Source organism: Phoca vitulina, unplaced genomic scaffold (genome assembly GCF_004348235.1).
Source record: "Phoca vitulina isolate PV1807 unplaced genomic scaffold, GSC_HSeal_1.0 scaffold8, whole genome shotgun sequence".
Taxonomy (NCBI): domain Eukaryota; kingdom Metazoa; phylum Chordata; class Mammalia; order Carnivora; family Phocidae; genus Phoca; species Phoca vitulina.
The window spans coordinates 35,786,575-35,848,703 of NW_022589711.1; the positions used below are offsets into that span (position 1 = coordinate 35,786,575).

The 62,129-nt window shown below is 38.6% G+C and overlaps 1 protein-coding gene across 1 annotated transcript; it reads right to left on the bottom strand.

The window, feature by feature from the left end:
• Positions 1–24,487: 24,487 nt before the first annotated feature.
• On the bottom strand, positions 24,488–37,995 carry LOC116633669 (cell surface glycoprotein CD200 receptor 2-like). The gene is made up of 6 exons (XM_032406245.1): positions 37,929–37,995; positions 34,648–34,707; positions 29,980–30,297; positions 29,617–29,862; positions 24,630–24,753; positions 24,488–24,506 (listed from the first exon to the last, which is right to left on the bottom strand). Exons 1-6 carry the CDS (start codon positions 37,993–37,995, stop codon positions 24,488–24,490), a joined length of 834 nt encoding a protein of 277 aa, XP_032262136.1.
• Between the last annotated feature and the right edge of the window lie 24,134 nt (positions 37,996–62,129).

A 62,129-nucleotide genomic window follows, 5' to 3' on the forward strand; every position in this document is an offset into this window, starting at 1 on the left:
AAATGAAGGGGGGGAAATCGGAGGGGGAGATGAACCATGAGAGACTATGAACTCTGAGAAACAAACTGAGGGTTCTAGAGGGGAGGGGGTGGGGGATGGGTTAGCCTGGTGATGGGTGTTAAAGAGGGCCTGTATTGAATGGAGCACTGGGTGTTACATGCAAACAATGAATCATGGAACACTACATCAAATCTAATGATGTAATGTATAGTGATTAACATAACATAATAAAATTTAAAAAAAGAAATGCTAGAAATAAAAAACATTGTAACAGGGGAAAAAAGAATATATTATACAATAAATGTAATAAATGAAACAAATGTAAATCCTTTAAAGTTTAAGTCTCTTTCATCACCACTTCCCTTCTCAAATGTAACTACTGTTATCAGTTCATTGTGTATCCTTTATTTTTTATTCATTTCTTTATTTTAGAGAAAGATCATGAGGGGGGTTGGAGAGGCAGAAAGAAAGAGAGAGAGAGAGAATCTTAAGCAGGCTCCACATTCAGCATGGAGCCTGACACAGGGCTTGATCTCACAACCCTGGGATCAGGACCTGAGCTGAAATCAAGAGTTGGATCCTTAACTGACTGAGCCACCCAGGGGCCCCTCATTATATATCTTCTGTGGAGCCCAACACAGGGCTTGAACTCGTGACCCTGAGATCAAGATCTGAGCTGAGATCAAGAGTCAGACACTTAACTGACTGAGCCACCTTAGTGCCCCTGTGTATCCCTTTAAAGTCTTTTATCTGCCTTTTCTTTAATATGTAATATATTTATAGAAACACATAGTTTTATTAGTGTGTATTTGTACATATAATACAGACTGTCCTGTAACTAGCTTTTTACTCTACCATGTGTATTAGAGATAGTCCCATATCAGTAGGCAGATATCCACCTCATTCTTTTTAACTGTTATATAGTACTCTGCAGCATGAATGTGTTATCATTTGTTTAACCATTTAGCTATTGACTTACAAGGGAGTCATTTCAAATGTTTTGCTCTTATAGATATAACTGCAATAAATATATTTGATCAATTCTTAGACATACAAGTAAATATAAAAAAGTAATTTCTGATCATAGGATATATACATTTAAAATTATAACACTGTCAACTTATCTTTCAAGATGTTTATGCCAGTTTATATTCTGACCAGCAGTGTTTCATGGTAACCACTTCCCTATTCTTTCACCAACATTTGATAAAAATATTTCAGTGTCTTGCTTAACGGCAGGAAAATGGAATCTCATCATTGTCTTTATTTGTAATTCTTTGGTTACTAGTAATATTGAGCAATTTTAATGAATGTATAGGTTGTTTGTACTTTCTCTTAAATACACTACTTCTAATGCATGCATAAGCTCTTTCTGTACTTTATTCTTTTAATCTATTTTCATTTTCCTACAGAGATGGCACATGTGTTTAATCTAGCTTTTTAATATGTTTTAAACCTTCAGGGGAGGGGCTTCTTTTCCATAGACATCTTTATTTGCAAACTTCTTACGCAAGGTAATAGCTAATCATGCATTGCACCTGTGACCAACTGATAGCTATTACTCTATTTCTTAGAGATGAGGAAATAAAACCACAAAATGTACAAAGTCAGATCTAAACCCCAGATTTTTGGGTCTGGTGTCTTTCCTTCTAAAGTTCTGCAATTATGTCCAGGTGCCAGAGAAACCTAGGCTATTACAGGGGAAGTAGAATCATCTATTTAAGCTCCTCATTTTACAGATGAGCAAACTAAGGTATGGGAAAGCTAAATACCTATGACCTGATACTAGAACACAGGTCTACAGGCTCTCAGTTGGGATTCTGTTCACTAAACCATGTAGATTTACATAATGGCAGCATTTCACAAGCAAACTCTAGTGTTTTAGCCCTACCAGTCACCTGGAAGGGTAAAAGAATTGAGAACTCATTGCCAGACTTTTAATTTTGTTTCCATTCTCTTAACTCACAAAATAAAGGGAAATAAAATTGTTAAAGTTGAAACCGAACACATGAAAGTTAAAGCTCAACAGTCATATATGTTCACACTGGCTCTGTGAAAAAGACAAATAGAATAGGAACATCCTCAGTTACAACAATATATTCTGTTTATCTACTGTCCACCTACTGAGTGTCTCAAGTATTTCATGAATAGTGTTGCATCTATAAGCAAAGATGGGCAAACATGTTTGGAATGAGCAGTCTTAAGTTTCATGAGGACTTCCCCGGAACAAAAGGTGATTCAAACTCTTCCCTTGATCAGGATCTTTCACACCCTGGTTTTCAGTATCCTCAGCTGGGAAACACAGGAACACTAGATTTCAACAGCTCTCTGGTTTTTACCTGATAGCACTTTTGTTTGCCTAGACAAAGGACAAGAATAGATTGACCTGTGTCACAAACTTCAAAATTTTTGTAACTACTCTTGGAAAAAGAGATATTTAAGACTGCCCTTAAATAGAGAGCAATACAATAATATTAGGGATTTCAATAACCCACTCTCAATCTGGCTAGATTATCCAGACAGAAAATCAACAAGGAAAAGTTGGATCTAAACTACACATTAGACCAGGTGGACCTAACAGGCATTTATAGAACATTCCATCCAATAGCAGCAGAATACACATTCTTCTCAAGCCCACATGGAATGCTTTCCACATGTTAAGTTACAAACCAAGTCTTAGTAAATTTAAGAGCATTGAAATCATATCAAGTATCTTTTCTGATGGTGGTATGAAACTGGAAATCAATTAAAAGAAAAAAGAATAGGAAATTCACAAGTATATGGAAATTAAACAACATGCTCCTGAATAACCAATGGGTCAAAGATAAAATCAAAATCAAAATCAAAATCAAAAAAATCTTGAGAAAAATGAAAACTGAAACACAGCATACCAAAACATGAGATTCAGCAAAAGTGGTTGTAAGAGGGAAGTTTATAGTGATAAATGCCTCTATTAAGAAAAAAGATCTTAAACAGCTTAACTTTACACATCAAAGAACTAGAAAAAGAAGAACAAATGTAGTCCAATGTTGGTAGAAGGATGAAAAACTACAAAGGTCAGAGCATAAATTAATGAAATAGAGACCAACAAGACAATAGAAAGGAACAATGAAACTAAGAGCTGTTTTTTTTTTTTTTAAGATAATCAAGATAGATAAACCTTTAGTTAGACTTACCTAGAAAAAAAGAGAGAAGCCTTGAGTAAATGAAATTATAAGTGAAAGAGGTGACATTGCAACTGATACCACTGAAATACAAAGGATCACAAGAGAATATAATGAACAATTTATGCCAACATATTGGACAATCTACAATAGGATAAATTCCTAGACACACGCAACCTACCAAGACTGAATTATGAACAAATAGATAAACTGGACAGACCAATTAATAGTAAGGAGATTGAATCAGTAACCAAAAACCTCACAATAAAGCCCAGGACCAGATGGCTTCACTGGTGAATTCTACTAACCATTTAAAGAATAATTGGTATTAATTATTATTATTATTCTCAAAATTTTCCAAATTATTAGAGAGGAGAAAATACTTTCAAACTTATTTTATGAGGTCAGCATTACTCTGATACCAAAGCCAGACAAAGACACTACACGAAAAGAAAATTACAGCCACTAACCCTCATAAACATAGATCTGAAAATTCCCAACAAAATATTAGCAAGAATTTGGGGTGCCTGGGTGGCTCAGTCAGTTAAGTGTCTGCCTTCAGCTCAGGTCATGTTCCCAGGGTCCTGGGATTGAATTCTGCATTGGACTCCTGCTCAGTGGGAAGCCAGCTTCTCCCCCCTCTGCCTGCTGCTCTGCCTACTTAACATGTGGAAAGCATTCCATGATATCTCTATCTCTCTGTCAAATAAATAAATAAAATCTTTTAAAAAAATTTAAAAAGTATTAGCAAGAATTCAACAGTATATCAAAAAAAAAAAAATCATACATCATGACCAACTAAGTTGATTCCAGGGATGCCAGGATGGTTCAATATCTGCAAATCAATCAATGTGATACACCATGTTAACAAATAAAAATTATATGATCATCTCATTTGGTACAGAAAAAGCATTTGACAAAATTTGATACCCTTTCATAATAAAAACTCTCAAAGAAATAGATATAGAGGGAACATAACATAATAAAGCCATATATGACAAGCCCACAGCCATCATACTTAATGGTGAAAAGCTGAATGCTTTTTCTCTAAGATCAAGAACAAGAAGAGATGCTTATTCTTGCCATTTTTATTCAACATAGTACTGGGAGTTCTAGCCAGAGCAACTGTGCAAGAAATAAAAATAAAAGGCATCCAAATTAGAAAGGAAGAAGTAAAATTGTCTCTGTTTTCAGATGACATGATATTAAAAGATTTCATGATATTAAAAGATATTAAAAAGAGTCCACCTAAAAACTGTTAGAATAAATGAATTCAGTAAAGTTGCAGTATATAAAATCAATATACAAAAATCAGTTACATTTCTATATACTAACAATGAATTATCAGAAAGAGAAATTAAGAAAACAATCCCATTTACAGTAGCATACAAAAGAATAAAATACTTAGAAATAATGTCAAGGAGGTGAAAGATTTATACATTGAAAATGATGACGTTGATGAAAGAAACCAAGAAAGACACAAATAAATGGAAAAATATTCCATACTCATGGAGTTAATATTGTTAAAATGTCCATGCCACCCAAAGCAATCTACAGATCCAATGCAATCCCTATCAAAATTCCAATGCTATTTTTCACAAAAATAGAAAAAAAATCCTAAAACTCATATGGAGCCACAAAATACTCTGAATAGCTAGAGCAATCTTGAGAAAGACAAACAAAGCTGGATACATCAGAATTCTTGATTTCAAACTACATTACAAGGCTATAACAATTGAAACAGTATGGTATTTGCATAAAAACAGACACGTCGATCAATGAAACAGAATAGAGAACTCTGAAATAAACCCAGGGCCAATTAATTTATGACAAAGGAGCCAAGAATATACTTAGGGGAAAGGATAGTCTTTTCAGTAAATGGTATTGGGAAAACTGGATGGCCACATGCAAAAGAATGAAAATGGACCCCAATTTTACACTGTACAGAAAAATCTACTCAAAATGGATTAAAGACTTGAATATAAAACCTGAAACTCTGAAACTCCTAGAAGAAAACATAGAGGGTAAGCTCCTTGGCATTGATCTTGGCAATGATTTTTTGGATTTGATACCAAAAGTGAAAGTAACAAAAAGTAAAAATAAACAAGTAGGAATACATCAAACTAAAAAGCTTCTGCTTAACAAAAGAAACCATAAACAAAATTAAAAAAACAACTTTTGAGATGAAAGAAAATATTACAAACCACATATCCAATAAGGGATTAATAGCCAAAATTTACAAGGAAGTCATACCACTCAAAAGCAAAAACATAACCCAATTAAAAATGGGCAAAGGATCTGAATAGACCTTTTTCCAAAGAAGACATACAAACAGCCAACAGATACATGAAAAGTTGCTCAACATCACAAATCATCAGGGAATGCAAATCAAAACAACAATGAGATATCACCTTTCACCTATTAGTATGGTTATTATAAAAAAAAAAAACAAACAAGAGATAGATAACAATGCTGGCAAGGGAAAAGAGAAACCTTGTACACTGTGGTTGGGAATATAAACTGGTAGTCACTTTGGAAAACAGTATGGAGATTCCTCAAGAAATTAAAAATAGAACTACTGTATGACTCAGCAATTCTACTTCTGGATATACAAAAAGGAAACAAAATCATTATCTAAGACATGATGTATTCCCATGTTCATTGCAGCCTTATTCACAATTCAAAGTATGGACACAACCATTATTCATTATTCAAAGTATGGAAATAACCTAAGTGTCCCATCAGGGTGATTGGATCAAGAAAATATGGTATATACATGCAATGGAGTATGATTCAGCTTTTAAAAAGAATTCTTGGGACACCTGGGTGGCCCAGCTAGCTAAGCTGCTGACTCTTGATTTCAGCTTAGGTCATGATCTTAGGGTCATGAGATTGAACCCTGTGTCAGGCTCTGAATTCAGCAGGGAGTCTGCTTGAGATTCCCTCCCTCTCCCTTTGCCCCTCCCTCCACTCATGCTCTCTCTCTCTCTTTCTCTCTAAAATAAATAAATAAATCTTAAAAAAAGAAGAATTCTTATCATTTGTGACAACATGGATGAAACTGGAGGTCATTCTGCTAAATGAAATGAGCCATCACTTATATGTGGAATCTAGAAAGAAAAAGAGAGGGGGAGAGGGAGGGAGGGAGGGAGGGAGGAAGGCAAAAAGTCAGGAAGGAAGGAAGGAAGGAAAGGAAGATAATGTGGTTCTAAGAAAAGAAAGAAAAAAGAAAGGGAAAGAAAGGAAAGGAAAGGAAAGGAAAAGAAAAGAAAGGAAAGGAAGGAAGAGAGAGAGAAAGAAAGAAAGAAAGAGAAAGAAAGAGAGAAAGAAAGGAGAGAGGGAGGGAGGGAGGGAAGGAGAGAGGGAGGGAGGATGGGGGGAGGGAGGAAGGAAAGGATAGATAAGAAAAGAGAAGAGAAGGGGAGAAAAGCTGAACTCATAGAAATAGTAAAAAAGTGGTTGCCAGAGGCTGGGTGGTGGAGGAAATATAGAGAAGTAGGTAAGTGGATATAAATTTCAATTATAAGGTCTGAGGATCTAATGTATAACATGGTAACTATAGTTGATAACACTGTATCACATAATTGAAATTTGCTAAGAGAGTAGAACTTAAATGTTCTCACATTGCACACATACAAACTTAATATGTGAGGTGGTATATATGTAAATTAACTTGGGGAGATCCTTTCATATGTATACCAAATTATCACATTGTACACTTTAAGTATGTTACAGTTTTATTGGTCAATTTTACCTCAGTAGTGCTGAGCAGAGAGGAGTGACAAAGAAGGCTGCCCTTGTCTCAATATCTTCTGGATTTTGAGCCAGAATGAAAACAAAACAAAACAAAAGTACAATGCTTGAAGTTTTAACCAAGTTTGCACCGAAGGTCTTAGATCCTCTGCAGGGTAAGTTACACAGCAGGAAGGGAAAAGTCCACTACAGGGTCATGAGCCACATAGCTTGAATGAATAATTCCTGCTTATTCCTGGGTCGCCACATTTCCATCTTACAGCCTGCATGTGCTCCATTTGCAGTCCTCAGGCAAATTCTTGAAGCCTTTTGGTTGCATTTTCCATTTCATTTTGTTACAAATAATAAGTCAGAACACATGTCTTGAATAGCTTAAATCTAAAACATATGTTTGTGCAGTGAGACCACAGAGGTAGAACGACAGAACCTGAAGCCAATTTTGTTTTTAGCAGAGACTTTAGATGTCTGTTCAACACAATTATTGAAAAGTAATTTTTGTTCATCCAATATGCCATGCTGTCAAGAAACATACCAAAGAAGAAGACCAACTTCCGGTCCTCCAGGAGCATATAATCTTTTTGGAGAGCAAATAGTCTCATTCTTCAGTGCCCTTCTTCATGCACAGTGAATACCAGTTTAAGGAACTAGACATTCAAAAAAGGTAATCAGAGTAAAGTTAAGTTGAAGAGGTTGCACTCTCCCCCTTTAGGTCAGTTCCAAGCCTAGGAGGAATCTTTACCTATTATCTTTGAGCCCTTCAGTAAGGGCTATAGATCTGTCAACTGAGTATGATGGCTCAGGTCTAATTTATAAAAATGTTCCTTTGGCCCCTACAAGAATGCAGTTCTCCTATTAATGCACATAGTTTCCTGGCTCTCCAGCAGAAACTTAGATACAAAACCCATTTCATAGGTCAGCCTATCTCCTTTTGGTGAAGAAGGTTTTGTCTGCTCAGATATTCCTCCCTTAAACTTCATGTCTTTCTCCAGTAACTTGGAGACACCTTTCTGCTCTTTCTGGAAATTTCTGATCCTTAAACCATTATACTTCTTTTCCTGTTCACAATTTGCTTGAGGAAGGTCTGGGAGGTGACAGTATTGTGGGACAACCCTGAGTTAGAACTTCGGCTCCCCACTACTTACTAATTGGAGCCCCAATGTTCTTGATTGTAAAATAGATAAAACCATTAATAACTGCCTTCCTGGGCAGATTGATGAAATGATTACAGCATATAAAGCTGGTGCCTTTATAAGTATTGGCTTCTGTCTCCTTTTCCTAATGAAACCTTAAATTCTTCCTTTAGGCTGTAGACCATCCCACGCTGATCCACAATCACCTTTACTTTTTTAAAAAGCCTTTGTGGTTCTAGATCCTAAATACATCCCTGAACCAGTTCTCTGTCCTGTGAGCATTACCCTCACTTGGACCAACCAGCTTTATTTCCAGATGAAGCTCAGCTTTTTTTTTTTTTTTTTTTTTTTAATCACTATCACCACCACTACCACCTACTGTTGTAAACTAAATCATGGTACCACCTTTTCAGGGGGTCACCATTGTAAACATCCTACAGGTCCCAGGAAACTGGTGAATTAGTTTGCTAGGGCTGCCATAGCAAAAATACTACAGACTGGGTGGTTTAAACAACAGAAATATATTTGCTCCCAGTTCTGGAGGCTGGAGGTCCAAGATCAAGATCAATAGGTTTGACTATTTCTGAGACCTCTCTCCCTATCTTGCAAATGTCCACTTTCTCACTGTGTCCTCACATGGTCTTTCCTCTATGCATACATCATCCCTGGTGTCTCCTTGTGTGTCCTATTCCCTCTTCTTATAAAGACACCATTCAAATTGGATTAGAGCCCACCATAATGGCCTCCTTTTAACTTAACTGCCTCTTTAAAGGCCCTATCCCCAATACAAACATGTTCTGAGGTAGTAGGGGTTAAGGTGTCAAGATATGAATTTTGGGGAGAGATAATTCAGCCCATAACAACTAGTTCTTTCACAAGGTGCAGGGGAGTGAGGAGGGAGCCCTGAGTTGCAGCATGGTATAAGTATTCCCACTGTGGCCTACTTCAAGCTACCAATAGTTGAGCAACCAGTTTCCAAATTTCCTGAACATTTGGTATTCGATCTCACAAGCTAGTAAAAGCTGGCTCCAACACACGGCTTGTACAGATTCCAGCCAAATGTTCCTTCTTTTATTGGGATGGGGGGGGGTCTTCCTGTATTCTGTACACCTCATCAAACTTCATAGGACCTTCTACTACATCTTTCTTCCAGCTGAGGGACGCTTCCAATTTTTAGCCCATTTGCAGTGCTAAAGTGATTGACATTCCCTTGAGCTCAATCAATTCCCCAGCCCTTCTAGGATTAGATTATAAATTCACTCACCTCCTGAGGATGGTAACCCATTCTCTCTACCCTTGAGAAGCTGGTGATCAGGAAGTTTTCCTTCCTTCCTCCCTCCCTCTCTCCCTTCTTTCCTTCCTCCCTTCCTTCCTTCGTTCCTTCCTTCCTCCCTCCCCCTCCCTCCCTCCTTTCTTTCTTTTTAAAGATTTTATTTATTTGAGAGAGAGAACGAGAGGGAAGAGGGTCAGAGGGAGAAGCAGACCCCCCGCTGAGCAGGGACCCCCCCCCCGGGGCCCCCCCCCCCCATGCGGGACTCGATCCCGGGACTCCAGGATCATGACCTGAGCCGAAGGCAGTCGCTTAACCAACTGAGCCACCCAGGCGCCCCTTTCTTTCTTTCTTTCTTTCTTTCTTTCTTTCTTTCTTTCTTTCTTTCTTTCTTTCTTTCTTTTTTCTTTCTTTCTTTCTTTCTTTCTTTTTCTTTCTTTCTCTCTTTCTCGTCTTTCTTTTTTTTCTTTCTTTATTTCTTTCCATCTGAAGTGCAGTGATATTTATTTAAACCCAAAAGGACATATATACAGATAATTTCACTTAGGGCCAAAGAAGGAAAAACTTGTTAAATTTTCTCCATTTTCTCCATTTCTTAACTGATTTGTGGGAGCAGTGGAATAAGAAAAGAGTAAGTCAAGCTTGGGAGAGTTAAACAAGAAAAAGGTTTAGACATGTCCTAGCATGGAAAATAATGGTCTTTATCTTTTACCATTCATGTCCAACATTGCATGACTGCTCATAATTCTAGGTAAAGAGAATCTAATATTTTAAACAATTTAAGAACTTTCCAATAAGGTAACACTCCAGCCAAACAATGCACCAAGAAGAACAAATCTCCTTAATTTTCTAATTTCTTATTTGATTCTGACAGTTTTGGAAGAGTAACAGGAAGTATCTTTTGATGAAGAAATTCCAAACTGGCTTCAATTGAAAAAAATTCTTGAATCTATTTTGTGAGACACTTAATTTCTGGCTTTTGTTTAATCATCATAATTTAATAGATTCAGGAAAGTTTTTGGCCTTCAAGTCAAATAATTATGATAACCTCATTCCAAGTTTGTGTCTACATATCTCAGAGTCAAATGGATAGTGAATCTATTTGATTTTCCACTTTGATTATGAAATTAACCAGATAGTTCCCAAATTTCTATTTTGTTTAGTGTGATGTCCAGCCTCCAGTGATCTTCTCCTCCTGGTGTTCATGCCCCCAGGGAAGTTTTTTCCTATATTGAATGGGACTAACCTGTATTAGCAGTAGAATACTATGCAGAAGTATCATGGAAAACAGTGCAACTTCTGCTCTGCTCTTTCTTGGCTTACTAACAGCTTCTGTGTCATGAAAGCACTCAAACCCTGTAGAGAGGTTTACAGGGGGAGAAACAGAGGCCTCCTGCCAACTGTTGGTATTAACTTGTCAGCCTGTAAATAACCCCTTGGAAGTAGATCCTCCAGCCCCAGTCAAGCCTTCAGAAGACTACAGTCCCAGCTGATACCTTGACTACAACCTCATGAGAGATCCCAAGCTGGAACTGCCCAGCTAAGTTGCCTCTGAATTCCTGGCCCACAGAAACTGTGTGAAAGAATAAATGCTTCTTTTGGTTTTAAACTGCTAAGTTTTGGTGTAATTTGTTATGTAGCAATAGAAAACTAATATACTCAGTTAGGCATTTAATACCTAATATTTAGAGATCCAGTGTTTATAAATCTTTCAGGTTCAGGAAATGAACAAAAGGCTCCACTTTAATTCCTGTGATAAATATTTATGAGTTTTTGCAATTCCTTGGCCTTTGAACTCCCCTCTTGTGTTTGTAAATTTTCCACCTTCTGAGTCTTGGTGAGATGTAGAGCATTTCCTTCCACTCTAGACCCAGAAAATGCAGAATACTTACTTTGCCAGTCTGTCTAGAAGTTGTTGGACAAGTGCCCAGGCATGATTTGTCAGGCACACTTGCTCACCGTAATGGTGGTATTGTAAGCTATGGCATCCATTGTGGTCCAGCAGTTATGACAGCAGTGCTACTCCTCATTAGACCGGTTTGTTCCTGCCCATCTCCCAGTGCTGGTTTTCCAGCTACAGAGATTCCTTGAGCTACCCAGTATTACTAATTTTCTTTTGTGCATAAATCATTTTTTGTGCGTAAATCATCATGATGCAGTATGCATATCCAATGGAAATCACAAGGGCATCAGATACATCCAAAGGTCAATTGGAACTGCCTGAGAGAGAGGATTACTTCATTCTGGCCTCTTGAATCAGTCTTCAAAGGCACAACTTAACTGGCAGAAGGCTGAATCACGATACGGAAAGAAAAGTGTTAAGGGGACAGAGTATCTTTAAGATAAATAATTATAGGTAAGCATCAGTGCACCCAGAGTTTGGGACCCTCAAACACTGATGATTTATGAATGAAATGCTTCTCAAAGTCCAAGTTTTTCTACTTCAGTAGTTTTATAATCACATGCTTATTAACTTACTAAAATTACTTCAAACTGTTCATTAACTTCAAGAAACAGAGGCATCAAGAAATGAAAAACAAAATTAATTTTAAAGCCATACTAGCTAAAGCAAGGACACGTAGACAATGAAATTTAAGTTGCACACAACTTAACATAATTGAAACCAGCTATAAAAGTATGAGACAGTCATAAATATCAGACTGTTAAATTGTTTTCCCAAGTAATTAAAAAGCCATATCCATGACAGAACTTAGATTTAATGTTTCATCTTTTTCCTCATAAGCCTTTGATTAATTCTTGAGTTACAAATTCTCATAAACTCTGGCATTTTTAGGATGGTAGACAAGTCTATAGAGAGGCCAGAGGAATTACCTACATGAAGAATAAGTAAAAATGCAGAATCATATCTTTCTATAGGTTCAATTTAGACAACTCTGCCCCAGCCTTATTGGGTTTCCTCTTAGAAGCCTGTCAACTCTAAACTCAATCCCTCTACATGGCCTTAGCAAATCTGATAACTCTTACCCCACCTTTTGGCAAGCAGGTACATTGGGTTGTCTTTGTATCTTTTATCTTTTGGAAATTTTTATTTTTAATTACACTGACTACATGAACACATTCTTGGTACAAAATCCAAACATTACAGATCAAGCCAAAGCCTCTCTTCACTACTAACCACAGTTCAAGTCCCCTGTACATGCTTGCAAACTTCCAGATGTTTTTCTATGTACCTACTGGATTATATAGATACAGGTGTAAAGCTCAGCCTCCACTCTGAGTTGCAAGGTAAATCATTAATATTTAGAGTACTTGGGGCACCTGGGTGGCTCAGTCGGTTAAGCGTCTGCCTTCTGCTCAGGTCATGACCCTAGGGTCCTGGGATCGAGCCCCGCATCAGGCTCCCTCCTCCGCAGGAAGCCTGCTTCTCCCTCTCCCACTCCCCCTGCTTGTGTTCCTTCTCTTGCTGTGTCTCTCTCTGTCAAATAAATAAATAAAATCTTTTAAAAAAAATATTTAGAGTACTTATTCTGGTAGCATAAAAAACATTGTTCCTAGTTCATTGGCCCCTTCCCTCCTCTCTTCTGCTGTGGCTGCATAATATTCTATTTATATATACTTATATATATAATATATAAGTATATATATTATAATATTCCATCTTATATTATATTCCATTATAATTATAACATAATATTATAATATTCCATTATATGTCATATTATTATAATATTCCATAATATTCCACATATATTCCATATATATATATATATGTATATATATAACACATCTTCCTTATCCATTCATCTATCAATGGACTCTTAGATTGCCTCCCTATCTTGGCTCTTGTAAATAATGCAATAAACATATAAACATAGGGGTGCACATATCTTTTTGAATTCATGTTTTTGTTTTCTTTGGGTAAATACCCAGTAGTGGAATTATTACATCATATGGTAATCCTATCTTTAATTTTTTGAGAAACCACCATACTGTTTTCTGCAGTTGACTTACCAATTTACATTCCCACCCACAGTACACAAGTATTCCATTTGTGACAACATGGGTGGACCTAGAGGGTATTATGCTAAGTGAAATCACTGAGAATGCTAAGTGAGTCAGACTGAGAAAGAAAAATACCACGATTTCACTCTTATGCAGAATCTAAAAAAAAAAAAAAAGAAGAAGAAACAAACAATAAGCAGAATCGGACCTGTAAACACAGAGAACAAACTGAGGGTTGCCAGAGAGGAGAGGTGTGGGGGGGATGGGCAAAACGGGTAAAGGGGAGTGGGAGGTACAGGCTCCCAGTCATGGAATGAATAAGTCACAGGAATAAAAGGCACAGCATAAGGAATATAGTCAATGACATTGTAATAGTGCTGTATGGTGACAGATGGTATCTACCTTTGTGGGGAGCGCAGCATAATGTTTACACTTGTGGAATCACTATGTTGTGCACCTGAAACTAATATAACATCGTGTGTCAACTATACTCAAATAAAAAGGTTAATTAAAATAAAATAGGATAAAAATAAGGTACATTTGGTGGCAATTAGGGAAGCATCTGGTCCTCTAAGTCATCTGTCTCACAGGCATTTGTGGAGAAAACCCTTGTTTCCCTCTGCCTGGCTCCTCAGAACTGGAGCCTGCCTTTGCTACGTCAAGATCGGAAGAGTAGGAATCAGTCTACTGCTACTGCCTGTTATAACAAGAGAATCCCTGCAAAGTCATCCAGGTTCTCCTCCGCCAAAATTCCCTCTGCCTTTCACCCCTTAAGCTCTGCCTGGGTGGGAGAGCCCCCCAGAGTAATCTGTGTTCTCATCACTTACCCCATTTTCCCTTCTCTGCTCAGCTCAAGGTTGGTTGTTGCTGTTGTTTAGGTTCTGGGGAGGGTGGAGGGAAAAGATTCAGAATTCTTTCTGTTTCCCTAAAAGAATTTACACTATTGAAAACCAGAGTTAAGAAGGAGCATAGATGCAACATTCTTACCTTCTGCCCAAATATGTCTCTGCTAAGGTGATGAGCCTAAGATGGCCAAGCTTGAAATGAAAGGGGATACAGAGAGAATGGATTATTAAAAAGACACGAAAAAAAGTTGGTTTTTATACTTACTGTACATAAATTATATCATCCTAGATGTATTATTCTTTAACTTGCTTTTTCTTCTTGTTCAGTATGCCTTGAAGATATTTCCATGATGCTACATATAGTTCCACAAAAGTCATTCAATAACCACTTATTGAGTCCCTATTATGTACCAGAGGCTGCATATATAGCACTGGAAAAATAGACTAAATCTCTATTCTTGTCAGCTTACATGTTAGAGAAGAAGAAAGATAATAGTCAAATACGAATATGCATGAGTAATATAATATGAAGTGATGGATAAAAGGAGAAAGAAGGTGTGATAAAGGGGCAGAAACAAAGGTGGTGTTTCAGACAGTCAGAGAGGACCCCTCTGCAGGGACAACCTCAACCTCATTCTTTATAGCTAGCATGACATAGCCCTGCAGAAGGATAGCAAGATTTGTTTCCCATTACAAACCATGCTGTAGTATTACCTCCTTGTGCACATGAACAATAGTACTTCGAGTAGATGCTGAAAAACAAAAATATTGAACCATCCTTGCAAACTGTTATCTGAAATGGCTATACTAATTTTTACTCCCATCAGAAACTGTTTGTTCCCCATAACCCTCTTAGTTAATACTATCAAAATTATTGATTTTACCAGTCTGATGTATCCAAAAAATGGCATCTTGGATTTTTTTTTTTTTTGTAATTGGCACTTCCCCTTACTACTGAGGTTGACTATGGTTTCCTATGTTTATTAGACATTTATATTTCCAATCTTGTAAAAATAGCTATACATATCCTTTGCCCATATTTCTATGGGATTTTTTTGTCTTTCTCTTTTGATTTGTTGGAGCTAATGTACTCAAGCTAATAAAGATTGTCTTACATATGTTGTAAATATTTTCTCTCATTTTATTCATCCTTTTAATACTCATACCTTCATCAGTCTTTATTATTTTGAATTTTTAAATTCAAATTCAGCACACATTTATTGAGTACTCACTGCATATAAGACACTGTGCTAGGCCCTTTGGAAAATATAAAAATAGTTGAGACCTGACATCTGCCCTCATGGATCTCACAATTCAGTGTTGGGGACACATGTACACAAATATCTATAATGCCAAGGGTCTTAATAATCTTCAAAGTACTGTAAAAAGAAATACTATGGTGAGGCAATATCTAGCTCAGAACAAGGCACGTGGAAAAGTTTCACAGATGCAGTAGCATTGAAGAGACAGCAGCCTTTTGAAAGGCAGGTATAGGTAAAAGTCTTCATCACAGGAGGAACAGCACAAGCCCAGCAGAAAATGCAGCCAGGAAGGGTTGGGGAGAAATTTCTGGGAAAGCTGGGTAGTGGCTGTCTAGGTAGGAATAAGAGGAGTCAGGTCAATGGAAGACCAGATTGAAAAGGTTGGGTGGAACTATCTTAATCTTCTATCCATAAATAAGAAATAAGTGATAACTTCTACAATTCATAGTCTCCCTGAAAGGTAGTCATTAACGAAAAGAAGAACATTGTTGACTGTGAGACGTTAAGTAAAGATTTGGAGTGACTGGGAGAACATGGATGGCCTTGTCCGCAAGCTTGACAACAGCCTGAAGATGGGTGCTCTGCAGTCCCCCAGCGTGTGCGTGCATACTGCCCGTGTGTCTGCTGATGCCTGGAGAGAACCCTCGCCTGAGAACAGCTGCAGTTGGCAAGTCTTGGGTCTGTTTTACCATCCTGCAGAGGTAGGAGTTGGATAGCTTATGCACTATGACTTCACAGTCCTCTGGGGAGGCTGCCAAAAAAAGCATGTTTTGGATAGAAATCTGAAAAAAAGTAAAAAGAAAAAAAATAAAAATTTGAAATACCCGAGAGGAGTTTGGCATAGGGATAAGGTTTCACATCCAGCTCCTCCCTAGGCTCTGCCATTTAATCATCCTCTAGGACACAGGGGCTGCCATGGATAGTGATTAGGCCTCCTTGGGCTGGATCAGCAAACACCCTCCTTTGATAGGCAGTTGGAAAGTAATGGGATTTGGGTTTTAGTTGCAAGGGAATGGTGGAAAATGTTACAAACAGCCGACCTCCTTTGCCCTCACTGAAATGGCTGCCATTCTCCGCACATTTTATGTTGCTTTGGGGAGAATGACAAAAGACAGATGCTTCTTGCTGGAATGGGAGTTGTTTAATCTTTCTTTCTAGTCCCAAGACAGTTACTGTAGTTTCTTGGAGCAGACATCTTGGGCCACTCCTTGGTTTTCAATATCTTATAAATGGTGTTGTGTTGTGATTTTCCATTATATGGAATATAGAAAAATCTGTAAGAGAGATTTTTTTTTAAAGGTGTTATGTAGTAGGTGGTGTCCTCAGGCCAAAAGCCTTAAATTGGGTGTGTATAAATTGTAAATAAACTGTAAGCTGTTTTAGTCAGACACAAAATACATAACCTGGTCTGGCCTCATCTCCTACAGAACATCAGCTAGGTGTACAAAGATGCTTATGTCCATTTCAAGGGTCGCTAGGAATATCCAGAATCATCTTTCCACTAGCATGAACTATTTTCACAGTACCCACAAAAGAGAACTGCTTTCTCTCCGGGTTTTTTGGTCCCCATGGAACCCCAGAAAGCTGCACAGTAGACAGAAACGCCCTTCAGAAACATAGTAAAACTCATATGTTAGCACCAACCACCCTGCTCTCTGCTCCTCTCTCTTTTCGTAAAGACAATGAGTTTCATAAAGGTAATGAGATAAAAGAGAAACTAACAGGATATGATGTACTCAAGCATTTTCATCATGTTAAGGCACAAGAGTAAATAATTAATCTCATAAACAACCTCACTTTCCCAGGAGGAGCACATACTTATTAACAGGCAAATCATGACAGCAATTTGGAAAGTGATTCATTTCTCCTAAAAGTCTTAACATTTGATGGGACTTCACACATCTTTTTGTTTTAGTGCATCTTGTTTAAATTTGTTTTTTCTGATTTTGAGCCTGTGTAAGTTTTTTCTCTCTCTCTTTTGTTAAATTTTCAAATTGCCTTGATTAGCCACATGGCCTCCTCCTACCTGCACAGAGATGATCCCTTCTTCCCTCCCTAGTGATTGTCATATCTCAACAGAGCTCTCTCCTCAGTCTCCTCAAGGTAGACAACACAGCTGGAAATGGAAATCTATGTCTGTGGTTGTCTGTGTGGGGTCTCTGTGTTTTAGGTAGGAGAGATGTTTTAGGGCAGAACACACTGCCATTTTTTTTTTTTTTTTTTTACTTTCCTATGTGTGCATAAAAGACATTTGAAAGCTGGGATGAATAAGACTTTGTATTTCTATAGCATTTTCCCCAAGGACATTTATAAGTTTATAAAGATTATCCTCAAAAACCTTCTCTTCAGCTGGGTTAAGAGCAAGAATTATTTTCCGTATTTCATTAGAGGAAACCAGGATAAAGAGAAGCGTCTCAACTCTTGTCAGCTTTACCCTGCTCAGAAACGGAACCCTGCCCTTTGGAGATGAGTGACATCATCCTGCTAACCCACTGCCTCTCTAGGCCGAGCTACCCTGCCTTTCTTTGGTTGTCCACTGTGTATAAGCCAATGTTCTTGGCTCCTCATTTGATCTTAAAATCAGTGTTGGGTGAATCAGTCAGAAGATTTGGACATTCTGTTCAGAAAATGTTATAAATTCGTCAAGATTTGCTCGATCTGCAAAACTCTTCTGGCATTCTCAATAGAATAGCAGTCTTGTGTCCCCAGATGACTTCCTGAAACACAGGACTTGTGTGGGATGATATAGTTTCCCCATGACCTGGAAAGAGACATGCTCTGTCACAGCCCCCTGCCTTTACCCATGCTGTCTCTCCCCTTTCTTCCCTGCTCTTGTCCACCTGCAACGTTCCTGTGCATCTTTTAGAACTCAACTTGACTGTTACCATCTTCTTCACTAAGGCTTCTCAGGCATTCTCCTCACCGAAGCTCCAGTTTTTGTTCAGGTCTCTATTCATTCCTCTCCCACTAGGATATGTGCCTGGTGAAAGGTGCTGACTTTAGCCCAGCTCCACAGAAGTCCTGATCAACACAAAGAAAATCTCGGGCTCTGCCAGAGATTAGATAAAGAATTGTCCTGTGGCTTTGGCCAATTAGGAGAAGAAACGAATGTGGGGTTGTTGGTCCTCATGAGTAAGATGGGATTTGAGGAAGAGATGGTCAACCCTCTTCCTCTGAACATGACATATGGCCTTAGGGGGGCCGCCGCCTTCTCACTTCCAGCCTGAGGATGAAGCAAGCACTGAAAATGGCAGAACACAGATGAGGATAAAATCCAGGCCCTTTAAGATTTCATAGAGCCATTGAAACAACCAGATTGAAGTTGGTTCTACTTCTGGATGCCTTCTTCTTCTTCTTTTTTTTTTTTAAAAAGATTTTATTTATTTGAGAAAGAAAGAGTGAGAGAGAGAGAGCATGAGTAAGGGCAGGGGGCAGAGGGAGAGGGAGAAGCCAACTCCCCGCTGAACAGGGAGCCCGACGTGGGGCTAGATCCCAGGACCCTGAGATTAGGACCTGAGCCAAAGGCAGATGCTTAGCCCACTGAGCCTTCCAGGAGCCCCTTCTGATTGCCTTCTTATGTAAGATAATAAATGTTTTTATTGATTAAGTCAGAACCCTACTTTCTGTTTATTGCAGCTGAAAGCTTTGTAATTCATCCAATGCTTTTCCTGACCTTCAACCCACAAGTTCAGCCAGAATTGAGTATTCCTTCCTTTGATTGCTCTGGCACTGTGTACCTACCTCCATTACAGCATCAGTACTGGGTTTTCATGATCTGCCTTTCCTAGCTGGTTTCTTGTTATCTCTTACTATAAACTTTAAATCCCAGACCAGTTTCTTGGTCACCCTTGGTTTCTCATCACCCAGGTGGCAACTGCTGCCTTCTGTGTACTGTTTTCCCCACGATGTGGGTAGGGTTCCTTCTTCCTTCATTTTTAGATCACTATTAATCACATGAAGGCTGTTGTATATAACAGACTTTAACTAAATGCTAACAGAGAGGCATCCTTAATTCGAGAATTTTTTAGCTACCCCATCATGGAGACTTTACAACCACCCAACTTTCTTTTTGTAGCTAAGGCCTAGTCTACTTCTTTTACCTGGTTCCTCAAGGGTCCCCAAATTCCCGTCATTGGAGCCCAGAAACAGAACTTTTAAAAAAAATTATGCTGACCATTTTAGTTCCCTTTATTTTGGTATTCCCAATGCATTTTATGACCTGAGCTTTACCTTTACTCTCTAAACTGTTGGTTTATTTCCCTAAACAGAAAAAATTTCCCCTTCTGTGTCTTCCTGCTTCCAAATTGTAGAAAGGACTGAAGTAAGATTTAAACAAGCGATTTTTAAAATCTCTCCATTGCACTTGTATTCTCAAAGCTTAAATGTGGGGGCACCTGGGTGCCTCAGTTGGTTGTGTCCAACTCTTGATTTCGGCTCAGGTCATGACTCAGGGTCATGAAATCGAGCACTGCATTGGGCTCCGTGGTCAGCCAGGAGTCTGCTGGAGATTCTCTCCCTCTCTCTCTGCTCCTCCCCTCCTCAAAAAAATAAATCTTTTTTTTTTAAAAAAAAAGCTTAAATGTGATATCCTTGACATGTGGTGACACTCAATTTTTAATAGTATCCAATCCTTCCTTGAAGATAGCAATTAATTTCATGAATATTTCCTGTGTTATTTCACTTTTTTATTTTGTCCTTTTTTTGAAGACTCCCATAAATTCCCTCTTGAACCCCAATTCTCACTCCAAACAAAACAAACTATAAGGTCCACTTTGCAAGTGCTCTCATCAGCAAGCAAGGCAGGTCCACACTCCAGCTGGCTTCTTAGTAACACCCTACAGTCACTTAACTCTGAGTATCTTAGTTTCCTTTTTTGTAAAATGAGGAAGTTGGTCTACCTATCTGCAGCTTCCTTCTTACCACATAGGCCTCAAAGTCATGGGCCATGAGAAATGGGGTTGGACCCAAGAAGTAGAGAAGGCCGGCTAATTTTATTTGTAGCTCGAACCATCTGCTGCTGTTAACACTAACAAGCAGCTATTTGGTTCTTTAGTGATCGAAGATCTCAACACTCCATTTAAGAAATAAGTGAATACTGATCTTGGTTTAACCACCAAGAGATTCTCACATTTCCTCTTTCCCTGAAACTAGACTATTAATATCCACCCTTATCTCGTTTGATAAACAAAATGTTTCTACCAAAACTAAGTGGCAGGAGTAGTACAATTCAAGTTTGGGAACCAAACATTTTTTTCTCTTTAATTTTAACAATTGTTTTCTTCTTTCTGTAATTGTCCTAAAATTACCCCAGAAAACCTAAAGAATTAATGAATGTAGAGACAGTTGAGTGGAAAAATTAAAGAAAAAAATACAGGATTACTATCTGAGGCTAGATTTTAGCTTTCTTCAAAATGTTAAAAGAATTAAGTTGAAGCACCATCTAGTGGCTCTCAATTATGTTTTGCTAAAGGTTGCTCCCAATTTTCCTCAATTTAGGGCCACAATTAATTTGTTGTGCATGTATATATGTATGCATATATGTGCTTAAGAAAGAAAAAATGTTTTTTATCTTTATGCAGGGCTAAGAGGTTGAGAGAGAGTAGCTATAGCTTTTTACTCTTCCAATCTGACATCACATAGAAAATCATGGCAGTGAAGAAGCATGAATTCAGATAAATCTCTTCCATGAATAATGGAGTCCTTTCATTTCAATGATGGCAGAAAAAAGATTAACACAATAAAGCCCCATAGATTTCAGTTCCTCTATTTCTCCTGATCAGATCCTCTCTTAAGAGCCCACAACAGTGTCTTTATCTTCCCAATCCTGTAATGCAGACATGTCCTCACATGTGTAGGGATTGGCTATTAGATGATTTTGCACATCTCCAGATTCCCAAGCCCTTTCCTACCACAAGCCCACAGTATCCTTCAGCTTTACATAACCAGCAATTCTTCTGGAACTATCATGGAGATGCTCTTATACCTATGATTGCTATCTTCTGAAGTTATGTCTGTTTCCTAATCTCTATGGGAAGAATGAAAATAGAACATGAAAAATGCTCATGAATAGAGTATAACCTGTGTTGCAAGATTAACAGTAAACCTTGAATTTGGCAAAGTAGGTACTTGTGTTAACCAGGGTTAAGTTCAACTGTGTATGGAGTGAAACTCAAAATAACAGTGGCATGAACACAATAGTGTATTTTCTCTCACATAAAAGAATCTTATGGTAGGTATTCTAGGGTTAGTATGACAACTCCATGGTCATTAGGACCCGGGATCCTTCTGTCTTTCTTTTCCATCATATTAGTGTGTGACTTCCATCCTCAATGCTATCCATGGCCCAAGTTGACTGCTGGACCTCTAGTCATTATACCAGTGTTGTAGTCCAGGAGATAAGGAGGAAAAGCAAAAGAGGATCTCTTCTTTCTCTTTAAAGAGATATCCTAAAAATATCACACAAGATATATGCTTACACCTTATTTGCGAAAATTTTAATGGTTAGTCATATTCAGTTGCAAGGGAAACTGAGAAATGTCTTTTAGTTAAATGTGTCTCCATACAAAATAAAATTGGAATCATGTCTTTAAGCACTGTATCAGAGATCTAATACCACAATAATGCTGTGTAACAATCACAAAACCTCTGTAGCAACAATTGCTTAAATGACTAGGATCATCCGAGGGTCAGCTAGGCAGCTCTTCTGACCTTGATTGAGCTTCTCCCTTGTCTAAGAGATGACTAACTGTTGCATTATCTAGGCTGGCCTCAACAGTGAGGTGGCAAATGGAACTAGGATGACCCAGCTCTGCTTTACATGTTTCTCAACCTCCAGCAGACTAGCCCAGGCATGTTCTCATGGACTAGCAGCAGAAACACACAGGACTTCTTGAGATGTAAGCTCAGAACTGGTACACTGCCATTTCTGCCTCATTTGATTGGCTAAAGCAAATTACATGAGTTCGAGAAACATGCACTTGCTTTATGTTTCCAACTCAAAAATCACTAACAAATTACACGGATTGAGGAAGGGAGAAAGATCTGGAGTCATGAATACAATCTACCACACAGAGAAAGGGGAAGATGAGCATTGGCTCAGGCAACTAGCAATCAGTGCCTCATTGTTTTTGAGTCTGTGATTGAACTATGGTACTAGACTTTTTTCCATTCTGTGCCCTGTTTTAAACATGAGGGAGTTATAATTTTAAAAAAAAGAGAGAGAGAAAAGAGCTAATATAAGTTATATATGAAATTATTTACTAGTTGATTTCTTGGCTCATGTTCAGTTACTAATGAAATAGGTATTAATCTTAGCACTTGTCCTATTCTTTACTGTAGGCAGAAACTAGTTATCTGTACCCAAACCCTGACTCTACTTTGCTGAGGCAGCTACACTACATTCTCCAACTTCCATAAAAGTGTGGCCATGTGACAAATACTAGCCAATAGAACATGAACAGATGTCATTACTTCTCCAGACCTGGTTCATAAAAACCTCCTACATAAAATCCCTCATTCTCTCTGTCTCTTTCCCATTCACCAGCTGAATGGAGAATACTCTGAGAAGGGCAGAGCTAGAGGATAAAACGCTACCTTAGAGCAGAACCACTCCTGTTCCCTGACCTAGATCCACCAACCTGCCCTGGGATATGATGTGAGCAAGAATTAAACTTTTGTTGTATGAATGCACTGAGATTGGGAGGTTGTTTGTTTCAACAATTAGACTAACCTACCTATATATTATCTTCCAGATAGTAGTCTGCATTCATTTTCTCCCTTTGAGCTTTGCTAAAAATAAAAGTAATAGCTTGAGGGGCACCTGGGTGGCTCAGAAGGTTAAGCGTCTGCGTTTGGCTCAGGTCATGATCCCAGGGTCCTGGGATCGAGCCCCACATCGGGCTCCCTGCTCAGCGGGGAGCCTGCTTCTCCCCCTCCCTCTGCTTCTCCCCCTGCTCATGTTCTCTCTCTCTCTCTCTGTATCTCTGTGTCTCGAATGAATAATAAAAAGAAAAGTAATAGCTTGAATCACCTGCCACCTTACACAAGAAATTTTTCCTTTAAATAAAAGGATACTTTTTACTATAGGATTACCATATGTACCAATGACAATAGGGTTCCAGTTTACAGTGGCCCTAGAAGATGTTGGGGTTTCACCAAGAACTCTTACTCTTACCACCATTAATCCATTCCAACCTGGAGTACAGATGAGAGAGAATTGAGACAGTGGAGCTCTAAAAGTTGAGGGGACATTCAGCACCAATGACTCTAAGAGCTCCTCATTTGGGATCACATTATAATTTCTTTGAAAATAAAGGTACTGCTAAAAATGACTCCTTGCCATTTATTCAATGACCAGGCCAAACATGCACTAATTGCTAGCAAGCAAGAAAGGGACAGGAGGTTGGCTACAGATCAACTGGAAGGCAGTGTTTGTAGTAGCTTCTGACATTGCAACATTATTTATCATCTTAAAAGGGCAGAGGAAACAAGAAGCACTATCCAAAGAACCCAAAGGGGTGTAGAAAAACTGCAAAGCCTTGTAATTTGCCATCTGCTGAGTCATCTTCCTCTTTAGGCTAAGAAGCAGGGCTATTTCTTGTTTGCAAATAAGAACTCAGTAAGGCAAAGGAGAAAGTAGATGACTCATCCCAGGCATTTATAATGGCAGGCAGCAAGCTTTGGCGTGTGTATAAATACACATTTGCTAAGACTTTGAAACAGGATTTGCCAACTATCACAGTGATTCACATAAACCCAAAGGCATCAATTAGTAATAGGAGCAGTTGAGTTAGATGCTGAACCCAAAGGCTGATCTTCATGATGTCTCATCAAATCTAAATTCACTTCCAGATTTTTCAATTTTCATGCTCTATGAAAAAAACATAAAATATATAATTAGTGCAATGAATACAAGCCTTCAGAGGCATAGAAACTAGGGAGTAAACACTTAAGAAGCACCAGTTGAACTTCATTTCCCCCACAGAATTCTTGAAGGGTGGCCCAGGACAGATTATCTCTCAGGAAAGCACTGTAATGAAACAGAAGCTTTTGCCCCAGTGCTGCAGGCATCTCTGCCTGGGCTCCCCGGTGTTAACAAAGCTTATACATCAAAGAAAGGGCTAGGGGAACAAACAATGTGCCAAAAAATGCAACAAGCTATTCCCAGGACATTGTAAACTTAAAGCCTTCTAATGATGTTTTCTTTCTAATGAGTCTATATTTTTTAAGACTTCCTTGCCTACCTGCAATCATTTATTCTCTGGAAGTAGATGAATCCCACGATGACCAGGATAACCAAGAATAGAGAGAATTTCACATAGAGAATGATCAGTAAGGCTGATGCTGGAAATTCCAGAGTTATGACACCTTAAAATACAGGCAACACAGCAGAGATAAAGAGCCATTTCAAGGATTCTTCTAATGAACAAAGTAGGGTCAATTGTTTAAAAGAGACCTTTAAAATATTCTTAAAAGTTCACAGACTATCATAATCAATACACCGTCTAGACTACAATTCAAATGCTGTTAAGATATCCTTTCATGACAGAGTTTAGGAACTGTGTCTGTGTTTTATAAAATGGCAGATTTTCGATATTTTCTAAATGAATAAATGCATAGTAAATGTTGTTAATACTTCCCAATTTTATAAGAAAAAAGGAAATATGCTTTCTAACTTCTTGTGTAAATGTTAGTCTTTTAGGGTATTGTTATTAATATTTTGAGCACTATCTGCTATTTTCCACACAGTGAAGTAATTTTGTCACTGAGTTGCTGTCACCCCTTTAATAGGGTATTTTATGTCTTCTTACTTTCATTTATTCATCTGTAAAATGGCCTCAAGAATTGTTAAAAAGATAAAATGAGACTAAGTAGGACTATCATTCTGAAGTTTATTTCTGCTATGAAAATGGTAACCAAAAGTAAACCTTAAGTACTATTCTGACTCTTGGCTCCAAAAGTCATGTCATCCTGTTAAATAAACTGCTCAAATACTAAACTAGAAGAATGTCAGACAATCTCCTTCCTATGCACTGTCAAGGAAGAAGAAGACATGGTCTCAGCCTGAGCTCAAAAGACTCACAATCCAATTGGAGACATCAGATCCATACAAATGAAAAGATCACTTATGAGAGAGTGAACATTGCTAACTAAGTGAGCATTACAGATTGTAAATCATCTCAGGAATAAGAAAACTGAATCAACTCCAACTGGGAGGTTAGGGTGAAGTGGGACTTGAACTGAGCCTTGCCAATAACAGGATTAAATAGGTTAAGAAAAGAAGGAAGAACTTCCCAAGGGAAAGAAACAATGTGAACAAAAATTAACTTAAATCAAATGTGGTAGAGCATAGAGTCGGGTACATAGAGATGAAGTTTGTGATGATCTGAACCTAATTCTGTAGCTATTTGTGTATGTCAGGCACTGTGTCAGACTCTGGATATAGAAATGAAGAATATGGTTCTTACTCTCAAGGAGTTTACCTCACACTGGGAGTTAGAGAAGTTAGAGTCAGTTACAGGACTATGAAGTACTCAGAGGCATGCATGAGGCGTTACATGAGCACAGAGTAGGAACAGCTAAGCCAAACTGCAGGGTGAAAGAAAATTATCCCAGTTTTTTTATTTTATTTTATTATGTTATGTTAATCACCATACATTACATCATTAGTTTTTTTGATGTAGTGTTCCATGATTCATTGTTTGCATATAACACCCAGTGCTCCATTCAGTACGTGCCCTCTTTAATACCCATCACCAGGCTAACCCATCCCCCCACCCCCTTCCCCTCTAGAACCCTCAGTTTATTTCTCAGAGTCCATAATCTCTCATGGTTCATCTCCCCCTCCGATTTCCCCCCCTTCATTTTTCCCTTCCTGCTATATTCTTCTTCTTCTTCTTCTTTTTTTTTTTTAACATATAATGTATTATTTGTTTCAGAGGTACAGGTCTGTGATTCAACAACCTTACACAATTCACAGCGCTCACCATAGCACATACCCTCCCCAGTGTCTATCACCCAGCCACCCCATCCCTACCCCCCATCACTCCAGCAACCCTAAGTTTGTTTCCTGAGATTAAGAATTCCTCATATCAGTGAGATCATACATGTCTTTCTCTGATTGACTTATTTCACTCAGAAAATTATCCCAGTTTCTAAGCCTTAAAACTTCAATAGGAGGGGTGCCTGGGTGGCTCTTAGTTAAGTAACCAACTCTTAATTTCAGCTCAGGTTCTGATCTCAGGGTCATGAGATCAAGCCCTGCGACAGGCTCTGTGCTCAACAGGGATTCTCTCCCTCCCTCTGCCTTCCCCCCAACCTTACTCCTTCTAGCTCTCTCTCTCAAATAAATAAATAAATCTTTAAAAAAAAAAAAACTTCAATAGGAATTGAGCAAACAGAAGAAGAGAGTATGAGGAAAGAAGTACATTGTAGAGAGGTAGAAATTGCATGTACAGAAGAATAAGAAAGGATAACACTTTTGAGGAGCCCAAAAAGGCCCACATGCATGGGGTACAGGCTGAAGATTAGCAAAACATGAGGCTAAGGAGAGTGGCAGATTAAACGGGTTTAGCTTTCCAAGAGACAAAGAGAAGCCACTGGGGGTATTTAAGTAGGGAGGGGCATGTTTTTCATTTTAGAAAAGTCACTCTGGTAACAGTGTAGGTGATAAATTGGAAGGAGTTACGTTAGGAGCCAGAAGACCTGTTACAAGAATATTGTAATAATTCCAGTGAGAGAGGACCACGTGTTCAACTAACGCAAAGGAAAGAAAAAGGTCTAGATTTAAGAAAAAATTTAAGATAAAATCAACAGAACATAGTGACTGATTTTGAATATGGGAAATAGGAAAGAGTGATATTGTAGGATATCTTCAATTTTCTGGCTTGAGTCATTTATCAAGACAAAATATAAGTATGGAGCTTATGAAGGGGTAGAGAAGAGGAATTCCTTTTTAGGAATATGCAAGTTGAGGTGCCTTTGATTCATTCAAGTGCATGTGAAGCCATTCATTTAGAAATTGGTTCTAACCATGGCATAGCCAAGGAGAGAAATCTGGGCTAAAAATACAGATTTGAGGATCAAGAATTAGGCAGCAGTTGGAGCCATAGGTATGGATGAGATCCTTCAAGGAATAGGGGTAAAGGTGAAAAGAAAATAGAGTCAATGATGGAACTCAGAGAAATGCCTTCCTTCATGGAATGAATAGATGGAAAACTATTGAAGAAGAACTAAGAAGTTTACTGAAGGTTAAGAAGAGAACCAAGTGATTATGGGGGGAAAATAGGTGAGGAGAGGAAAGACCATATCAAATATCACAAAGAAGCTACTTAGTAACTATGAATTAAAGTTTTATATTTTGTTTGGCATTTGAGAGATCTTTAACTTTTCATTAGAACATTTCCTGTGCAGAGAGATGCAAGAGAGTTAAGGAGTAGATGTGAGGTGACATAAAAGAGACGATGTGTATAGACCCCTCTTTTTAAAAAATCTTGGATGAGTGAAAGGCAAGAGCTAAGAGTTTAAAGAAGTCATAGCATCTACTTTTAAATTCAGAAGTAAAAGAGGCATGTTCATATAATCAGCCTTCGGGAAAGGATTGGTGGAATAAAAAAGACTGAAGAAAGGAGAGCAAGGGTAATTACTGAAGCAAAGCCTCTTGGGACATGGGGAAAAACGAGTATAGGGTATAGGCTGAATGTTTGGTCTATGGAAAGGAAAGTCAGGTGGGACTGCAGATAAATGCATATGTCTAGAGACAAGAACTATAAAATAAGAACCTAGAGTTGGTGGGAGATTGATAATGGAAAATAACGACTAGAAGTGAACGGATTAGTACCTACTACAGCACGGATGATGCTTGAAAACATTACCCCAAGTGAAAGAAGCGAGTAACAAAAGGCACATAATATATGGTTCCATTTATGTGAGATGTCCAAAATAGAAAAATCTATACACAGAAAGTAGATTAGTGGTTGTCTAAAGCTGGAGGATTTCTGATAGTAGGATACCTAAAGGGTAGAAGTTTCTTTCTGGAGTGATGAATATATTCTAAAATTGGTTGTGGTGATGGCTGCACAACTCTGAATGTGCCAAAGGCCACTAAGTGGTACACTTTAAATGGGTGAATTGTATGGTATTTAAATTAGGTATCAATAAAGCTGTTGCAAAAAAGGTTAATATGAGAGATGTTATGAAGAATAATTAATAGGATATGATTTTTAATAATATAATGAATGTAATAGTTAATATGTAATAATATAATCAACATAACTAATACTTATTAATATGAAAGCTAACATTTGTTAGTATAGTAAATATAATAGCTAAAATTTATTGAGTACCAACTATGTGATAACCACCATGTTAAGTAAATATATTATTCTTTTAATTATCATGATAACTCTGTGAGGTGGGTTCTATCATCCCCTTAACAAATGAAGAAACCATGAGACATTAACGAAACAAATTTTAGTGATCATTTTGTAATATATACCAATATCAAATCATTATGTTATATACCTAAAACTAATTTACTATTATATGTCAATTACATTTCAATTTTTTAAAAAGCCATGAGACAGAGAAATTAAATATTGTTCCAAGTCACATAGCTGGTAAAGGAGAAGCCATTTTATTCTAAAGACTTTGCTCCTAACCACCAGGTTATACTGCCTGGAATGATATAAAGACATGAACCTTTTCTTTTTTCATCTTTACATGATAGCAACAAACACATAAAAACATTCAATAAATATTTGGCAAATGAATTGATGTATAGGTTTCAGATGACAAGGGAGTGGAGGAAGGAAAACTTGAACAAAAAGAGGTGACTACTACAAGAACTATAAAATTCAAGAAGGGAATAATTATTATTCTTGTCTACTGAATCAGTATTCTTATATTATGTAAAAGTATTGCTATTTTATATGACTATTAATCTCAAAGTAAAAGTCAATAGATACTAAGTTAACAAAATTTTTGTGTCTCCCAAAATACAAGATATTTAGAGAATGTACTGGTAAGAAGTTACTAAATTTATTCCTTCTATTTGATAAAGGAATAGGAATTATTTCCCTAGCATACTAAGGCATTACCCAGTTAAGTTTTAGAGAATATCTTCAAATGAGTAGCATAAACTTCCTGACTTTGTTCTTGGTTACTCATAATCTATGGAAGAAAATGCTAAGCATCAAGTTCATTACTCAAAAAACAAAAACAGGTGATTACCTGGATTCAGCTCTAAGGACAGAGTCTTGTTGCCGGTCACGTGGGAGACAGAGCAGGACACGTTAGACACCTGGCGGTCCTCCCAGTGGCATGTGCTCAGGACGGTCACTGTGCCATGGCCCAACTGTTGTTCCGCAGTGTGACAGTCTCCCCCTGGGGTCCAGGAGATCTGTGCAGCTGGCTTCCCTGCAGCCCTGCACACCAGGGTTCCATTGCTGCCTCGAAACAGGGTCACCTCGGGGGGCACTGCAGAGATGCAGGGGAAAGGCTTCAGGCTTAACACATGGGGTATGGGATAGAGAGAGATTTGGTTCAGTCCCAGATCTGCTTCTCTGACGTACCACAGTATGTCATGCTCCTTACCTAACACTTGGAGGTGATATCCATGACCGAAATTCCCATCAAGTGTGGCCACTTGACACCTGTAATATCCATCATGAGTGGTGGCCACGGGATCAATCTGAAGGGCAGGATTCTGATCGGGTCTGGACTCCCAGGATATTCTCTCGTCGGTACAGTTTTTTTCACTGGTCTCATTGTTATCTCTCCTGTAGGCTCTAATGCAGGAAGGCTTGTCTCTGAGGTTTATTTCCCACCTTATTATCAGCACATTGGTTAAGCCGACAGGAGGGCAAGGGAGCACAGCCTTTGTAGCCACAGGCACAGACAGAGAAGTGTTAGCTGGACACACACACAAGGAGAAAGAAAAGAAAAGCTTGATAAAAAACTTCAGGTGTTAAATTTTCCACAACATACTACATAAAGTAGTACTAGAACACGACTTTGCTGGTGATCCTATCCCAAAATATTAGGCTTACATAAAAAATTAAACATGAACCAAATGTATATAACACATTAAACCTAATCCAAAGATGAAACCATTTGTCTCCTATATTGTGTTATTAGATAAACTATATTTATTATATGTATGAGAAATATTTTAAGGGTCTAAAATTGCTGCAGAAGTTTTGTAAAAAAACAAACAAGAAAACACAATATAAATTAAAGAACAAAGTCATCTAAATCTAATCCTTTTGTCATAGAAACTATTAGATTTATCTTTTTTTTTTTTTTTAAGATTTTATTTATTTATTTGACAGAGAGAGACAGCCAGAGAGGGAACACAAGCAGGGGGAGTGGGAGAGGGAGAAGCAGGCTTCCGCTGAGCAGGGAGCCCGATGCGGGGCTCGATCCCAGGACCCTGAGATCATTACCTGAGCTGAAGGCAGTCGCCCAACCAACTGAGCCACCCAGGCGCCCCAGAAACTATTAGATTTATCTTATAACTGATGCTCCTCAGGACCGAAAGTGGAAAAATTGGCGATGTGGTTTTCTCCTCCTAAGTTTTGATCAGAGAGACTAAATCAGTAATATCAGAATGAAATGTCTATCCCGAAGGGTGCCACTTTGGACAAACATAAATAAAAAGCATAAGATGGCATTCAGGTTGAACAAACTGGACTTTTTAAAGCTATTTTTTTATTTGGAGAATCACAAAGTCAGTAAAACCAACAGATCTTCCTTCCTTCCTACTGAGTCACACATATACTGCCAAACAGTCCCACTATGAACTTTGCTCACAGATTTTATTTCTGTACATCCTACCTAATTATGAGGATTAAATGAAGAAGTTCACTGCTTTTGCCCATCGTTAGTGTAAAAATTAAGCCCTGCAACCTCTGATTTTTCTCCAATATAGAAGCTTCAGCTCTCCCATAAACACTCATAATGCATCCATGACTGGGAGGGCTTTGCTGAGAAAGGATTAGGGGCATCAGGTACCACATACTGTAACCCAGGTGAGCGGCAGGGAGCTCATCACTTTAACGTGAGCAGAACAAGCTGTGGGGGGCTAAGTTGTTGCATTTCACAGCCAAATCAAGATCCCACAACTGCAGGAAGCAAGTGGGGGTGGATTTTAGAGCAGATCTGAGAGGCAGTTAAATCCATGCTCCTTCCACCACTGCAGGTGGCTCCCCACCCTAGGCAACCTGGCCAAGGCTCAGAGGCCAGCAGCAACATAGCTGCTTGGAGAACAGCTAGGGCTGGGTGTGGGTGAGCACACATGTGCCCAAGGGCAGGATGCTGAAGATGAACGCAGAAAGAGAAGAGGCTGGTGAGGACCATGTCTATGAGTGCTCTCTGTTTGCACTTCAGCTTGCGAACAGTCTAAGGCTTTAATATTTTGCTTGATACTTATTCTCAAGATCTGACTCTTCTTTTAAAGGAACCTACGATGTTGAAGAGGTTACTGCCTATGTTCTCCTCTAGGATTTTGATGGTTTCCTGTCTCACGTTGAGGTCTTTCATCCACTTTGAGTTTATCTTTATGTATGGTGTTAGAGAATTGTCGAGTTTCATTCTTCTGCACATGGCTGTCCAATTTTCCCAGCACCATTTATTGAAGAGACTGTCTTTTTTCCATTGCATATTTTCCCCTGCTTTGTCGAAGATTATTTGACCATAGAGTTGAGGGTCCATATCTGGGCTCTCTATTCTGTTCCACTGATCTATGTCTGTTTTTGTGCCAGTACCATGCTGTCTTGGTGGACAGCTTGAATATAGCTTGAAATCAGGCAACGTGATGCCCCCAGCTTTGTTTTTCTTTTTCAACATTTCCTTGGCAATTTGGGGTCTTTTCTGATTCCATACAAATTTTAGGATTGTTACAACACTTTGCAAATGTCATTGGAATTTTGATCTGGATGGTGTTGAAGGTATAGATTGCTCTGGGCAGCATAGACATTTTAACAGTGTTTAGTCTTCCGATCCATGAGCATGGAATGTTTTTCCATCTTTTTGTGTCTTCTTCAATTTCTTTCATGAGTGTTTTATAGTTCCTGGAGTATAGATCCTTTGCCTCTTTGGTTAGGTTTATTCCGAGGTATCTTATGGGTTTGGTGCTATTGTAAATGGAATTGTTTCTCTAATTTCTCTTTCTACAGCTGCGTTGTTAGTGTATAAGAAAGCAACTGATTTCTGTGCATTGATTTTGTATCCTGCCACATTACTGAATTGCTGTATGAGGTCTAGTAATTTGGGGGTGGAGTCTTTTGGGTTTTCCACATAAAGTATCATGTTGTCTGTGAAAAGAGAGAGTTTGACTTCTTCTTTGACAATTTGAATACCTTTTATTTCTTTCTGTTGTCTGATTGCTGTTGCTAGGACTTCTAGTACTATGTTGAATAATAGTGGCGAGAGTGGGCATCCTTGACGTGTTCCTGATCTTAAGGGAAAGGCTCTCAGCTTTTCCCCATTGAGGATGATATTCGCTGTGGGTTTTTCATAGTTGGATTTTATGAACTTGAGGAATGTTCCCTCTATCCCTATACTCTGAAGAGTTTTAATCAGGAAAGGATGTTGTATTTTGTCAAATGCTTTTTCTGCATCAATTGAGAGGACCATATGGTTCTGTCTCCTCTTGTTAATGTGTTCTATCACATTGATTGATTTGTGAATGTTGAACCACTCTGGCATGCCGGGGATAAATCCCACTTGTTCGGGGGGGGGGGGGGGGGGTTTTTTAATTGGGGGTTTTAGAGGGGAGGGGGTGGGGGGATGGGTTAGCCCGGTGGTGGGTATTAAGGAGGGCACCTATTGCATGGAGCACTGGGTGTTATACGAAAATAATGAATCATGGAACATTACGTCAAAAACTAATGATGTACTATATGATGACTAACATAAAATTAGATTAAATTTAAAAAATAAAAAATAAAGGAACCCTCGAGCTGATCAATTAAACATATGCATTTTAACAAGGACACAGACCCCAGAGAAGTAACTCCAAAGATGAGGATCCCAAACACCATGGATAGACTGCTCTTTCACCTTGCTCTGCTCTATGACCCTCCAGCAATCCCCTTTCACCTGGGATGAGACTACTCATGTGAAGGCAGTTATTCACCCTTTCCTAATCCTCTTCTTTCTCTTTTCATATCCCTCCCCCACACTCAGTGGGTTGGTACCTGTCCAACAAATAAAATCTCTACACACCCTCTGATCAGCTATGGTGATTTCACCTCCTGCTTCACACAGAGAGACAGCGGGTAGTTTCTCATATTTGTTCCAGAACCAGCACTGATGTCCCAGCATTGCTGCATCCTGTGTCTATGACTCCCCTCCAGCCTCCTGCAGCCTTCTGCACATAGACAAATCCCTTTTCCTTTCTGTTCTTAGTGCCATACCCTAGTTTAAGACCCCATCACCACACACCTGGATCACTACAGAAGCCTACTACCATCTGTCTCTCTCTCAAAACTCTCCTCTCCTCAGCTCATACCTTACCTTGCAGCCAGGTACATGATTCTGTAACCCAGGGGTGACCCTCTCCACTCTGACACCCCTCAGAGATCTCTCACTGCCTGAAGACAACACTTACATGTCTTTGTACTGGCTTTGAAAGCCCTCTTTTTCACATTGACTCACCTTGGCAACCTTATCATCCCTGTGTCGCCCCAACACTTCAGAAAGGAAACAGCAAGCACAAGTGCCTATCTAGGTCTTCCCTCAATGGTTCTTGGAGTCTGGGATGCCTACACAGCACCCTCTGTCTATGAAAACGCTCTTCTTCCTTCAAGAGCTAATTCACATGCTGCATCCTCCTTGAAGCCTTCTCAGAGCCTTGGTGCTCTCTCTCCCTCCACTACATCCCCGGCACACCTGATGTGAGGGCTTATCTCCTCTCTTTTATAGGGCATCTGTGCTTATTTCTGGGCTCCCCCACAAAACTGAACCCCCTTAGGGCGCTTTGGCAGTCTAACTCACCTTGCTCATCTCTGTGCTCCCCACAAAGCCTGGCACAGTGCCTGATAGAGAGAGCTCCATAATCTTCCCATGGAATTGAACTGCTTTGGGGGAGGAGGACCAGGGTCATTCAGGGTCCCCCACACCACAGCATTCAGATCACCATACTCTTCAACTGGGCTCAAGGCTGGCCCCCTGACCAGACCATCAACTATGTTTCTAAGGAAGTTCCACACTTCCTCCCTTTAGTTCTGGCCTCTAGAAAAAAATTAAAAATCATATTACCTTCCACAGGAGGTGTGAGTCTGCTCTGCTTTCCTTCCACAGATGAACTATATGGTGAAGCTAGAAAATATTCAGACAAAAGTAAAAGAAATCAATTTTAGGTGCCTAAAAGGAGTGCAAGCCACTGTGTATTCACAAATCTTACAGACACCATGATAGAAAATCAGTTAACTGTAACTAAATTCCATTAAAAGCTTTGCAAAGCAGAAATTAGAAGTTTTTCCATCATTAAATGAAAAAAACATGTTAACACTTGAAGGTTACATTATAATTTCTTAATCAAGATTTCCCATTTATGAAACACCTTGCTGTAATTGACAACAATTTTGTCCAAGGTAACCCTGCTTCCACCCCTTTCCTAGCCACAGTGGATTGGTCCATCATGGGTACCTCACATGAGCTGGTCTGAGTAGTGCTTTCTCCAGATGCTACCCTCAGGATTAAAGTTGTTTAATCCAGTGGTGGCCTCACCCAGCTGCACAAATGATTTACTTTCAGGAGAATTTGGAACGAAATTGAGAAGTATATTTCATCCCACTTTTCCCCCATTTTTCCTACTGTGACTGCTAATTTTATATGTCAACTTGGCTTGGACATCATTCCCAGGTATTCAGTTAAATATTATTGTAGATGTTTCTGACATTCTGATATTTTTTAGAAAAGATTAACATTTAAATGAGTAGACTTTCAGTAAAGTAAATTACCCTCCATATGTGGATGGGCCTTTTCAAATCAGTTGAAGTCCTTGATTGAAAAAGAGTGACCTGCTGGGAAAGTGAGTTCTATAGCAGACTGCCTTCAGACTCAAACTGCTACTCTTCCTTGGGTCTCTAGGGCTGGCCCACCCTGCAGATTCTGGACTTGCCAAGCCTCTGCAATCATGTGAGCCAATTCTTTAAATCTCTCTCTCTCTCTCTCCCCCACTCCCTTCCTCCACCCTACTATCTCTCTGTGATTCTGTTACTCTGAGGAACGCTGACTAATGCACCCATCTTGGAAAGAATGAAGCAGAGCAAAGAGAGATAGAATGATACTCCTCACCTAGTTCAAGTTTCTAACACCATAGTTCCTGAGACACACATGCATTTCTTCCCTTGGGTTCTACAGAGTTTCTGACAAAGTAATCCTAATTTACTTCAAATATGGGTTCTGAAAAAAATTCTGTATTCAAGTAATTCTTGTAAAAATGACATTCTTTTTAAATTACGATTTATTCTGTGGAATATTCTCTGTGTGCTTGAGAAGAATGTATTCTGCTGTTGTTGGAAGGAATGTTCTGTACATGTCTATTTGGCCATTTGGTCTACAGTTTGTTCAAGTGCACTGTTTCCTTATTGATTTTATGTCAGAATACTCTATCCATTTTTCAATGTGGGGTATTAAGTTCCCTACAACTGCTGTAATTTTTTCTATTTCTCCTTCAGTTCTGTTAATATCTGCTCTACATATTTAGGTGCTCTGATGTTGGATGCATAAATATTTGCAAGTGTTATATCCTCTTGATGAATTGACTCCTTTACCATTAGATAGTGACATTCTTTGTCTTTAGTTAAAGAGTTTTACTTTAAGTCTATTTTCTCTAAGTATAGCTATCCCTACTTTTTTTGGTTTTCATTGACATAGAACACCTTTTTCCATCCCTTAACTTTCAACCTACATGTATCCTTAAAGGTTAAGTCAGTCTCCAGTAGATAGCATATTGTTGAATCTTATCACTTCATCCATTCAGACACTATGTACCTTTTGATTGGAGAGTTTAGTTCATTTATATTAGGATAACTAATAAGGATGTACTTACTATTGCCATTTTGTTGTCATTTTGTTCATTGTTTTCTGACTATTTTGAAGTTCCTTTCTTCCTGTCTTGCTGTTCCTTTGTGATTTGGTCATTTTTTGTAGTGATATGCTTTGATTCCTTTTTCTATATTTTTTGTGTATTTATCAGATGTTTTTCTTTGTGGTTACTAGGAAGCTTACATAAAACACTTTATAGTTATTTTAAGCTGATTACAACTTAGTGCATTACATACAATACTCAATACTCATACTTTTACATCTCCTCCCCCATTTTACGTTATTGATGTCACAATTTACACATTTTGGTTTGTTTATTCACTAACAGATTATTATAGGTATACTTATTTTTCATATTTTTCTTTTTAGCATTTGTTCTAGAGTTAAAAGTGATTTACACAACACCATTACAGTATTAGGCTGTTCTGTGTATTTAATTATATATTTGCCTTTACCAGTATGTTTTATTTTTCATATGTCTTCATGTCGATGATTAGCATTCTGTCATTAAATTTGAAGAGCTCCCTTTAGAATTTCTTGTAAGCAGGTCTAGTACTGACAGATTTTATCAGCTTCTGTTTTTTTTTTAAGGAAAGTGATTATCTCACCTTTATTTCTGGGTTGTCAAGTAGAGTATTCTTCCATGGCAGGCTTTTTCTTTCAGCACTTTGAATATATCATCCCCCTCTTCTGGTCTGCAAGGTCTCTGCTGAGAAATCTGCTAGTTTTATGGGGCTCCCTTATATGTGATGAGTCACCTTTCCCCTGCTGCTTTCAAAAGTCTCTCTTTTCCATTTGGTTATAATGTGTCTCAGTGACGATTTCTTTATAGTCAGTCGAGTTATTTGAGCTTCTGGATTTTGACGTTCATTCCCCACACCCACTGCCCCCAAAGTTTTAGGAAGTTGTCTCTCACAATTACTTTAAATTAGCTTTCTGCTTCTTTCTTTTTTATGTCCATCTGGGGCTCCCATAATGCCTATATTATTTTGTTTGTTGGTGTATCATAAGACCCATAGACGTTCATCACTCACTCATTTTTTTGTTCTTGCTTTTTATCCCTGACTAGATGATTTCAAATTATGTCTATGTGTTCACTAATTCTTTCTTCCACTTGAAGCTCTCTGTTGAATTTTTCAGTGCAGTCATTACATTATTCAGCCCCAGAATTTGTGTTTGTTTCTTTTCATGACTTCTATCTTTTCTTGAAACTTCCTTTTGTTTACGTATTGTTTTCCAGATTTTATTTAATTATCTATCTTTTTTTGCTCACTGAATTTCCTTACATAGACTATTTTTTATTTCTTTGTCAGGCATGCAGATCTCCATTTCTTTGAGATCAGCCACGGGAGCTTTATTTTGTTCCTTTGGTGGTGTCATGTTTCCTTGATTTTTTTTTGAAATTTTGCATTGCTATTGCCTTCACATTTGTAGAAGCTGCCACTTTCCCCAGTCTTTACTGACTGGCTTCAGAAAAAGATCTTTACCTGGCAGCCCAGTTAGAGATTCTGGGAGGTGTTTCAGACCTTTCCTAAAGATGCATTCCTTCTCCATACTCCTGACTCCTTCTTGGGGTGGAAGTCTTAAGATTGTGTGTCTTCTCTCAAACCTACAAACCAGACAGAATTCTGAAAGTCTGTCATTTATTTACACTAGGGAAGTGCCCTGAAGTTTTCAGGGCTGTGTGCCATCTCCCAATTCAGCAGAATAAAGTTACTGCTGTTACCCATGCACTCTATCTAAGGAGGTCCACACCATCTGTGGTATAGTGGTGCTGGTCACAGAGAGGATGATACAATTCAGTAGTACCAAGACAAAGTGAAAGCACTTAACAATCACAGGCAAAGTAGATAATCATAAACATTAGCAAGGCCAGAATGGCAAACAAGAGACTCTGATCTGATGGATTTTGGCAAAAGCTAAGTAAGCCTTAGTGTTCTTAGAGGTAAGATAAAAGAGCAGCCAAAGAGGGTGTGGTTATATATAACTAAATCAAGGATAAATGAGTATCTTAGTCAGTTTTGTCAGCTGCAACAAAAACGCTGTAGAGTGGCTTAGATAACAAACATTTTTTTTCTTACAGTTCTAGTGGCCGAGAAGTCTAATATCAAAGCACCAGCAGATATGGTGTCCAGTGAAAGCCCACTTCCTGGCTTGTAGACAGCTGCCTTTTCACTGTATTCTCACATGCGAGAGCCAGAGAGAGAGAGAGAAAGAGAAAGCAAGCTCTCTTGGGTGTCCTCTTATAAGGGTACTAATCCAAGAGCTCCACCCTCATGACAAAATTCCTCCCAAAGCCTCATCTCCATCTCCAAATACCAACACCTTGGAGATTAGGCTCCAACATATGAATTTTGGAGGACACATTCAGTCCATAGCAGTGAGTAAAGACTCAGGTTAGTTGCCATAATGGAAAATGATGATCCTTCACCAGGTTACTATACTCAAACCAGTTCTCAGACTCAAAACCACATAATTATGAGTTCATATTCCAAAATTACAAAACACAGGGGAAAAAATGCAATCACAAAATGAGATAATACACTTTTTATTGGCTGCTCTCCTTTATTCCTTAACAGAAGAATAAGATTCAGAATTCAGAATTTGGAATTACTGAATGTAGGGTATGAAATAAATGTATTGAGAATGTTTAAAAAAATAAAGCAGAATTTTTTTAAAAAAGAAGAAATACACGCTATGCCCACCTGCCCTGGCTCAAAAAAACTATGCAGATTAGGAGAACACAACAGAGTTCAATTTACTCATTGATTCTCTACTTACCCAACCCAGAAAATGATAGAGAACAACACAAATGTACATGAAAGGAGAAAGGCAATAGAATTTCAGAAAGTACTTTATGACATCTTCTTCCAATATAAGATGGTTTCATCTCCATTAAAAATCTCTTATTAGGGGTGCCTGGGTGGTTCAGTCATTAAGTGTTTGCCTTCAGCTCAGGTCATGATCCCAGGGTCCTGGGATCGAGCCCCGCATCGGGCTCCCTGCTCGGTGGGGGGCCTGCTCCTCCCTCTCCCACTCCCCCTGCTGTGTTCCCTCTCTCGCTGTCTCTCTTTCAGTCTCTCTGTCAAATAAATAAATAAAATCTTTTTTAAAAAATCTATTGTTTGTTGTAGCCACCTTCATGAATTATCTGAGCTAGATCTTCTGGATAACTTGCTGCACCTTCTACATCAGCACCTGCTCCTTCATCTGGCATGTCTATGTTTTTGAGATGGCTTCTTGCCTTAAACCTCTTCTAGCTTCCACTTTTCTTTTGCAACTTCCTCATCTCTCTTAACCTCCACTGAATTGAAGAGAGTAAGGCCTTGCTCTGGATTAGGCTTTGGTTTAAGAGAATGTTGTGGCTGGTTTGATATTCTATCAGATCACTCAAGCTTTCTCCATATTAGCAATAAAGCTGTTTCACTTTCTTATCATTAGTGTGTTCATTAGAGTAGCACTTCTAATTTTCTTCAAGAATTTTTCCTTCACATTCACAGCTTGGCTACTGCTCGGCACAAGAGGAGTAGCTTTTGATCTATGTCAGCTTTCAACGTGCCTTCCTCACTAAGCTTAATCTTTTCTAACTTCTAATTTAAAGTGAGAAATATGTTACTCTTCCTTCTACATGAATATTTAGACGTCATCATGAGATTATTAATTGGCCTAATTTCAATATTGTTGTGTCTCAGGGAAGAAACAGGCTTGAGGAGAAGGAGAGAGACATGGGGGGACGGCCAGAGCTAGAACACACACACATAGGTGTCACTTGAGTTCACCATCTTCTATGGGCATGGTTAGTGACACCACAAAACAATTAAAATAGTAACATCAAAGATCATTGACCACAGATCACCAAACAAATATAAAGTAATAACAAAGTTTCAAATATTGCAAGAATTACCAAAATGAGACAGAGAGAGGCAGAGTGTGCAAATGCTATTGGAAAAAATGGTGTTGATAGTCTTACTCCAGTTTCCTCACCCTAGATTCCCACCTTTCTTTCTTCTAAGAACTGGTTCTCTTCTCCCTTCACTAGACATATTACGAAAATGTGGAAGCCAATGTTTCTCAGAATGTTTTGGAACTTCTTTGGGATGATTGCAAGGAAACACAGAATGGATTCAAGTTTGTTTCCACCTGCCTAAGACTGCTCTAATTTTAGTCACTCCACTCATTTCTTCTACTTGTTCATGCTTTGGGATAAGATTCCCTTTATATAAAGTGTTTTGGTGTGAACATGAAATTCTTGACTTCAAGTAATTATTTGTCATTTATATAGTCTTACGTTCTCCGATCCTCATTTTCTGAAACAACTTTTACCCATTCATTTTTTTGTCTCTATTTTAAAATTTAACAACCCCAAATAGAAACTTAGGGTTTCCTTCTTAGTTTGTGTGCTAGAAATATTAGAAATATCAAAGAAGAAAAAATAATTACACATCAATGAATATAAGGTCCAAAAAATAAGAATTCAAGGAGACAATAAAAATACAAACCAAGAAACTGGAGGAAACACTACATTTTGTCTACTCACACAAGTTTGGTTTCACTCCATTGCAGGGCCTCCAATATTACCCTGGACTCAGCTAGACAACTAGTCAGTGCACCATTGACATAAGGTAAATATGAAGGTTTGCTGGATAACATACAAATGTATCACTGCTACTAGAACAAATTTTAAAACATTTTATGAGTGGTTAAAGAGCCACCTTGGCACTATTGAAATATAGCTTTACATTTTGCTAAAAATGTCACAGCATCAGACTTACCAGATACCATGATATTGATGGAGATCACTACCATCAAAGTTGAAATCCTCCCCAGAGCATGCATTTGGAGTGGTTAGACACTGACTAGCCACGGACAGGAAATGTCACTGAGTTTTGTTGAGCAATAAACGAAAAAAGCCAATACTTATGATCATTGGTTCCCCCACAGTACTGAAGTGACACAATAAATTACATAGCAATTTATTTAGGAAGTAGCATTTTGGGAAACATAAATTACATATGGCAAAATGCACAAATCTTTAGTGTACAGATTTATGAATTTTTATATATATATGAACTCAGATAATGACCTCCAAAACCAGGTAAGACCATTTCCACTATTCAAGTTTCCTTCCTGCTACTTCTCTGTCAGTAGCCCTTCTCCAGAGAGAAACACTACTCTGACATCTATCACCATTTTGCCAGTTTTTTAACCCCATATAAATGAAATTATTTACATAGTTCACTTTTGTAATACTGTGTAGTGGTTTTCTAGTCTGACCATGCCATAATTTTATCAACTATTTTGCTGTGTATTTGGATTTTCCATTTTAGGACTAACACAAATAAATCTTCTGTGAACATTTTTGTTTTGTACATATCTTTTGGTCTACTTACACATTTGTTTTCTTGCATATATACCAAGGAATAAAATCAGTGGATCACATGATAAGCATAATGTGTGGCTTTAATAAATACTTCCTGTTATAAGTCGACTTGTGTCCTTTCAAAATTCATATGTTGAATTTCTAACCCTCAGTACCCCAGAACGTGACCTTATTTGGAACAGGGTCATTGCAGATGTAATTAGTTACCGTGAGACCACACTAGAGTAGGGTGGGCCCTAATCCAATGACTGGTATCATTATAAAAAGAGGGAAATTGGACACAGATACACACACAGGGAGAATGCCATATAAAGATGAAGGTAGAGATCAAGACAGACCCTCTGCAACCCAGTGAACTCCAAAGATTTCCAGCAAACCACCAGAAGGTAGGAGAGAAGCAAGGAACAAGTTCGTCCTTCCTGCTCTAGGAGATTTCAAGATTCTTTTGATGGTGGGACAGAACATAAGACATTTGAATAGATGAGAAGCAGAACTTCATTACTTATAGTTCCAAAAAAGAGAAGGCTGTCAAATAGGGCCACACAGAGCTTGCCCTCATGGACAGGGTAACACCAAGCTGGAACTGTAGAATGCGGGTATGTATGGCATGTGGAATGGGCTTAGGTTTGAAGGTCTCCCACACAGGCTAATTTGAATAATTCCCCAAGCTCCTATGCATAATTGCATATGGGTTTATTCTGGTTGTCTGGTACTTGGCCCAGGGGCTTAGAGTGTGAAAGCCCAGATAAAGGAAATAGGTGGGGTGTGGATTTAATTAGGTCTCAAGAAGGGGAACTGACCATCCTCTAGTCAGGGCCTCAAAAATGGCTCTAGATAGCATTTTGTAAAAATTAAAAACTATATTAAAATTGACCCATTGATTTCATCAGCTTTGAACTTCCTTATTTGGGGTATTTGAGTACATATGTTGCCCTAAACAGCATAAAAATCATTTTATTATGAGAGGAAAACAAGTAGAATCCTTGTAGGCCAGTCCATAGCCAAGTTCACCATTACATGGTATTAGCCTAGATCACAGGTCTGGAATTTCCAGGATCTATAACAATACCCTGGTTGAGTTGTAAAGCATGTTACAAGTATGAGTTATATTTTTTATGACAATAATATCTTAGTGTGTTCCTTGGTTCAAGGTGGCAAGTCCAGCAGTTACATTGGTACAAACTATAGTTCAGTAAGGAATATGTAATGGTTAGTAACATTTGTAACCAAGGGGTTAGAGATGCAGGGTGGGAGGTTGTGGTGACTACTGGAGGTGTGAAGCAAGGAGATGGCTAGGGGGATTGGGAGGCCCTCTCCCCAGGGGGCTGTGTGTGGACCTATATAAGCAGTTGTCTCGTGCAGAGAGTAACAATATCCATTACTTTTTAGAATGGCACAGATGGTAGTAACCTCCACCAGATTTCACCCTTTAGATATGAGAGTGTAGGGATGTACGTTTTGGCAGAGAACAAAGAGTATATTAAGATTATGGACTAAGCAAACAGTGAAAGGCAGGTTTTTGTATCAGAAACTCATGGAATATTTATGACCATTATAGATAGTCCAGAGATCCCAGGCATAAGAGGATGTTTCTAAAGCCTGTACAGTGAATGAGTCTCTGTTAGTACTAGTGGGAAGTCCTATTGATTTTAACTGGATAGATTGTAGAGCCTTTTGTTGGGGATGGGTGTCATTCAACATGAGTTTATTTGTACATAGCAGCATCAGGAGATTAAGTAAAATTAGGAAATGAAGAATATGTTGCCTCTAGAACCCAAAAAGGATTGGAAGATGTTAGACTTAAATGTCCTTAATATTTATGTTAAACAAAATTTCTTGGATAAGAATGTTATCACTGTAATGCCCTACTTGTGTTTATGGGGAAGGGTGGATGCACTTAAAATCTTGCCTGTAAAGCCTGTGTGTGGTGGTAGGGCTACTGAGGTGCTCCATGGGTAGTCCAGTAAAGATGTATTGTGTCCCTTTGGAGAAGAAGGCAAACTGAGAGCCTGTTGAAATAAGCACTGCATGAAACATATTAGATGATGTTACTAATTTTAATAATGTTGGATATTGGGCATGTGGGCTTTAATGGATGCAGCAATGACATTAAGGTTGCAATAATCTACCCTGAGGCACAATTCAATCTTTCCAGGTTTAAGAACAGGTAAAATTGAGCTGTCTAATGGAGAAGTGGGAATAATCACCTATTTATTGATTAGGTGTTATAGAGTGTTTCAGTTGTTCAGGGACCTGTTTTAACTTACATTGATCCATATTAACTATTCTAACTAAAAGTCACAGGGTCCTATTTTGTCAAATTTAAATTATGACATAACTAATATATTTATTTATTTAATTATTAATTTAATTTTAATATTTTAAATTTATTTTATTTATTTTTTAATTTAAATTCAATTTAATTAACATATAGTGCATTATTAGCTTCAGAGGTAGAATTTAGTGATTCATCAGTTGCATATAACACCCAGTGCTCATTACATCAAGTGCCTCTTTAATGCCCATTTCTCAGTTACCCCATCCCCCACCCACCTCCCCTCCAGCAACCCTCAGTTTGTTTCCTATAGTTAAGAGTCTCTTATGGTTGTCTCTCACTTTGTTTTCATCCTATTTTTCTTTCCCTTCCCTTATGTTTATCTGTTTTGTTTTTAAATTCCACATATGAGTGAAACCATCTGATATTTGTCTTTCTCTGACTTATTTCGCTTAGCATAACACCCTCTAGGTCCATCTTCCAAATGGCAAGATTTCATTCTTTCTGATGGCTGAGTAATATTCAATTGTGTGTGTGTGTGTGTGTGTGTGTGTGTGTGTAGAATACTATATCCAGCTAGGCTGTCACTGAAAATAGAAGGAGAGATAAAAATCTTCCAGGACAAACAAAAACTAAAAGAATTTACAAACACCAAACCAGCCCTACAAGAAATATTAAAAGGGGTCCTCTAAGCAAAGAGAGAGCCTAAAAGTAACATAGACCAGAAAGGAACACAGACAATATACAGTAACAGTCACCTTACAGGCAATACAATGGTACTAAATTCCTATCTTTCAATAGTTACCCTGAATGCAAATGGGCTAAATGCCCCAATCAAAAAACACAAGGTATCAGATTGGATAAAAAAACAAGACCCAGCAATATGCTGTCTGCAAGAGACTCATTTTAGATGCAAAGACACCTCCAGATTAAAAGTGAGGGGGTGGAAAACCATTTACCATGCTAATGGACATCAAAAGAAAGCTGGGGTGGCAATACTTATACAGACAGATTTTAAACCAAAGACTATAATAAGAGATGAGGAAGGACACTATATCCTACTTAAAGGGTCTATCCAACAAGAAGATCTAACAATTGTAAATAGCTATGCCCCTAACATGGGAGCAGCCAATTATATAAGCCAATTAACAACAAAATCAAAGAAACACATCGACAACAATACAATAATAGTAGGGGACTTTAACACCCACTGCATGGAAACGGACAGATCATCTAAGCAAAAGATCAACAAGGAAATAAAGACTTTAAATGACACACTGGACCAAATGGACTTCACAGATATATTCAGAACAGTCCATCCCAAGGCAACAGAATACACATTCTTCTCTAGTGCCCATGGAACATTCTCCAGAATAGATCACATCCTAGGTCACAAATCAGGTCTCAACTGGTACCAAAAGATAGGATTATTCCCTGCATATTTTTGGATCACAATGCTTTGAAACTAGAACTCAGTCACAAGAGGAAAGTCAGAAAAAACTCAAATACATGGAGGCTAAAGAGCATCCTACTAAAGAATGAATGGGTGGTATCTCATTGAAAAAAAAAAAAAAAGAATGAATGGGTCAACCAGGAAATTAAAGAAGAATTTAGAAAATTCATGGAAACAAATGAAAATGAAAACACAGCTGTTCAAAATCTTTGGGATGCAGCAAAGGTGGTCCTAAGAGGAAAGTACATAGCAATACAAGCCTTTCTCAAGAAACAAGAAAAGTCTCAAATACACAACCCAACCCTACACCTAAAGGAGCTGGAGAAACTACAGCAAATAAAGCCTAAGCCTAGCAGGAGAAGATAAATAATAAACATCAGAGCAGAAATCAATGAAATAGAAACAAAAAGAACAGTAGAACAGATCAACAAAGCTAGAAGCTGGTTCTTTGAAAGAATTAATAAGATTGATAGACCCCTGGCCAGACTTATCAAAAAGAAAAGAGAAAGGACCCAAATAAATAAAATCATAATGAAAGAGGAGAGATCACAACCAACACCAAAGAAATACAAACAATTATAAGAACATATTATGAGCAAATTTATGCCAGCAAATGAGATAATCTGGAAGAAATGGATGCATTCCTAGAGATGTCTCAACTACCAAAACTGAACCAGGAAGAAATAGAAAACCTGAACAGACCTATAACCACTAAGGAAATTGAAGCAGTCATCAAAAATCTCCCAACAAACAAGAGCCCGGGGCCAGATGGCTTCCCAGGGGAATTCTACCAAACATTTAAAGAAGAATTAATACCTATTCTTCTGAAACTGTCCCAAAAAAATAGAAACGGGAGGAAAACTTTCAAACTCATTTTATGGGGCCACCATTACCTTGATCCCAAAACCAGACAAAGACCCCATCAAAAAGGAGAATTACAGACCAATATCCTTGATGAACACGGATGCAAAAATTCTCACCAAAATACTAGCCAATAGGATCCAACAGTACATTAAAAGGATTATTCACCACGACCAAGTGGGATTTATTCCTGGGCTGCAAGGTTGGTTCAACATCCACAAATCAATCAATGTGATACAATACATTAATAAAAGAAAGAACAAGAACAATATGATCCTCTCAATAGATGCAGAGAAAGCATTTGACAAAGTACAGCATCCTTTTTTGATCAAAACTCTTCAGAGTATAGGCATAGAGGGTACATACCTCAATATCATAAAAGCCATCTATGAAAAACCCACAGCGAATATCATTCTCAATGGGGAAAAACAGAGCTTTCCCCCTAAGGTCAGGAACGCGACAGGGATGTCCACTATTACCACTGCTATTCAACATAGTATTAGAAGTCCTAGCCACAGCAATCAGACAACAAAAAGAAACAAAAGGCATCTGAATCAGCAAAGAAGAAGCCAAACTCTCACTCTTTGCAGATGATATGATACTTTATGTGGAAAACCCAAAGGACTCCACCCCAAGACTGCTAGAACTCATACAGGAATTCAGTAAAGTGGCAGGATATGAAATCAATGCATAGAAATTAGTGGCATTCCTATACACCAACAAGACAGAAGAAAGAGATATTAAGGAGTCGATCCCATTTACAATTGCACCCAAAACCATAAGATGCCTAGGAATAAATCTAACCAAAGAGGCAAAGCATCTTGACTCAGAAAACTATAAAATACTCATGAAAGAAATTGAGGAAGACACAAAGAAATGGAAAAACGTTCCATGCTCATGGATTGGAAGAACAAATATTGTGAAAATGTCAATGCTACCTAGAGCAATCTACACATTCAATGCAATCCCCATCAAAATACCATCCACTTTTTCAAAGAAATGGAACAAATAATCCTAAAATTTGTATGGAACCAGAAAAGACCCCGAATAGCCAGAGGAATATTGAAAAAGAAAAGCAAAGCTGGCGGCATCACAATTCTGGACATCCAGCTCTATTACAAAGCTGTCATCATCAAGACAGTATGGTACCGGCACAAAAACAGACACATAGATCAAAGGAACAGAATAGAGAGCCCAGAAATGGACCTTCAACTCTATGGTCAACTAATCTTCGACAAAGCAGGAAAGAATGTCCAATGGAAAAAAGACACTCTCTTCAACAAATGGTGTTGGGAAAATTGGGCAGCCACATGCAGAAGAATGAAACTGGACCATTTCCTTACACCACACACAAAAATAGACTCAAAATGGTTGAAAAACCTAAATGTGAGACAGGAGTCCATCAACATCCTAAAGAACACAGGCAGCAACCTCTTCAACCTCAACCGCAGCAACTTCTCCCTAGAAACATCGCCAAAGGCACACAAAGCAAGGGAAAAAATGAACTATTGGGACTTCATCAAGATAAAAAGCTTTTGCACAGCAAAAGAAACAGTCAACAAAACCAAAAGACAACCGACAGAATGGGAGAAGATATTTGCAAATGACATATCAGATAAAGGGCTAGTATCCAAAATCTATAAAGAACTTCTTAAACTCAACACCCAAAGAACAAATGATCCAATCAAGAAATGGGCAGAAGACATGAACAGACATTTTTCCAAAGAAGACATCCAAATGGCCAACAGACACATGAAAAAGTACTCAACATTGCTCGGGATCAGGGAAATCCAAATCAAAACCTCAATGAGATACCACCTCACACTAGTCAGAATGGCTAAAATTAACAAGTCAGGAAATGACAGATGTTGGCAGGGATGAGGAGAAAGGGGAACCCTCCTCCACTGTTGGTGGGAATGCAAGCTGGTGCAGCCACTCTGGAGAACAGTATGGAGGTTCTTCAAAAAGTTGAAAATAGAGCTACCATACGATCGAGCAATTGCACTACCGGATATTTACCCCAAAGACACAAATGTAGGGATCCGAAGGGCTACATGCACCCTGATGTTTATAGTGGCAATGTCCACAATAACCAAACTATGGAAAGAGCCAAGATGTCCATCGACAGATGAATGGATAAAGAAGATGTGGTATATATATACAATGGAATATTATGCAGCCATCAAAAAGAATGAAATCTTGCTATATGCAACGACATGGATGGAACTAGAGGGTATTATGCTGAGCGAAATAAGTCAATCAGAGAAAGACATGTATCATATGACCTCACTGATATGAGGAATTCTTAATCTCAGGAAACAAAGTGAGGGTTGCTGGAGTGGTGGGGGATGAGAGGGATGGGGTAGCTGGGTGATAGACATAGGGGAGGGTATGTGCTATGCTGAGCGCTGTGAAGTGTGCAAGACTGTTGAATCACAGATCTGTACCTCTGAAGCAAATAATACATTATATGTTAAAAAAAAAAAAAAAAGAAGAAGACAGCAGTAGGGGAAGAATGAAGGGGGGGAAATCGGAGGGGGAGAAGAACCATGAGAGACGATGGACTCTGAAAAACAAACTGAGGGTTCTAGAGGGGAGGGGGGTGGGGGGATGGGTTAGCCTGGTGATGGGTATTAAAGAGGGCACATTCTGCATGGAGCACTGGGTGTTATACACAAACAATGAATCATGGAACACTACATCAAAAACTAATGATGTAATGTATGGTGATTAACATAACATAATAATAAAGAAAAATGTGCAAAGAAGTTGAATAAACATCTTTCCAAAGACATACAAAGAGCCAACAGGTACATGAAAAGGCACTCAACATCACTAATCATCATGGAAATGAAAATCAAAACTACAATGAGATGTCACCTCATGCCTGTTAGAATGGCTATCATCAAAAGGACAAGAAATAACAAATCTTAACAAGGATGTTCAGAAAAGTCAACCCTCATGAATTATTGGTAAGAATGCATATTGGTGCAGCCATTAAGGAAAACAGTACGGAGTTTCCTCAAAATCCCAAAAATAGCTACCATATGATTCAGCAACCCCGCTTCTGAGTATATATCCAAAGAAAATGGAAACAGGATCTCGAAGAGATATCTGCATTCACGTTTTGTAGCCAAGAAATGGAAAGAACCTGAATATCCATCAGTGGATGGATGGATAAAGAAAATACAGTATTTATATACAACAGAATATTATCCAGCCATGAGAAAGGACACCCTGCCATTTGCAACAAGATGGACGGAACTTGAAGGGATTATGCTAAGTGAAATAAGTCAGATAGAGAAAGACAAATACTGTATGGTCTCACTTATATGTGGAATTTTAAAAAACTAAATTAATAGAAACAGTAAAATGGGAGTTCCTAGGGGCTGGGGAGTGGGAAAAGAGGGAGATAATGGTCAAAAGTACAAACTTCCAGTTATGGGATACCTGGGTGGCTCCATCAGTTGAGCATCTGCCTTCAGCTCAGGTTGATCTCAGGGTCCTGGGACTGAGTCCTACATCGGGCTCCCTGTTCAGCAGGGAGTCTGCTTCTCCCTCTGCCTCTGCCCCTCCCCTCTGCTCATGCTTTCACTCTCTCAAATAAAAAAAATCTTAAAAAAAAAAAGAAAGAAAAAGAAATCAAAGCATACACTACAAAAAATCAGCAAATCACAAAGGAACAGAGAGGAGGAAAAGAATAAAGGGACTTCATAGCAATCAGAAAACAATGAACAAAATGGCAATAGTAACTACATATCTACCAATTATCTTAATATAAATGGACTAAATTCTCCAATCAAAAGGTACATAGTGTCTGAACAGATGTAACAATAAGATTCAACAATATGCTACATACAGGAGACTGACCTTAGCTTGTTTTTTCCTGCTTTGTCAAAGATTATTTGACCATAGAGTTGAGGGTCCATATCTGGATTCTCTATTCTGTTCCATTGGTCTATATGTCTGTTTTTGTGCCAGTACCATGCTGTCTTGGTGATCACAGCTTTGTAATATAGCTTGAAATCAGGCAACGTGATGCACCAGCTTTGTTTTTCTTTTTCAACATTTCCTTGGCGATTCAGGGTCTTTTCTGATTCCATACAAATTTTAGGATTGTTTGTTCCAGCACTTTGAAAAATGTCATTGGAATTTTGATCGGGATGGCATTGAAGGTATAGATTGCTCTGGGTAGCATAGACATTTGAACAATGTTTATTCTTCCGATCCATGAGCATGGAATATTTTTCCAACTTTTTGTGTCTTCTTCAATTTCTTTCATGAGTGTTTTGTAGTTCCTAGAGTATAGATCCTTTGCCTCTTTGGTTAGGTTTATTCTGAGGTATCTTATGGTTTTTGGTGCTATTGTAAATGGAATTGTTTCTCTAATTTCTCTTTCTACAGTTGCGTTGTTAGTGTATAAGAAAGCAACTGATTTCTGTGCATTACTGAATTGCTGTATGAGGTCTAGTAATTTGGGGGTAGAGTCTTTTGGATTTTCCACATAAAGTATCATGTTGTCTGTGAAAAGAGAGAGTTTGACTTCTTCTTTGACAATATGAATACCTTTTATTTCTTTTTGTTGTCTGATTGCTGTTGCTAGGACTTCTAGTACTATGTTGAACAATAGTGGCGAGAGTGGGCATCCTTGACGTGTTCCTGATCTTAAGGGAAAGGCTTTCAGCTTTTCCCCATTGAGGATGATATTCGCTGTGGGTTTTTCATAGTTGGATTTTATGAACTTGAGGAATGTTCCCTCTATCCCTATACTCTGAAGAGTTTTAATCAGGAAAGGATGTTGTATTTTGTCAAATGCTTTTTCTGCATCAACTGAGAGGACCATATGGTTCTTCTCCCTCCTCTTATTAATGTGTTCTATCACATTGATTGATCTGCGAATGTTGAACCACCCTTGCATCCCGGGGATAAATCCCACTTGGTTGTGGTGGATGATCCTTTTAATGTACTGTTGGATCCTATTAGCTAGGATTTTTTTGAGGATTTTGGAATCCATATTCATCAGGGATATTGGTCTGAAATTCTCCTTTTTGATGGGGTCTTTGCCTGGTTTGGGGATTAAGGTAATGGTGGCCTCATAGAATGAGTTTGGAAGTTTTCCTTCTGTTTCTATTTTTTGAAACAGCTTCAGTAGAATAGGTATTATTTCTTCTTTGAATGTTTGGTATTATTCCCTAGGGAATCCATCAGGCCCTAGACTCTTGTTTTTTGGGAGGTTTTTGATCACTGCTTCAATCTCGTTACTGGTTATTGGCCTATTCAGGTTGTCAATTTCTTCCTGTTTCAGTCTTGGCAGCCTATAGGTTTCCAGGAAGGCCTCCATTTCATCCAGATTGCTCAGTTTATTGGCATATAGTTGTTGATAATAATTTCTAATAATTGTTTCTATTTCCTTGATGTTAGTCATGATCTCTCCCCTTTCATTCATAATTTAATAATTTGGGTCTTTTCTCTTTTCTTTTGGATAAGTCTGGCCAGTGCTTTATTGATCTTATTAATTCTTTCAAAGAACCAACTTCTAGTTTCGTTGATCTGATCTATTGTGTTTCTGGTTTCTAATTCATTGATTTCTGCTCTAATTTTAATTATTTCTCTTCTAATGCATGGCTTAGGCATCGTCTGTTGTTTTTTCTCTAGTTCTTTAAGGTGTAGAGTTAGTTGGTTAATTCAGGATTTTTCTATTTTTTTGAGTGAGGCTTGGATGGCTATGTATTTCCCCCTTAGGACCGCCTTTGCAGTATCCCATAGGTTTTGGACCGATGTGTTTTCGTTCTCATTGATTTCCATGAATTGTTTAAGTTCTTCTTTGATTTCCTGGTTGACCAAACATTCTTGAGCAGAGTGGTCTTTAGCTTCCAAGTGTTTGAATTTCTGCCAAATTTTTTCTTGTGATTGAGTTCCAGTTTTAGAGTATTGTGGTCTGAGAATATGCAGGGAATAATCTCAATCTTTTGGTATCGGTTGAGACCTGATTTGTGATCCAGTATATGGTCTATTCTGGAGAAAGTTCCATGTGCGCTCGAGAAGAATGAGTATTCTGTTGTTTTAGGGTGGAATGTTCTGTAAATATCTATGAGGTCCATTTGGTCCAATGTATCTTTCAAAGCTCTTGTTTCCTTGTTGATTTTCTGCTTAGATGATCTGTCCATTGCTGAGAGTGGAGTACTGAGGTCTCCTACAATTAACGTATTGTTATCAATATGACTCTTTTTTTTGGTTAACAATTGGCTTATGTAGATGGCTGCTCCCATGTTGGGGGCATAGATATTTACAATTGTTAGATCTTCTTGTTGGATAGACCCTTTAAGAATGATATAGTGTCCTTTTGTGTCTCTTATTACAGACTTTAGTTTAAAATCTAATTTGTCTGATATAAGAATTGCTACCCCAGCTTTCTTTTGAGGTCCACTGTCATGGAAGATGGATCTCCATCCCTTCACTTTCAGTCTGGATGTATCTTTAGGTTCAAAATGAGTCTCTTGTAGACAGCATATGGATGGGTCCTGTGTTTTTATCCAATCTGCAACCCTGTGCTGTTTTATGGGAGCATTTAGGCCATTCACGTTGAGAGTGATTATTGAAAGATATGAATTCATTGTCATCATGTTGCCTGTGAAGATGTTGTTTTTATAGATTGTGCCTGTAAATTTCTGTTGTAGATCACTCTTGGGGTCTTTCTCCTTTTATAGAACCCCCCTTAATATTTCTTGCAGGGCTGGCTTAGTCACATATTCTTTCAGTTTCTGCCGGACGTGGAAGCTCTGCATCTCTCCATCCATTCTAAATGAAAGCCTTGCCGGATAAAGTATTCTTGGCTGCATGTTCTTGTCATTTAGTACCCTGAATATGTCTTGCCAGGCCTTTCTGGCTTGCCAGGTCTCTGTGGATAGGTCTGACGTTATTCTGATGTTCCTCCTTCTGTACGTAAGGACTCTCTTCCCCCTAACTGCCCTTAAGATGGTTTCCTTGGTTCTAAGATTTGCAAGTTTTACTATTACATGCCGGGGTGTTGGCCTGTTTTCCTTGATCTTAGGAGGGGTCCTCTCTGCCTCTAGGACTCGAACGTTTGTTTCATTCCCCAGATTAGGGAAGTTCTCAGCTACGTTTTGCTCAAATACATCTTCTAGTCCTCTCTCTCTCTCCACTCCCTCTGGGATTCCAATTATTCTGACATTGGAACGCTGCATGGTGTCACTTATTTCTGTGATTCTATTTTCATGGATTCTGAGTTGTTTTTCCCTGGCCTCCTCTTTTCCCTTTTTATCTATTATATTGTCTTCCAGGTCGCTTATTCGCTCTTCTGCCTCAGTTACCCTAGCTTTTAGATTATCTAGATTGGATTGGATCTCATTGATAGCATTTTTAAGTTCTGCCAATTCACCTTTTATTTCTGTCCTTAGAGACTCTATGTTGCCATTAATTGATTTCTCCATTCTAGCCATTGTCTTCACAATTGCTAGCCTGAATTCCATCTCCGACATCTTGGTTATATCAGAGTCATAATCTCTGAGTCTTTTCTATTTTGGGGGCTCCTCCTCCTAGTCATTCTGTTGATGGGTGTTTGAGGGAATGTATAGAGTCCAAATTATTGACCAGAACCCAAGCAAGATGAACCTGTTTTCTTGGGACCTTAGGGTTGCTGGCCTCTTGTTTTCCCAGCCTGCCTTCTGGGGGAGGGGCCTGCCGCGTTGTTACTCAGGCAACCCTGTTTGGGCGGAGTTGCCCTGCCCCCCTGTGGTGGGGGATGGGCTCAGTGGGAATGAGTTTTGGGGCTTTTGTTCTCTGGCAGCTTTCCCTGGCGGCTTTCCGTGTCTCTTCTGCGAGTCAGAGCAGAAGAGATTGTTTCCAACCCTCCGCCTCAGAGCAGAGAGACTGCAGTCTGTTCTTCAGTGAGCCCTCCAGGCCACACTGTCTCCGTTTCTGTCCATGCTGCCATAAACTGCAGCGTCCTGGGTTGTGCGCCCCTCCGCAGCGCTCCCAGTCCTGCCTCCAGGTCGGGGCACGTCTCTGCCCTTTGTGCTTCTAAAACCGCCAGCTGCCCCAGATGGTACGCGCGACCCCGCCACTCCAGGTTTCCGCCCCGGGGGCTGCCCTAAAGTCCTTTCCCCGCCGCTACCGGTCTGCAAGTCTGTGCCCCGTCCCCAGCGAGTGAGGCTGTCACTCACCAGCAGTGTAGAATCCCCATGGCCAGGCTCCCTCCCGCTGCCGTTTATCCTCCAATATCTGCCCGCGGAATCACGGCTCCCCACTTCGTACCTCGAAACCAACCGCCTGCGATATTCTGTTTGTAGAGATCCAGATCTTCTTACATCTCAGGCTGGTTTCGTGGGTGCTCAGAGTGGTCTGGTAGATATCCATCTCAATTCCGGGGACCAGTTGAAATAGGTTCCCCTACTCCCCCGCCATCTTTCCCCCCTCCCTAAATCCAATTTATTAACATATAGTGTATTATTAGTTTCAGAGGTAGAGTTCAGTGATTCATCAATCTTATATAACACACAGTGCTCATTATATATGTGCCCTCCTTAATACCCATCACCCAGTTACCCCATCCCCCCCACCCTCCTCTCCTCTAGCAGCTCTCAGTTTGTTTCCTGTGATTAAGAGTTCTTATGGTAGAAAAACCCCTCTTAATCCTACTTTCCACATGGTCAAATTTATTGGGTAATCCATTGGTTCTATTTTTTTTTTCTTGAAGAAATCCTTGAGTTTTACATACTCTTGTTCTAATCTGGCCTGGGTAGTCACTAGACCTGCTGCACAGCTATTGTCCTGAGCACTCTCTTTCTCACAGTGCTCTGCTTGATTCCATGTCTGTTTAATCTGAGTTCCTTCTACCTTCCAGACATTTGCTAGTTTTAATCTCTTTATGTATGAGGCTTTCCTTAACTCATTGGTATCCTTGGCTAACCATTCATTTCAAGCACTGAGCATTCAAAATGAACTGATTGGATGCTATGTTATCTGTGGGTGATCTTGTTATCTAGTTAGCTTCAAGGAGGTAAATGAAAAAAATTAAATATGGATTCTTTAGTTGTTTAAAGGACTTTTCTCTGAGACTTCTTAGGTTCTGCAGAAAATAACTCTCCAGTCTATTGTCTTAGAGGGATAACCCTGACTATTAGTGTTATGGGAGCAGGGAAGAAGAGTGTGTGCGTGTGTGTGTGTGTGTGAGAGAGAGAGAGAGAGACTGTTCAGAACTCAGACTTTTCTTTAATACCTCTCTTCAGTCTGGTACTTCTTCTCCACACTCTATTATGTCTGGATCCTTGACTGGAATCTCTGCAGTTTACCTTTTCTGGTCAAACTTCCTGTTTCCTGATGTTTGAGGAAGGTGAAGTGACCTGGCTGCACAGGGTGGGAGTGGACTTGGCAGCCTACCTCTTCTTAATACAGACCTTCAAAGAAGCTTCCAACTTTTAGCTCACACTTCACCCCACCCCACTTGCCTCCTTTTTTTTTAATATATATTTAGCCTTTCCTATTCTAGAGTCTTCTTGGTGTTCTATGGGCACCAAGATTCTTACTTACTTCTACCTTAAATTATTTGCTGCCTTCTGTTCATTTTTCATTTAAAAACAAGTTGAAAATTTTTATCTGCTCATCTCATCCATGTTCTTTGTCTTTGCAAGTCTATATGGAAAAAATTTTCCTACTGATAATTTAGTAAACTTTAAGAAGGGAGAAGAGAAAAACCCATTTCTTTAAACCACCATTTTCCAATATCCATTATTAAAGTGATTTTTAAAAAAGATTTTAGCATTATTTACTGAGGAGAGTAACTGTGCCTTACTTATGTATGCAATCCGACTACCCAGTATTACAATAAGATGTCATGTTTATGGATGCTCAGACTTGAAGGGACTGTCTCATTCACTCTCAGCCAGTGCTGGGGTCACCTCCCTCTCTTCCTTGCAGGGCAGATCCTCAGCCTCTATGGCTATACTTCCAATGAAAGAGAGTGCATTAATTTGCAAGAAAGGGTTTCAAAACAATATTATTGGCTTTAAGTGTAAAATTTTTTTTTCAAATAAAAGACAGAGAAACACAATGTTTAAAAAACAAACTGTTGAAGGAATGTGGAGGGACAGGATGCCAGCCTACTTAGCCTCCACTTACCTCACTCTGCTGCCCTCAGCCCCATTCAGGGTACAGCAGGAGCAAGGTCTTAGAACCATTGCCTCTTAAAATGGATGAAAGACCTAAATGTGAGACAGGAATCCATCAAAATCCTAGAGGAGAACACAGAGAGCAACCTCTTTGACCTTGGCCACAGCAACTTCTTCCTGGACACATCTCCAAGGCAAGGGAAACAAAAGCAAAAATGAACTACTGGGACTTAATCAGGATAAAATGTTTTTGCACAGCAAAGGAAACAGTCAACAAAACTAAAAGACAAATGCCAGAAGGGGAGGTGATATTTGCAAATGATTTATCAGATAAAGGACTAGTATAAAAATCTATAAAGAGCTTATGAAACTCAACACCCAAAAAACCAAAAAATCCAGTCAAGAAATGGGCAGAAGACATGTACAGACATTTCTCCAAAAAAGACATAAAAATGGCCAACACATGAAAAAGTGCTCAACATCATTCCACATCAGGGAAATACAAATCAAAACCATAATGAGATACCACCTTATACCAGTCAGAATGGCTAAAATTAACAACACAGGAAACAACAGGTGTTGATGAGGATGCAGAGAAAGGGCAACCCTCTTACACTGTTGGTGGGAATGAAAACTGCTACAGCCACTCTGGAAAACAGTATGGAGGTTCCTCAAAAAGTTAAAAATAGAGCTACCTTATGATCCTGCAATTGCACGACTAGGTATTTATCTAAAGGATACAAACATAGCAATTCAAAGGGGCACGTGCACCGAAATGTTTATAGCAGCAATGCCCACAACAGCCAAAGTATGGAAAGAGCCCAGATGTCCATTGACAGCTGAATGGATAAAGATTATTTTATTACTTAGTGGAATATTACTCAGCCATCAAAAAGAATGAAATCTTGCCCTTTGCAACGACATAGATGGAACTAGACGGTATTATGCTAAGCGAAATAAGTCAGTCAAAAAAAGACAAATACCATATGATTGCACTTATATGTGGAATTTAAGAAACAAAACAGATTAACATAGGGGAAGGGAAGGAAAAATAAATGCAGATGAGAACAGAGAGGGAGGCAAACTATAAGAGACTCTTAATGTTAGGAAACAAACTCAGGGTTGCTGGAGGGGAGGTGGGTGGGGAAATGGGGTATTTGGGTGATGGGCATTTAGGAGGGCACATTATGTAATGACTGGGTGTTATAAGCAACTGATGAATCACTAAATTCTACCCCTGTAACTAATAATACAGAATATGTTAACTAAATTGAATTTAAACAAACAAACAAGCAAACAAACAGTGCCTCTCAGAGCTGGCAATTCCTTTGTTGACATCTCTTTTTGTTAGACTGAGTTTGATATTGCTGCCAGAGTTAATAAATAATTGAAAGTTGCTGCCATGCACTCATGTCAGTTTCAAAGACCTGGAAGAAAGGTGACTTCAGGATTAGGTTGTTTTTCCAATTACCTCCTTTGCAACTCCCCATTTATTTCTGAATATTGGAGATGAGAAACACCCTGCTATTACTGTAACTGAGAAATTTAGTCTGCACATCTCTCCTATAGGAATTCATCATTCATGAATCCTTAAAGCCACAAAACCTTGACTTAGGATGATGTCTTGCTAAATACCCTAGAATCAGAATTAATAAAGCAATTTTATTATAACAATGATTTGAACTATTAATGAGTCAAAACTGTTTAAAATAAAATCACAGAAGTGAACTTCATGAACTCTGAGACATCCTTGAACATATATTTTATTTTACAGCTATATATATATTTGATAGACTTCAGTTTTTAGAACAGCTTTAGGTTCACAGCAAAATTGAGTGGAAAGTGCAGAGAGTTCCCATATTACCCCTGTCCCAACACAAGCATGGTCTCCCCCTCTCTCTACATCACCCATGCTACAGTAGTACATTTGTGAGAGTTGATAAACCTACATTAACACAATATTATCAAGGTTGTGTTACCAGGGGTACTTGGAAAAGATGGTGGGGGAGTAGGGGACCCTCTTCCAAACGGCCCCCGGAATTGAGCTGGATATCTACCAGACCACAAACAATCCTAAAATATGTATGGAATCAGAAAAGACCCCGAATCACCAAGGAAATGGAAAAGGAAAAACAAAGCTGGGGGCATCATGTTACCTGATTTCAAGCTATATTACAAAGCAGTGATCACCAGTACTTCATGGTACTAGCACAAAAACAACCATATAGACCAATGGAACAGAATAGAGACCCAGATATGGACCCTCAACTCTATGGCCAAATAATCTTCGACAAAGCAGGAAAAAACATGCAATGGAAAAAATACAATCTCTTCAATAAATTGTGCTGGGAAAATTGGACAGCCATGTGCAGAAGAATGAAACTTGACCATTCTCTAATACCATACACAAAGATAAACTCAAAATGAATGAAAGACCTCAATGTGAGACAGGAATCCATCAAAATCCTAGAGAACATAGGCAATAACCTCTTTGACATTGGCCACAGCAACTTATTTCAAGATACATCTCCAAAGGCTAGTGAAACAAAAGCAAAAATGAACTTTTGGGACTTCATCAAGATAAAAATCTTCTGCACAGCAAAGGAAACAGTCAACAAAACAAAGAGGCAACCCACAGAATGGGAGAAGATATTTGCAAATGACACTACAGATAAAGGGCTGGTATCCAAGATCTATAAAGAACTTCTCAAACTCAACATCCAAAAAACAAATAATCAAGTCAAAAAATGGGCAGAAGATATGAAAAGACACTTCTCTGAAGAAGACATACAATGGCTAACAGACACATGAAAAAATGTTCATCATCATTAGCCATCAGGGAAATTCAAATCAAAACCACATTGAGATATCACCTTACACCAGTTAGAATGGCAAAAATTGACAAGGCAAGAAACAACAAATGTTGGAGAGGTTGTGGAGAAAGGGGACCCTCTTACACTGTTGGTGGGAATGCTAGTTGGTATAGCCACTTTGGAAAACAGTGTGGAGATTCCTCAAAAAATTAAAAATAGAGCTACCCTATGACCTAGCAATTGCACTCCTGGGTATTTACCCCAAAGACACAGATGTAGTGAAAAGAAGGGCCATATGCACCCCTATGTTCATAGCAGCAATGTCTGCAATAACCAAACTGTGGAAAGAGCTGAGATGCCCTTCAACAGATGAATGGATAAAGAAGATGTGGTCCATACATACAATCGAATATTACTCAGCTTTCAGAAAGGATGAATACCCAACTTTTACATCAACATGGATGGGACTGGAGGAGATTATGCTAAGTGAAATAAATCAAGCAGAGAAAGTCAATTATCATATGGTTTCCTTATTTGTGGAATATAAGGAATAGCATGGAAGACAGGAGAAGGAAGGGAAAAATGAAGGAGGGGAAATTGGAGGGAGAGACAAACCATGAGAGACTATGGACTCTGAGAAACAAACTGAGGGCTTTAGAGGGGAGGGGGTGGGGGGATGGGTTAGCCCGGTGATGGGTATTAAGGAGGGCACGTACTGCATGGAGCACTGGGTGTTGTATGAAAACAATGAATCATGGATCACTACATCAAAAACTAATGATGTATTGTATGGTGACTAACATAACATAATAAAATAAAATAAAATAAAATAACCACAACATTATCACTCAAAATTTGTAGTTTACATTAGGGTTCACTCTAGGTGTACATTCTGTGAGTTTTAGCAAACGTAGAAGTGGCATATATCCATCACTGTAGTTTCATACAGAGTAGTTTCACTGTCCCAAAGGTCCCCTATGCTCCACTTGCTCATCCCTCCCTCCACCCTAACCTCTAGCAAACCCCGATCTTTACACTGTCTCCGTAGTTTGCCTTTTCCAGAATGTTTATATAATTGGAATCATACAAAATGTAGCAGTGTCAGATTGGCTTCTTTCACTGAGTAATATGCATTTAAATTTCCTCCATGTCTTTTCATGTCTTGATAGCTCATTTCTTTTTAGTGCTAAATAATATTTCATTGTCTGGATGCACCACAGATAAACCATATATTTTTGTGTTTATATTTACAGGTGACCAATCACCAGTAAACTTAACTATTCTATCACTTCCTCTATTTTGATTACCTTGGTTATTGTGGGATCCATTTGGCTTTTGAAAATCGATTGCTGCAGGTATTGAGTGATGCTTTTTCTTAGCTTTATTGGGCTAGAAGGGGTCAGATATATGGAATTGATGGGGTAAAATTAATATGTTAACAATAACTCTCCCATAATCAAGAAGCATGTCCTAAAGGTGTTAGATTTGGACGACTCTAAATGACAAGAGGGATTTTGCTTGGTTACTTAGGCATGCAAGCATAGTGAAATAGGCCATTTAGGGCAAGATCTTGGTAGAGAAAATGTATGCTAATCTGTATTTGAGAAAAGAATTACAATAATTCATTTCATGTACCAAAAAGGATGTGCCACATTTATTTCATATATCTGGCTTCTGTTGCATAATTCTGGTTCCTTTCCCCAAATCCAGAATTATATTGTTTAGGTATATCAACTGCAAGCAGCATTCTTATTTCTGATAGTCCATTTCTGATTTACTATGGCTTCTATAAAAAATAAACCACACTTATCAATAGTATACTGTTTTGTTTTCCTATTTTTCATTAAATAATGATGTTTTCTACATTCACTCCAGCTTATTTTTTTTTTTTTTGGCAGAAAATGTTAATTAAAAAAAAAACAGGAGCTACTTCAGTTGTTGAGGAAGTAAGATAACATTAAAAAGTATTTTTGCAAACTTTTAAGCCACAAAGTCAAAATATAGCCATGTAATTATAATTTGCATCAATATTAGTATTTTAGTTAAAAAGCAAATATTCTAATTTCATAATGCTAATAGTCAGGTGTACTTATTTTGTTAATTATCTACCATGTACTACTTATACACATTCTGAACAATATTGTAATTTCAAGAACTGTATCCTATATAGCACATAATATTTGCCAAATTTGGACTGTAATGTTTGGAGAAACTGAACTGGCCTTTCCTCCCCCATGGAACCATCTCTAATTCTTGACTTCCCTTTCTCCATACCAACATCATTTCCCTCTTGCACTTAAATCCTCTCCTGCTCCATTATCTCTTTTTTTTTAAATTTTATTTTGTTATGTTAATCACCATACATTACATCATTAGTTTTTGATGTAGTGTTCCATGATTCATTGTTTGCATATAACACCCAGTGCTCCATTCAATATGTGCCCTCTTTAATACCCATCACCAGGCTAACCCATCCCTCCACCCCATCCCCTCTAGAACCCTCAGTTTGTTTCTCAGAGTCCATAGTATCTCATGGTTCATCTCCCCCTCCGATTTCCCCCCCTTCATATTTCCCTTCCTGCTATATTCTTCTTCTTCTTCTTCCTTTTTTTTTTAACATATAATGTATTATTTGTTTCAGAGGTACAGGTCTGTGATTCATCAGTCTTACACAATTCACAGCGCTGACCATAGCACATACCCTCACCAATGTCTATCACCCAGCCACCCCATCCCTCCCACCCCCCACCACTCCAGCAACCCTCAGTTTGTTTCCTGT

Bases quoted from the DNA above. Each gene is read 5' to 3' on its own strand.
- LOC116633669 (XM_032406245.1), bottom strand. From the start codon at position 37,995: ATGGAGAAGGAATGCATCTTTAGGAAAGGTCTGAAACACCTCCCAGAA. The intron at 29,863-29,979 runs GTAAGGAGCATG...GCATCTCTGCAG, and splicing joins ATATCACCTCCAAGTGTTAG to TGCCCCCCGAGGTGACCCTG. The intron at 24,754-29,616 runs GTAATCACCTGT...CTGTATTTTAAG, and splicing joins GTCCTTAGAGCTGAATCCAG to GTGTCATAACTCTGGAATTT.